Below are 68,348 nucleotides of genomic sequence, written 5' to 3'. Positions count from 1 at the left end.
ACAAGGAACTGGCCCAGTACGTCTCGGACACGCGCATCGACATCTCGGAGGAGGAGAACAACCGGCTCCGCCGCCTCGTGGACAAGCGCGTCCTCGTCATCATGATTACCACCTACTTCCTGCAGGCCATCGACAAGGGCACCATGAGCTTTGCCTCCATCATGGGCATCATCGAGGACACTGGCCTCCACGGTCAACAAGTGCGTGACACTTCTTTCACTCTCGTTTTCCTTTTTTTATTTTTTATCTTTTTATTTATTTTTTTCCACTTTTCTTCTTTCACTTTTCTGTTCTTCATTTCTTCCTCTTTTCCTTTTTTTTTCAAGCTATCCGCTGACGCTTCTATCTTGATCAATATTAGTATCAATGGCTCACCACATGTATCTACATCACCATCCTGATCGTCGAGTACCCGCAAAACTGGCTCATCGCGCGCGTGCCCATCGCCAAGTACCTCTCCTTCTCCATCATGGCATGGGGCGCGGTGCTAGCCTGCACGGCTGCCTGCACCTCCTTCGCCGGCCTGGTGACGGTACGGACGCTGCTTGGCCTGTTCGAGTCGGTCTGCCAGCCCGCATTCGTCGTGCTGTCGTCGACGTGGTACCGGCGCGAGGAGCAGGCGGCGCGCGTGACGTACTGGTACATGATGAACGGCGCCCAGCAGATCGTCGGCGGCCTGCTGGCCTACTGCTTCTCCCTCATCCGCACCGGCCCGCTCAAGTCGTGGCAGTGGCTCTTCATGTCCTACGGCATCGTCTCCGTCATCTACGGCGCCTTTGTCGGATGGTGGATGCCCGACTCGCCCATGCGCGCAAAGTGCTTCACCGAGGAGGACAAGCGCCTCATGGTCGAGCGCGTCCGCGCCAACCAGACCGGCGTCCAGAACCGCCAGTGGAAGAAGCACCAGTTCTGGGAGGGCATCCTCGACCCCCAGGCCTGGGGCTACGCCCTCATCCAGCTGTGCACCACCCTCCCGACCAGCGGCCTCGGCAGCTTCCAGGGCCTCATCATCAAGTCCTTTGGATTCTCCGTCCTGCAGACCCAGCTGCTCGCCATGGTCCTCGGCGCCTACATCATCATCGTCCTGCTCAGCTCCTCCTGGCTCGTCAAGAAGACCAACCAGAACCTGCTGGTCATGCTGGGCTTTGTCATTCCGTACGTCATCCCCACTCCTCCCTTCGCTCTTCTCCCTGGTCCCTTCCCCCCTTTTCTTTTCTCCCTCTCCGGTGGGCACCTTTGGTTGGTTTTGCTAACGCGGACTCCGCCCAAAAACAAAAGGTCCTTCATCGGCACCATCTGCCTCATGACGGTCCCCATCGAGACCCTGGGCCAGAAGGTCGGCCTGGTCATCTGCTACTACATCACGCTGTCCTTCTGGTCCGCCCAGACGCTGGCCCTGTCCATGCTGTCGCGCAACGTGGCCGGACAGACCAAGAAGAGCGTGGCCGTGGCGCTCAACTTTATCATCTGGTCCACCGGCAACGCCATCGGTATGTTCCCAACGAACATTTATTTCTTTTCCTGCTAATCTCTCCTCCCCGTTCTCTCTTCTCTCTTCTCCTCCTTCCCGATGTTTCGCTGGTGGCTAATCAAACAAAACAATCCACAGGCCCCCAGGTCTTCCTCGACTGGGACAAGCCGAGGTACTTTATCGCCTTCGCTACCCACCTGGGCTGCTACACTCTGCTGGTCATCGTCATCCTCGGCCTCCGCTTCTACCTCAAGTACCAGAACAAGAAGCGCGACGAGCTGGCCGCGTCCGGCGCTGCCGAGGCCAAGGACGAGAACCTCGTGCACGCGTTCGAGGACCTGACGGACAAGGAGAACCCCAACTTCCGCTACGTGTACTAGAGGTACTTCTTAAGGAGGAAAAGGGGGGGGGGGGTGCTAGGGACATGTCACCTCTTGTTATTACCTATGTTGTTGTTGTTCTTTTAATACCTTGTTTTACCTTGCTTCATCTTGCCGGACACGCTGCGAGCTCTTCTGGAGGGTTTTCCTCGGGTACTTGCTTCAAGAATGTTCCAAAGGTCACATAATAATCACCAAAGGTTGTAAAGCCTGGTTGAAAGGGGGGCCACGGCTCCTTTTTGCGATCATCGATTGTCCGTTTATCCTATCTTACCGCCAATGCGTACCATGCACATCTATCTCTAATTATAATTATGCTAGGGCCAGGGGCCCGGGTATCATGCGGAGAAACAGACACAAACAGCGCTCTCAGACATATGAAACCCGCCTTCTACCAATTTCCTCGGATCATCCCCTGGTCGGAAACACCCTCCTTTTGGTCCCTACCACCCCTCACGACAAAAGATGCCAAACCTGCTGACGCCCGCCGGCCACCTCCGTCGGGTGGGGTCGAGGCCGTGCCGCGGTAGACGGACACGCCGCGTCTGTCATTGGTGTCTTTATTGCCGGGTGTATTATCTCTGGCTCGTCGCCGCTTTGAATGAGCCTTCCTCTGATGGGGCAACGTAACCCTCGGGCTGCGGGATAGTTGTGTTGCAGGGCGAGGTGCTGGGCGGAGAGATATTTTACTTTTAGTAATTATTCTTTGAAACGCCTATTTGGCCAGCAACTAATTAATTAGTTTAGTAATACCTTGGAATTTGACCATTCTAATTATCCCACACATCATCCCAATACGTATCTGATACAGTTCGTATCTGTGGATACGTCCTTGTGGATCCTGGCAAACGATGGGCTTGCAAACGATGGGGCAAACGGTGGTTTCTTTGTTCCTATCCTCTATTTATACAGAGCCACAGGGCCAGCAAACGTAGATAGAGGACATCGATCTTTTGAACTATTTTGACCACTATAACCAGACCTCCATCAGTATCCTTCCATGAATTAGGTGTTTTCTCTTAGTCCCTCCTCTCTGTGCGACTTACTCTCAAATACATGTTGGCTGTCCTTTCTTCTTTTTCTTCTTCTTTTTCTTTTTCTTCAGTCGTCTCTTGGTTTTCCCGTTCCCTTGGTATCCAGGTATTCCTTTCTATCTCATTTTATTCCATACGAAACTGGAACCATATTAATTAACTAATTAAACATCCCACAGCAAGCTTGCGTCACAGAACCGTCCATCTCGTACGGGAGCATCTTCACGAAAAATCCATACAATGCCACGAGATCGTATGCGGCCTTGCTACCTAGACATGCCGGAGATAGAGCGGTCGAAGGGGCTTCGTGTGCGTAGTCTCTGGTGATGCGCCGGGAGACGAATGTTTACTTGCAGGATTTAACTACCAATAGGTTGGATCTAACTAACCTATGGAGTACCAATAGGAATAACAGACCAGGGTTCGACATATATTTAGATAATACTTCTTAGTGCCTCTGGCACTTGAGAGAATTAACGCATCTTTTATCACCACTTCTAAGGCTCATACGAGAGTTCCGGGAGTGCCCGCCACAGCGCTTATACCGCTATGGATAGTTGGCCACTGTAGCATATCTGACCGTGCTGTAGCATTGGCAGTTCTCTTCTGTGCTGTTAGACAAAGTTGGCAGCATACAAATGTTTCTTGAGGAGGATGGTGTTCACTGCAGGGGCTTGCTGCTCGACTACATGGGCGGCGGCCAAAAGGCCTTGGGCCAGTGCCGCCTCGGGGTGGATCGGTGCGAGACGTATGCTGGGGTGTCGTATATCGCCTTTTCCACGGTCAAACACCTGCAGTCGAGGTTATTGGTATGACACCAGAAGACAAATGTCAGTTTCAGAGACGTGCCAGAAGGTGGTGCCTCCTGGTTACGTTTTGCCATGACAGGAACGCTATGGTTCTGGTTTAGGTCGGAGTAGTCACGGCTCGAAGTGTTAAGAGCCTTTTGGGCACAAAAGGAGAACAAAGAAATGGGCCAGGAAGTGGTCGGTTTGCGACGATGTTATTAGGTGACCCCTTGCTTCATTCATCTCGCTTCAATAAGAAAATATACCTAATTAGTACCAATCTCACGGCCATCTGCCATAACTATACTGACGATACATACGACCGGCAGGTTCGTAGTTTGGTACCTAGATATTTTAAACCTTAGAGTCACACATCATTATAGTAAGATTCCCACGCTTCAAAGACACGCAAATGAAACAGGAACAAGAGCTAGAAAGGGAAATCGATGTGGTAACTGAAAAGAACCCAAGCCAACCCTTTCCAAGATGTGTTTCTGACCCACCCTTGGCCACGTGAGCCCATGCTGCCCTTGATGAATTGTGGAGGTGCCCGTTGCTGAGCAAGCTACGGTGGTTGCAAAAGCCACAGATCTTCCGTAGTATAGTGGTCAGTATGTGAGCTTGTCACCTCGTGACATCCACGCTCGAGACCCGGGTTCAATTCCCGGCGGGAGAGTCCCACTTTTTTTCCCCTGCATTTCGGGTACGAAAGTTCCTTTTTGCTTCCATCCTCCTCTGACATTGTGCCATTGTCTAAACTCTCCGGCTTTGGGGTGAATATGTGCCAAGGCCGTGATAGAAATGCTGTAATCGATCACTGTGTAATTATATACTGTAATTACATATCAAATATACATGCAAGAGGGCAGGAACTAAATTTTAATGGTTGCTTATTGGGAAAAAAAAATCCCATTGATAGCGCTAATGCCTGTTTACTCTGTTGAAATCCAAAACCCAGATTTTAAAGAGGTACCCCGCCTAAAAAAACGCCAATATAGGAGAAACTCGATCAGATCATAAAACCTGAAAAGAAAACGGGCAGCAATCCCGGCCCCAAACACCCCCCCCCCTTTTTTTTTTTATATACACAGCTCAACCTCTCTACCGTTCATTACCCTTGAGCCCTTTCCGCCCCTAACCCTTCCCTCCCACTGACAGGAAGAGGGAAAACTCACCGCCCCCCATGCCGCTTCATATGCCTCGCCAGGTTGTCCCCCCTCCCGCTGTAGGGACAGAGCGGGCACTGCGCCCGCTCGGACGGCACCCCGTGCTCGCGCGCGTACGCGGCGTGGTGCGACCACAGGTGGCGGCGCAGGGCGCGCGAGTCGGGGAACCCGCCGGCGCACCACCGCGTAATCACCCCCGCCCCCGAACTCGACCCCGACCCCGACGGCGCGCCCGCGACGGGGCAGCGGAAGCGCGGGCGGTGCTTGCGCGCGTGCTTGCGCAGGTGTGCTTGCGCGGCAAAGACGGCCCCGCACTCTGGTTCCGGGCAGGTGAGGAGTTGCTGGTCGGCCCCGGGCGCGGTCCAGAATCCGGGCGCGGGCTGCGGGGTGGTGTTCGGGTCGATGCCGCCGCGGCCGCCGGCAGTGACGGAGAAAGGGGAGGCGATGGGGGAGGTGTTGGGCTCGGGCGTGGCGCTCGTCAGCGAGACCGGCGTGGGAGGAGCGATGTCCCGCTGGTAGATTTGAGGGCTGGGGAAGCATCCGACGTCGTAGACCGGCGTTGTTGGGCTGCCGCCGACGGAGCTCTGTGGTGTCGCGTAGGTGTTGTACGGCCCGACGGCGTCGGCTGGGAGTCCTGAGCTGAGGAGGTCAATGAACATGTCGCCGCCCAGGTCGCTGGTAAAGGTGCCCGTCATGGACTCGGCGCCGGCAAAGGGATCGACGGGAAAAGTCTCGCCAGCGCATGATAGATCTGTGAGTTCGGCCATATATGTGTTGAGCTGGAGTGTGTCAAAGGGTTCAAGATCCTGGCAGTATCCAGAGTGTGGAGGTGGTATTGCAGGGATGAAATCATCAACCCAAGCCCACTTCCCTAGGTCCTCTCGGGGAGAGGGAAGGGAAGGGGTTTGGACAGCGTCGTCGTTGTTGAACATGACTGGAAGACGCCCAACTCACTGCGACGTGAGTTGGACGCGCTCTCTCGAGTTGCGTGTGACTTTGATTTGGCGTATTTGTGTTGTCGTGAAGGTTGGTTACGGCTTAAGCCTTGTCCTGAGACGGCGAGTTGTTGTGTGGTGGCAGATGGGGGCCAGTTTAACGACGTAGTCCAAGGTCGGGAAGTTTCAGAGAAACTTCTAATAATCCGCATCCTTCTCCTTCCTGTTTCTTTCCTTTCCCATCTTTTTTTTTTTCCTGTTTTTTGTTCTTTATCTCCATCTGCACCATTAACAACCCAAGCCCCGGACGAGACATCTGCCCCTGTTCAGCCTTCTTGGGGTTTTAGGCACACGCAACCAGTGTCCTCGGCCGAGACCAACCAAGGTCTGGGCAGGGCTCACACCTCGGCCATTGCCGCTCAACGAATGCTGCCAACATGCGGGCCGTCAGCAACAAAGTCGAGGCAGCATCAGCAACGAGTAGCAGATTCGCTCCAGGTTCACTCTGGCCGGAGAGAGAGGTGATGTTGAAGGCTGATGTCGCGCCGTGCCGGTCAGTCTTATGTGGAAGTTGGGCGTCGGGGGAGATCGGCTGGGGAGTGCGCTGCGCCTTTCCATCCCCGCGCCATTCGAAGCCGGGTTGCGTCATGGGAGTCGTGGTTGCTACCGTCGAATTGGGGTGCCGGAAGAAGTCATGAGCGAAGGGCTTCCGGCAGGTAATCAGAGACTTTCCCGGGCCTTTGTGAGAACTACGGGCAAGAGAGTACGAAGAATCGCAATCAGCTGCTCGACATCCCGCATAAGCACCGTTGTTGGGCTCCGAACTCGCTCCAAGGGTCGGGTGTCTGCCATGCTTGTCGAGTGTCTCCGGTGAGGCGGCATTGGGGTCGGCAGGAACTGCACGGCCTCCTGAGGTCAGGCACAGAGCGGTATCTGGCGCCGATGGAAGCACTCCGTTGTCGAGACGGAACGGGAACCCGTTGAGCAAGTTCGGGACAACCGGCAGCTGTTTGCACTCGAGAGCAAGATTTGCGCAGTCATCGCGGCAGGAATGGCAGAGCTGAACACCGTTGTCCAGGTGAGCCATGGTCGTCTCCGCGACGAAGCGTAATATCGGAAATGTCACGGGCGAACGGCCTTCTCCCGAGTGCGGGTTGCGCTGGTGCACCAGAAACCGCGGGTTGCCAGTTGGGTTCCGTGGGGCAAGGTCGCCGAGTACAAGTGGATCGCGCGAGTCCCGCGCCATGTCGCAGAAGGCGGTCATTGACAAAGCTGATTTGATGTTAGAATGAAGCAACGGGTATCATTAACTAAAGTCTAATCCTACTTTGAAATGCCTTCGTGATCCTGGCTATTTTGGAGTCAGCGGCCGCCCAAGGCGCCGAAGGATGATGTTGACGATCTGTGGCGTTGGTTCCAATGAGGCTTAATTAGAGAGAAGTGAAAGGGGAAAAAAATCACGAGTTGGGAAATTGAAAATTGGACAAGACGATTGAAGCAACACGTATAAGCATGCGACGATAGTGGTGCATTAATTAAGAGAGAGCCCCAGGCACTCGCGCGCAAGGAGTCAACCGGATTTATCAGGATTCCTTAGAAAGATGGGCATTTTGCAAGGCAGCCGATTGCATGCAGGTCTTGGTACTTGTCAGGAACATGATTGGCCAAAGCGTGCATATAGCCCCGTTGAGGACGACTTCCGTCGTCCGTCCTCAATGTGGCGGTGCATACGTACCTTGTAACTAGCCTCCTGCTTGCCCCGCCCCGTCCCCACCTTTTTCACTCCTAGTACATCACTCTACTACTACATAGTAGGTACTAGTTTAGAGCATAAAGTAGGGAAACTAACGTCTCTAGGAGGGATAAAAATACTAGCTTTAGATTATTTAACAAAGGCCGGTAACCTATTTTTTAAGCCTAAGAACTTTCCAAATTCAAATATAGATTTATTTATTTCTTTCCAATTCACGTCGTCGATACCTAGGTACATCAGGAACAGCTTAGGTAGCTATCTTCAGTTACGGCCTAGTCCTATGCTATTGTTATTTGCCTTATAAACCTAAGAGTCTTGCAGGTAGATACGCGGATAGAACTGACGATCTTCGTATCTCTGCTAAGTTGGCGATGGTTCTGTAGGAAGAAGGACGGAGGCGTCTAGAGCCAACCTGCAGGAAGATGTAGGTAGCTACAACCTCGGTAGGGCTAGAGCCCTAGTGGGCCCAGTCCACCACACCCCCCCACAGACAGCTATATCGCTGCCTGATCCTTCTACCTAAAGCAGTAGTCTAGATACAAATTGAGGTAGTTATCTATCAGTCCTATCTGCCTACTACGGCTCAAACCGCCCAGGGGACACGTCTTTCTATTATCCCTAGCAACCGTAAGAAGTAGGTATATTTCTCTCTTTCTAATGGCTTGGTTAGCCTATCTATAGCTATCTTAGTACTAGCTATATACTTTAGTATAAAACGGCCTTCTTTATACCTCTTGATAATCTACTTATACTAAATATTAATAGCCTATATATGTCTAGTATTTAACGGGTTTATCATATTAATATATACGTTTTTACTATTAATAAAGATAATTAGTATAGTTAGCTATAAATAGCTATATTCCTATCGGATTTAGCTAACCTACTATAATAAATATATAGTCGGAGTGAGGTTAGTAAACTCTACTTCGGTAGTACTAAATATAACGAACGTCTGCTTCTTCGTTTTCTATAGTACTAGTCTACTAGCTAGAAAGACGACGTAGGTACCTATAGAATACCGGCATAGGGGGTCGTCTACCTAGGAGGCGTCTGTAAAGGCAGTTAGTTTCAAGTCATTAATCTTTATATTACTACCAAGTTTAATACTATAGGAACGGGTGCTAGCTAAGTAGCGATATAGATACTAAAGAGCGTCTAGATGTTCCTATAATAGGCTATTATTAGCTTCGTAGAGATAGGAGATAATATACGTAATGTCAATCTAGGTGTTATAGGCTAGCTAGTTTAGTTAGCTAGTCCGGGTGGAATACTAATCCTTCTTATCTTCTAGTTTGCTCTAGATACGTGGTAGTTCGAACTTCGAACGCTAGGGAGTCTTAGCTAGATTGATACCTTCTATTCTATATTTACGTAGTAAAGTGGTAATATATGTCTCCTATAATAAGAAGATCTTCCTATTTGCCCTATCCCGTAAGATATCTAGTCTTAGAAATTGTTTAACTTTGCTAAGCTCCTTAAGGTCGTATCTGTCCTTTAGATAGTTACGAATTCCGTTAACGGTAGAGCTACCTCTTATAGCGATAAGAAGGTCGTCAATGTATAGGATAAGTAGTATACCTATATCTCTATAGCGAAAGAGATAGAGGTCGGAAGGGATTAATTCGAATCTAAGTTCTTTAAGTACTAGTTTAATTACTAGGAACTAGTATAGTAGACTTTGATATAATCTATAGAGTGCCTTCTTTAGCTCATAGACTTTGCTAGATAGCTTATCTAATCTAGAAGGTAGTTTGACATAGTATTCTACCCTATCTAGAATTAGTACGTTAAGGAATATAGTTTTAAAGTCAAATTATAAGTACTCTAGATCTTTAACTATAACGATAGTAAAGAAGATCTTAACCATTATACTATTAATAACTATAGCGTATACGTCTTAAGATTTCTAGGATCCTTTGTTAAAGTTACTATAGATGACCTATCTAGCCCGGGTAGTCTTCTAGCTAGTAGATAGATCAGTCTTTTTATTATATATCTACTTGCTGGATAAGATATATATATTAGGGCGTTTATTAACAAGTTTATAGACTTCCTTCTCCTAAAGACTCTAGTCCTATTTAATTATTACTAGGAGCTACTAATCTTTGAAGTTAGCTTTACGTCTAGCTTCACGATAGTTCTTTGGAACTAATAGATTCTAGCTAACGGATATATTATATTTAATGCTAATAGGGGTAGCTATAAAGACGATAGATTTGGCCAGCCTCTAGTCATCTAAGTGGTAGGTAAGGAACTAACTGGGAAGCTTCCCTTTATTTAGTTTTATATGGAAGCCAGACTAGGATATATCCCTAAAACGGGATGTCCATTGTCTCTATAGCCTCCCCCCCCCTATCGGCCTCCCCCCCCCTATTACTTCTTCTATCTATAGGGAGTAGGCAGTGTATAGTACTAGCGGGTGGTCATATAGTATAGGGGCTTCTTCTTATTAGATTTCTTAGACGCCCTTGTCTACGAAGGAGACGAATTTATCCTAATCTTTGGTTATTAGTATAGGAGATAGAATTAACTAGGGTATCGGCATTTCTAGCTAACTTGCTAGTTAAACTAGCGTTTCTAGCTACTTCTATACTATAAGATCTTGTTAGATAGATAGGGGTATCTCTGCCCTATAGTTTGTTAATATATTAGTTAGTCCTAAGGAAGATTAGGATACTGGTTTTAAGTTGGTAATTACTAACGAACTTGGCTAAGTTCGAAGATCTTTCGGTAGCCGGAAGGTAACTATATAGTAAAGTTCTAGGGAGCTTTTGTCTTCTTCGATGGTAGTGTCTATAAACATTACTTTATACTTAGGAGGATCAATATCCTTATCCTTATAGTAGTCGTCTCCCTCGTTAAACTTGATAGCGCTGACCCTGACGATAGCTCTAGTTTGTAGGTTGCAAACCTAGTAGATCTTACCATAGATATCCGTGTATCTAATAAGTCTCCCCTTTTCTACTTACGGACCGAACTTATTAGCCTTGTCACGTTTATCCGGTTTGATATAGTAATATACGTAGTAGAAGTAGGTATATAGGTATCGGATATACGGCTTATAAGCCTCCTCTAGTATATTAAATGTAATTATAAATAGCTTATAGGGACTCTTGTTACCTAGGTTAGCCCTAGTTAGAAGAAGATTGGCGATGGTAACTATAGTGTTAATAATAAACGGCTAAAGGAATTCTAGGATCTAGTAAGTAACCATTATAGTTCTAGCCTTCTAGATGATATCTATAGCTATACGTTTAGCTTTGCCGTTTTACTAGGGACTTGAAGGAGTGGTCTTCAAGATAGTAATACCTTTAGCGTCTATAAATACGGCTAGTTTACTATTACAGAAGTCCTTACTAGATTAGCCAAATTCTGTACTACCGTCGAGTCCGAGCATCTAGATATATCTACCCGTTTAGTTATATATCTAGATAATCTAGTCCTTTAGCCTGTCGAATATGTCTAACTTGGTACGGCCGAATTTGACCTAGTAGTAGTTTGACTAGACGTTAATGATATAGAGGTTATACTTATAATCTAAGTAGCCGGGAGTCTTATAGGTAACGACGTCTATATAGACGAAGTAGAATAGTCTTATCGCCTAGGTTAGGGTATATTTGCCTAATTTATCTATTACCTTCCTTATAATATAGGGTTCGTAGAAGCTATTAGTATCCTTATTAGTTAGGTTAATACCGGCGTCCTTATAGGTAGCTTTAATAGTAGCCTTACCTACATATATCAGGTAGTAATATATAATATAGTAGTTAATAGAAATAAAGATAGCTCTAGCTAGGGTAGGTGCCTTAGTAATAGTAGTAGCTAATGTAGTTGGTTTGGCATTATAAACGACAAAGATATCGCTAAGTTATTTAAGTTTAGTAATAACCTAGCTAGATTTACCTATATATAAGGTATAATCTACCTAGTTCTAGAAGATATCGTCGTTAATTAGTTTCCTAGTATTAATCAAATTGGCTAGAGATATAGGATTATAGAGTACCTCTCGAATTTCAACCGTAGCTATCATGCCGTTTTAAAGAACTATCTAGTAAGTAATGATACCTATCTCCTTAGCTTTGGTAATATCACTAGACAAGGAGAGATATACCCTCGGTTTAGGTAGATAGTAAAGCTTAGTAAACTACTTGATGTTATTAAAAACTATATCGGCTACGGCCGAGTTATAATAGATAATGTCTCTAACTACGTTAGCTATTTACTACTAGGTTCTAGAAGTTAATAGGAAAGACGATACCGTCGGTTATAATAATAAGGACGGTCAAATAGACGTAAAGTTAGTAGAATAGAAGATACTACGTATAGTAGATATTACTAGATTTATAACCCCTAAATTTAGGTATAGTGCTACTATAAATAATAGTATATTCTTCTTAGCTAGGTAGTAAGCTTTCTTCGGCTAGGTATCTAGTACCTTCTCTAGGTTATAACCCTAATAGACATTCTTAAGATTATAATATAAGCTATACTTATAGTACTTGACTTCGTTATAGAAACGTTTATTATAGTCCTAACACTTGATCCTAAGGTAGGATAACTTCTTCCTATTAGATAGTAGGGTAAAGTAATTATCTATCTTCTTACTATTATTATTATTAGTACTAGTAATATTAATATTGATCAGGTTCCTCCTTATATCCTAGTCAATATAGGTCTTAATTATATCCCTAATAAGGTCTTCCTAAGTAAGGGATTTGTCTTCTATCTTCTAGATATTCCGTTAAAATAGATTAGGATAGATCTCCTTAATAGATATTAGGATATAGTAAATCTCTACTACTAATAGGAAGACGATACCTATATTATATAGTTACTAATAGATAATATAGAGCTAATTAATATATTAATCTATAATGTCGAATTTAGATAGACTAATCCCTATATACTCCTTAACTAATATCTAGGTTATATAGATAGTATTATATTAAAGTACCTAGAAGACCTTTAGGTATATAGTACAAGGATTAACGACTTCTAGGTTCTAGTTAATATATATTATATACGACTAGACATCTAACTTCCTTAAGGATATAATGATAAGTCGGAAGATGTTAGATCAGTCTACTTTCTATATACTATAGGCGATAATATTATCCTTGTCTAGCTTAGGGACATCGGTTTCGAGATAGTAAAAGAGGTTATACGGCGCTAGTAATGACCGTAGTTAGCTATCCTATATTTCTAAATCATCCTTATTATTAAGGGTAGGAAGGGGTATAAAGGACCTCTTTTCTAGAAGGATAGGAGTACTATTATTAGAAATAGTTTATAGGTATTTTATAAAGATTATATCTTACTCTCTCTAATAGCGGTCGGCTACTTCCTATAAGGTAACTATCTATTATAGGAGGTCTTAGTAGTTAGTTTAGGTATTGTTTCTTCTAAGTTATTCCTCCTTTTATATATCTTATTACTAGAGTATCTCTACCTTATTATCTTCTTCTTCTTTGTCCCTAAGGATAGGGTTATCGAATAGAGCTAATAATATATTATAATTATTATATAGGTAATTACTAAAGAGTCTTTCCCTTAGAGTCTTGTTACCTTACCTATTTCTCTTAGACGGTAGATACCATTTACCCTCGGGTAGTAGGCCTATTCGTGTAAGGAAACGTCTTTAAGGGCTTATAGGTCTTATATTTGATGACTTCTATAGGTTAGAGTGGTTAGAATTGCTAAATCTTAATAGATTTGGTAGTTTCCTTGATAGAATTGCCGGTTCTGATAATTTCCTTGATAGAAGGAAGAAAATCTTGATAGAATCTTGACTCGGTTGTCGCTCTTGTAGATAGAAATGACCAGGACCTTCAGAATCTAGCTACCAAAGGCCGAAGTCTATGGATTTGAGCGATTAGCAGAGGTTCTAAAGAAGGAGAGTAATCCGCGAAGAAATGAGCAGCGGAAGGAAGCTTGATTTGAATTTGCTAATAGGTTTACTAGTTCTGTTGCCGTAATTCTGGCTAGCGATTGAACCGCTTTGGTTTTGGTGGTTTGGGTTAGAGGTAGCTATAGTCTAATGGATTCGAATGACTGTAGGAGCCTCTAGAGCCGAATAGTTATTATTATTGGGGTAGCTGTAGTTGAAAAGAAGAAGAAGCCAACTGTAGGAGCCTCTAGTAGAGGGCTTATAACCTCTTGTAGGTGGATGCGCGGATAGAACTGACGATCTTCGTATCTCTGCTAAGTTGGCGATGGTTCTGTAGGAAGAAGGACGGAGGCGTCCAGAGCCAACCTGTAGGAAGATGTGGGTGGCTGCAACCTCGGTAGGGCTGGAGCCCTGGTGGGCCCAGTCCACCACAAAGGGAGATGCATTGCAAAAGGGAGCTACCTAAATATATAAGGGGTACCCTGGTTCTGTGTATGTAGCGGACCCGAACGATACTGGTATCGCCAACGGCGCTAGAGATGAGGCTGGGCATGACCACCCGTTCGCTCGATTTCTCCCCGGATTCGGTTGGTGTATTTGACCCGCGACACACTGCTGAGGTCCTCCAAGGTCCTAATGCTGACCTCAATATCCACTTGCCGATCACGCACACTTCATTCTACGCCAATCATTTAGGTTCTCGTCCTGAAGCCTACGGACCTTGAGACCGCATCACAATCCCTGTAATCGACAGGATGTGCGTCGCGCAAAGGGTGCATCGACGTGTCGTTCATGACGCTCGATAAGCACCGAGACAGTCCTCACAAATCGGTGTCTCAAACTGCGGCTAGAATTGAAGTTGGCAAGTTCGCGTATTATAGGTTAAGTACTCAAGGTAATCACCTTAGCTACCACAGCGGAAAGGATGCAAATCGGATGCAAAGAGGTCAAAATCCCCTGGATACTTAGACGGCTATGCATTTCACCGTGCAAGGCTCGTTCCTTGACACCATCTTCATAAGAGCCTTCATTAATTATGGTTTCAATGTAATATTATATATCGGAATCAGCCTTCGTTTCGCCGGCTTTGAACCACAAACAATCACCGAAGCAAGGTTCTCTTCCAATATATTAAATACGTGTCATGGGGATACCAAAGTTTGATGATATATTAATCAAATTGATTCCTAAACGAGACCATAATCCAACCAACCGAAATTTACTCCATTCAAAATTAAAACCACTTACCTTATTCCTCCCTCTCTGATCCAAGACAGCCCTCTCTCTCCCACTCTTTTCTCATTCTCATAGTAATTAATTAGCCCCTCATACTCTGATACAGGCCCCTCAACATGCCATCCTCGTTCTGCAACAGCTCCTCCGGGTGGCCCGCCTCCACGATCCGGCCCTGCTCCAGCACGACGACGAGGTCGAAGTCGAAGATGTGCTCGAGCCGGTGGAGCACCTCGATGACGGTCTTGTCGCGGAGGTCGCGCGCGACAACCTCGCGCACCAGCATCTCCGTCTCGTGGTCCATGCTGCTCGTGAACTCGTCCATCAGCACGATCTGCGAGTCGCCCCGCTGGAAGAGCGCCCGCGCCAGGCAGAAGAGCTGCTGCTGCCCGACCGAGAGCCGCTCCTCCGGGTTGAGCGGGCTGTCCAGCGTCACCGGCACGTCCTCCCCGGCCTTCTTCTTCTTCTTCTTCTTCTCTTCCTCTTCCGAGAGGGTCTTGTTGCCTCTGTCTTTGTCTCTGGACTTCCCGTCCTTGTTCTTGTCCTTTTTCTTCGCCTTCTTGTCCGCGGGCAGCTCGACAATCTCGGTGGCGTCGGTGACTTCCGTAATTGACGAGGTGGAGGAACCCACAGCAATTTCGCGGTTGAAAGCGGAGGACGAAGGAGACCTGGGGAGAGAAGAAGAGGAGGAAGTGGAGGCGGAAGAGGAAGAGGAGGAGGCCGTGGGCTTGCGGGCGAAGAGCGTGTCCCAAATGCCGACCCTGCGCAGAAGGGACTCGATCAACGCGTCGGTCTCTTCGGGTGTGCGTGAGGAGTTGGCGGCCTCGTCCCACATGATCATGTTGGCGCGGATCGAGTCATGGATGAACAAGGACTTCTGGGGAAGGGTCATGATTCGCTTGCGCAGGGCGTCGCGAGAGATACGGCTGATGTCGATGCCGTCGATAATCACGGTGCCCGAGTTCAGTTCCAGACATCGTAGGAGAGTCGCCAGAAGCGAGGATTTTCCGCTACCAACCTGTTAGTTAGCAAGGTACCAGTGACACGATGGTTGTCCAGTCCTTACCTTCCGCTGCGGCCGCAAATGGCAACCTTTGTGCCAGGCGCGATGTACAAGCTGACGTCGTAGACGGCAGGGGGCAGGTGTGGGCTGTTGTGCTGATGTTAGTGTCGATCTCCGGCCTTTCTTCCTTTTGCGGGTGACAAACCTATATGAAGCCGAAACGTGCTGCAACTCGATTCCTCCGTTACGCGGCCAATTGGGATGGGGCGGCGGAAGTGCAAACTTTTCCTCGGGTTCTACGTCCTTGTTGAAGCGTCTGATACGGGCGACAGCACCGATAGACGTCTCAAGATTGGCCCAGAAGGTGATAAGGTACTTGAAGCTGGTACTGAGGGAGATCTGATCCGCGTCAGTATTGCTGTTGTCGACCAGTTGCGTGGTGGATCGCTTACCAAGTTAACCAACGCCAGGCCCAGGAAGCCCAAAGACGTCGAAGTTCGGAAGTTGACGGCCAGCGTAGTGACAAGAACTGCCAGAAGCGCGACCACAAAATCCAGGATCATCTTGAGCCACACCTGTACAGTGACCATCATGTAGTGGGCTCGCTGGGAGTAATTCAGTAGCTCCGAGTTGCGAGAGGAGAACTCGCTGGTGCGATCGAAGGCTCGGATCGAGACGATGCCTTGCAGAGTCTCCAACAGGAACGCCGACAGCGGGGCCTTGGCCTCGATATCCATCAGGCGGAGCTGCTTGGATGTCCGGAGGTAGAACTTTTGGATGACCCAGAGAACGACGATCAGACCTGGGATCGAGACAGACACGTATTTGGAGGAGATCATAACGATGACCGTCTCGGCAATGACGCCAAAGAAGGACGTTGTGGTGTTCACAAACGCCATCGGCAGCTCGTCATCAACCAGCATGATGTCCTGGATGAACCTGTGGGATAAAGGAATTAGCGGGGTATTGAGATTCCGACAGCCAAGGCATATACCTGTTCGCCAGCGTGTTGGATCCAACAGTGATGACATAGGAGATTGACGCCCTGACTGCGTCAGCAACTTCTGTTCGACTAAGGTAAGTTCATATTTCGGGCACTCACTTCATCAGCGTCTCCAGTTGTCCAAAGTACAATCTCAAGGACGACGAAGGGAGTAGGACATCAAAGAAGAACCTAAAAAGATCATATCAGTACGGTTCCAAGATCGGCTCCGCCGTGGGCTTGCTTACACGCAGATACCACCCAGGAGGGACACGCCACCGACGATAAGGCCAGTGAAGACTCCCATGTAGTATCCCAGTGCTTTCTGGTCGCCTTCGGCCCACATCTTGAGCCAAACAGCTGAGTACAATGTCAGTCAGCCTCTTCACGCTTGTTACACATTACAAATGATTGATACTTACTCTCAAACGATCTCTCACCAGCCAGGATGGCTGCCAGCACGAAGAACAACGAGATGCCCGCGATACCGCACGACTTGAGGAAGTAGCCATAAACGGCCCACTCGGAAGGGGCCCGGCTTGCGTCGTTCTCCTCCTTGTCGATAGGCGCGTTCTTGAGGACAACCTTGCCGTCGCTGGTAACCTCGACGGTGTCGGCCACGCTGGTTGCTGCCTTGGGAGCCGCGACGCGCGAGAGGATCGAGTCGTCGAGGGCACCGCTCCTGAGAAGTTCTTCGTACGTGCCTTGGTGTGCGATCATGCCGTTGTTGACGACCAGGACGGTGTCAAAACGGGGGAGGAACTGAGCTGCGGCGTGTTAGTGTGTGTGCGCGGAACGGCGAACAACAACGAGCCTACTTGAGTGGGTGACCAGGACAGCCGCGCAGTTGAGCTTGGCAAGCAATCCGTTCTCTGAGAAGACCGCGGAGAAAATGTGCGTCGCCGACTTCCTGTCCAGGCCACTGAAGATGTCGTCCATGAGAAGGAGCTCCGGCTTACTGTAGACGGCGCGCGCGAGAGCCTGCGGATGATTAGCCGGCAGCCCTAGAAAGATCGATGGCTGATGAACAAGCTTGTCTTGCTGCGTGACAGAAGGGACTTACCACACGACTCTTCTGCCCTCCGCTCAACGCTGAGCCGCCGCCTCGAACAGGAGTATCGTCTCCCTGAGCAAGACCGGTAATATCCTGGGCCAGAGCACACGCGTCGATCACTCTCTGATACCACTCTGGATCGAACGGGCACGGGCGGGAGCCGATGATGTTCTGCTTGAGGGTCTGGTCCAGCAACCAAGGCTCTTGGTCACAGAATGCGACCTTGAGTCCACGTCGCATCTGCCGGGTGCCCGAGATGTGCTCGATCTCTCCAAGAATGGCCTTGAGGAGCGTGGATTTTCCGGAACCAACTCTGCCCATTGTTAGCAGTGTTATTACGGAATGCGAAGAACATAACAAGAAGAGAACTCACGGTCCAATGACGGCTGTGAACGAGTTCGGCCGGATCGTCAATGACATGACGTACAGAGCAGGTGTGCTCTCTCTGCCCCTCCAGCAGAACGAGGCGTCCGAGATCTCAACGAGGTCAGCCATCGTGCTGAATCGGGGGCTGATGTCGGGAAGTCCCGGGCCCTGAGGAAAGACGGCGTGGAACTCCTCCGTAGTGACCCTGCACTCAGGTTTGAGCGTGAAGGAGCTAGCAGAGGAGTTCTCGGAGATGGCCAGGGTGCTGCTGCTGCGGGAGTCGACGACACGTTCCTCGTTGAGCAGATCCTGGACCCGTCCGAGGCACTTGAACATCGAGACGAAAGCGGGTGTTCCCTGTATCAAAAGGAACAGAGGGTCCAGAGAGATACGGAGCAGGGCCAAGGACGCAAAGAGGGTCTGGAAGGTGAGGGGGGTGCCGTGAGTCTTGCTGATGATGGCGAAGCCGCCAAACGCAACGAGGATGGATAGTTCGGTTGAAGCGGCGGCTGGAGTGCGTAAGCGCGGCCCTGCCCTTTATCCGGGATATAGGAAGAACTTACACAGAGTGATGATGATGGACAAGATTCGTCGAAAACGGCTACGACGTGTTAATTCCAAAATTCTCGGCAAAAGAAGCGACGTGAAACGTCACTTACCGGCCAAGGTTGACTTCAGTAAGTCGCAGATTCTGGAGATTCTGCATGTAGTCGGGTGATAGACCCAACATCTTGACCTCTTTGAAACCTGTTATCATGAACATGGTCGATTTCACCCGGCTCTCGGTCGCTGCTAGCCAAGCCAGCTGGCGCGGCCCCAAAGGCGCACTGCAGATTCCAGCAAGAACCATCATGACTAGGTAGGTGAGGTTGTGGTGAGTTTCACGCCTTGGCATTGAAAACGATCGTCGACTTACCGAGAGTGCAGAGGAGAGGCGCAAGGAAGCTAGGTAAAAGAAAACAACCAGTCAGCGTCAGAACTCACATGGCGTAATTACTCCCATGACACTTACGCAAGCTGAATCTTGCGGTACAACAGATACACGGCAACCGCAACGGTGACGAAACTTGCCCAGATATCATGGAGGATTCTGGCCCCTTCCATGATATGTTGCATGTCCACGTTGATGAGGGTAGCCGCTTTCCCGGAGTCGAGTGCGGCGAGGCGCAATTTGAGCAGTTTCCGGTAGCAAGAGTCGACCAACTGGCTCCGCATTTCCAGGGCCAGCTTGTTGCACGCGTGGGCGTACCAGGCGTTGAAGAGAGCCAGGAGCGTGTAGAGGGCTGCGAAAGCGCCAATCAAGGCGTAGCCGACGTCCATCCGCTGCTCGTAACCGCCGCCGCCGCCGCCCTGGACAAAGGTGATCATGCGCTCCAGCAGCATCGGCTGGGCGAGCGTGAGCGCCACGATGATTGCGCGCGGGAGGACAGGGACGAGAAACTTGTCCGGCATCGACTTGATGAGGGTCGTGAGGAGGGCAGCTTTGGCCGTCTTGTTGGGGTTCCGTGCCCACTGCGACCGGAAGCGCTCCCGCAGCAGCTCTGCCGATTCGTCGTCTCGGGGGCCGGTCAAGTCCGAGGGCACAAGGTAGCGAGTGTAGCCTGGCGAAGCCAAGTTTTAGTTTCCATCCGCGCCGTGATTGATCATTAAGGATATGATGCTCTGGAAGGGGGGTCGACAAACCGTTCCAAAGTGCCGATCCAAGCCAGAAGAACATGGAGCGGCCGTAGAAGCCAGCCATTTGCTCCTTGGTGTACTTCTCCTTGACTCCGGGGAAGACAAGATCATCCTTTCTTGCCGCCTCCGAAAAGGACAGAGCAATCTTGATGACCACGGCCACGGTTTCGATCGCGGCGAGTTGCTCGTGAGACGTGGTGCGCATCAGCCATAGCGTCCTGACTCGAGCGATATCGAACAGGAGCGTGAGCAGGAGGTACAGCTCGATGATGAAACTGGGCGCTGCGCGGTGGACGTGCTCAAAGTAGCTCAGGACGGAGAGGGGAATGACCACGACGAAATTCAGGGCCGCCGCGGCCAGAGTCAGTTTTGTCCTGGATGCCGTGGTGCCAGGAAGCGCCCACAGCATCAGAACAGCCAATCTCAGGAGGCCGAAGGAGATGATCAAGGACTGCACCGAGTTAGCGTCTGGCACGTAGGAGTCGGCCAGGGGATATCGCGCTCTCACCTGTTTCAACCATAACAGGGTTCCATTGGCGGTTTGCCTTGGCCGACCGAGGAGGAAAGCAACCTGAAGGGCTGCCGCGATGATCAGGAGCGCCGTGGGCAGGATGGACAGGATGGACTCCTCGAAGGCGAGAGTGAAGTCCAGCCCGCCCCGACAGGATGGCCCGGCCCAAGGGCCCCAGGCGATGTCGACGGCGACGCAGTCCATGTCTGCGCGCTCGGGTGAGGAGGAGGTCCGCCTGTTTTGCTTGTGTGTGTTGAACCTGTTGGCGATGAAGTGAGGATGAGGGTATCCAAGAGAGGAAGACGGACCGGTCCGGAGCAAGTGGGCAAGGTGATCAATGGGTTTGTTCCAAGTCGTCGGAGAAGGATGACATTGCTTAACCAAGCAACAGGTGAGTGGTGAGCCCCTTGTGGAGGAGAAGGAAGACAAGAGAGATGAGGAGAAGGAGAGGAGAAAGCTGATCGAAAGGGAAGGGATAAGCGGAAGGGGGGGGGGCGGGTCATCCTCAGCTTTCATGTACTGTACCTAGGTGTTTTCTTCTACGAGTCACCAGCGCGGTGATAAGCCGAGACTAGCCACCAGCTTAGGCTGATTGAGAGAGCGATGTGCTATCCGGAGATGTTCCTCGATGTAACGGTAGACTATGGGGATGCTGATAGTTGATGGTGGGAGGAGAAGAGCAATGCTTCCGAACTAGGTGATGCTATTTCTGTCTCACCATATGCGAAGAAGACCTCGGAGGGGCAGACAGGGAGCCAAGGAGGTGGAAGGCCACTCTTCTCAGCCGGGATCCATGTGGTGGAGGTCATTGGACACCGTGATGCAGACTCTGCTCCGTGGGTGTCAGTGGCGGAGAGTTATTCTCCGCACCCCAAGCCTTGAGGGGGACACACACCTCGACAGGTGTGGACGACGCGGTTGAGGCATGGGTGGCGGAGGCCGGGATTGAACTTCACCAAAACCACGCGATGGACAACCGGCAGTGCCGTACATAGTAGTATGTAGTACGTACGTACATACAGTATGCACGTGCGGCATTGACGAGCACCTTATTCTATGTTGGTCGCCCAAGACGAGTCGATGCACGGCAGCGGGCAGTTTGTGGACTTGTTTCAATGTCAGCCGCACAGGGCAATGTGCGACCGTAACGGTAAAGCGTGGGCTTTCCGGCTCTCAGCCAAGGCGTTGGGGCCCGGATTTAGCGAATCGAGGGTGGTGGGGTGACATGGTGGCATCGTGGCGGCGCGGATCTTGTGCGACTTGGAGAATTGAGTTGCGGCCGTGACTTTGGGTGGTCTCGTCGGGTGGAGGGTTGAATCGGGTGGAGGAGGTTGGTGTGATGCGCGATAAACGAAAACGACTTTGTGGGGGAGAGCAGAGCAGGGGTCGTTGGCATCGCGCAATCGGTACGGATGACAGAAGCACTGCGGTCAGATGGGGGTCGCCTCAAGCGCCGATCTTTTCGAAACTCGTTGCTTTCCACTCAGCAGCTGTGCACGCTGTGCAAGGGTTAAAAAGCTTGTTTTCTCCAGGGGGGCTCCGAATGGATGATAGCCGCGTTTCCCCACCCCCACACCTAAAAACAGAAGCGGCTTCCGCAAGGGCAGCAGTAAGCCTGGCCATTTGATCTATCCGACGCCTGTCAACAAGCTGCTGCGTGCAAGAAAGCTGGAGAACGGCCCGGTGGCTGAGCCCGCCCTTTCGAAGAGACGAGTCCCGTTCGAGTCATCATGGGAGGACAAAAGCATCGTACACGGAATAGTAAACATACCAAGGTAATTATCTTCCCCCGCGTTTTCCACGGAACAATCACCCGATCAAAAACCTACGGTGCATCATCGAAACAAGGCTAGCATTGATTTTTTATTTTTAGGCCGCACACTTTTTCCCCGAACATTTCGAGTTGCCAAGCTGGTCGGATGCTGTGCAACCCAACGGGCATCGGGTGCAGTACGTTGCTTGACGCTTCACTCCGGACTACGACGCGGATTGCCGTGGTTTGGTTTGGTTTGGTTTGGTTTGGTTTGGTTTCAAGTTCAATACCCGTTATTACACGTTCGACTAACCACGGAAGTGTCTACAATCGGATGCCCGCCGAACCCAAGAGGGAGGAAATAACGCGAATACGTCAAGAGCAATGCGGAAACTCGGTTGTTGGCGGTGCAGTCACCGGCAGCGGAAAATACGCTTCCGCGGCGGCAGAGACCGGCAAGTCGCGCTCAGCTTGTCCTAGTGTGGTGTGATGTTCTTGGAATCTGTTCGATGGTGTTGAGCGAGCTGCGCTTGTGCGATTCTTGGCCCGGCAAGTGCTGTTTTTTTAAGCTCACTGGTGGCGCAGCAGCACTGACTAACTACGTACACAGGTCTAGTGCAGTAGCGGACACACACAAAAGTACGCTTGGTACAGTACACTCCCTAAGGTACTACACCAGCAGAAACTGCGTGCCAGTTACAGACCCACGCGGTGGACTTTTTCTATCATATCCGCACCGCGGACTCGCCTTAGCTCCCGACGGCGCAGCGGCCTGAACCTTGTCATGCCTTGATCCACACAACTGCCCGACATCCCGGATGGCTCCGCCGTTGACCTGCCGTGAATCAAAAATAGTAGGCCCCGATTGCCGGCTCCTGTTCATCCAATGGCGTTCGAACGTTCGAGCAAGGCCGGCCGTGTACTCCGGCCCAGTTATCCTCCGACTCTCACGGCAAACTATCCTCGGACGACAACTCTCCTTGCAAAGTCGTCCGAGTGGCCGGTCGTCGAGAGGTAATACGGCTCGACTCATCCAATCATGGCAGATAGACCAGAGCGGCGGAGTCCAATATTGGAACCCTTCGCTTCAACACCATCGCATGCCATCCCGGGCTGTTCTCTACATCGCCTGTGATTCCAGCTCCTGGCCTGACCCCTGTCTTCTTCATGTAATTAATCCTTCGCCTGCGACGGGCTGCTTCCCCTCTTGGTCAGGAGCGGCTTGACGTCCACATCTCCTCCGAGCCTCAAGGTGAAGGCGAATTCTCGAGTCATCCCCCAAGGTCAACATCGTCCGTCCGGCCTATGATAAACCCAACGGCCTCCACCTCTGATCGACATCCTCCTACAACATCAATCAGACATCGACGCTCAGAGACATCACCTCACACACAGCACCATCGCCAACCCGCTCCGGCACACACACACATATTGCACGAGGTTGAATTACGTCTCTTGTTGTCGTCACCGTAGCCGTCATTGTTCACGGCTGCAACACTCTCAAGTGTCTCCTCCCCTCATCCTCACCCGGCAGGAGCATATTCATCGTATACTGCGGTATGTATACCAACATCCCACAACTTGTGTGGACTAACTCTTCCAGAACCCCTCACCCGAACAGCTCCACCAACATACCCTCTTCACGCTCTCATCCTCTCCTCCCTCCTACTCCCCCCTCTTGAGCGTGACACCGCAACACACGATACCCTCTCACGCATTCCCCTCTTGACAGTCTCCGCATAGTCCTCCCTCAATCACCCTTCCTCTACCTCCAACTACTCACCACAGCGTCCCATCGACGGATCCGGCCCAAACTACCGTCGCCATGCATTCCTCAAGGCTTTCCAACGACATCACCCGCGAGTCCTTCTGGGCACAACGGCTCCAAACTCTCGAGGCCGCTCCCGATGCCCCTCTGTTCTTCGACCAACTCGATGGGACTCCTTCAACCATCAAACCAACCACCGTCGGTCTGGAAGGGTATGCCCGCACCAAGGCCGTCATGGCCGTCGATGCGAGCAACCTCCAGGAAGCCGCCTCGATGCACAACCTCTCCGAGGACACACTAGTGCTCACCGCGTGGGCCATCCTCCTCCGGTCCTATGCTGGCGAGGACGGGCCCGTGAGCTTCGGCGTCTGTCTCGACCGCGAGCAGGCCGCCTGGCTCTCGACCATGTCCATGACCGGCGACGACGGCCTCCTCAGCGTGATGCGCGCCGCCGAGCAGGACATGAAGCTGACCATGAGCCATTCCTTGCCTTTCCACTCCCTGGGGGCGTTTGCGGAAACGACAGGGTTTGGCACCATTGTGTCTGCTGTCTACATCCACTCGTGGAAATCTAGGTTCCCCGAGATGCACCTCCCTGTGAGTTTCAAAAAAAAAGAAAAAAAGAAAAAAAGAAAAAACTGGAATTGAGAGCGTAGCCTGGTATCAGCACTGACGTATTTTTTTCTCTTTCCCCTACTCACAGTCGATGGCGACCGCGTTCGTAAACATCGCACATGGCACCATGGTGCATCTGTACCTGAGCTTTCGCAAGGATGCGATGTCTCCCGAGCGAGCCCAGAGCCTCATCGATAACTATGCCCACGTTATCAACGTCCTGACACTCAAGCTGCGCAGCGTTGGCCGTTTCGATGCTGACGACTTGTTCGTCAAGACGATCGACACGGTCAGCCGAAACGACTACAACCGCATCGTCGAGTTCAGCGCCCCGCTGCCCCTTAGGCTCGACGACTGCGTCCACGACCTCATCCTGGCCAAGTGCGCCAAGCCGGAGAACGCGAACAGGGTCGCCGTCGCCGCCTGGGACGGTAGCTTCACCTACGCAGAACTGGCCCAGCAGGCCTTCCGCCTCGCCGGCGTCATTGCCAGCAAGGCGCACCAGCTCAACGCGCGCGCCGACGGGAGGCAACTCTTTGTGCCCTTCTTCCTCTCCAAGTCGAAGTGGACGCCGGTTGCCATCCTGGCGATGCTCGCTGCCGGCGGTGCCTGCGTGCCGCTGGAGCCCAGCCATCCTGCCGCCCGCCGCAACGACATCCTGGGTCAGCTGCAAGCCCCCATTGTGCTGACCAACAAGTCCCTCCACCAGACCCTCGCCAAGAGCCTCGATCAGCCAACCCCCGTCCGGCACCTCATCTGCGTCGACGGCGACGAGAAGCCGTCGGCCAGTGTTCCCCTCCCTTACGTCCAACCCGACCACCTGTGCTACGTGATCTTCACCAGCGGTAGCACTGGCTCTCCCAAGGGCGTCGAGTGGCAGCACAGCACCCTCGCGACGAGTGTCTGGGAGCACGGCCGCGAGTTCTACATGAACGAGAGTACCCGGGTCCTCCAGTACGCGTCCCACGTCTTTGACGTCTCCGTCGTCGAGCTGGTCACGCCCCTTGTGCACGGTGGCTGCATCGTCATCCCCTCGGACGATCACCGCCTCGAGCCCAAGAAGCTGGCTAAGTTCATGGAGAGCATGAAGGTCAACACCGCCCTGTTCGCCGCTTCTTTTGCCCGCATCCTCGACCCGGCCCTGGTCCCGAGTCTCCGGACCCTCATCCTCGGCGGCGAGGCCATCGGCCAGGACAACATCGAGAAGTGGACCCCGGTCCTGGATCGCTTCATCATCGGGTACGGCTCCGCCGAGACCTGCATCAACTGTGCCAAGAACGAGTTCTCGGTCCAGACCAAGGCGGAAAAGCCCTGGAAGGAATCCCTTGGGCATGCAATCGGTGGGCGGATGCTGATCGCCGACCGCTTCGACGGCGACAGGCTCGCCCCCATCGGCGCCGTCGGCGAGATCATCGTCGAGGGTCCGATCCTGGCCCATGGCTACCTCAACGACGAGGCAAAGACAGCCAAGTCCTTCATCCAGAACCCTGCCTGGGTGCGCAAGACGCACTTCTATCCGGCTACTCCCAACCGCCGGTTCTACCGGACCGGCGACCTGGGCCGGCAGGCCATGGATGGGTCCATCTCGTTTGCCGGCCGCGCAGACTTCCAGGTCAAGATCCACGGCCAGAGGATGGAGCTCGACGAGGTCCGCTTCCACGTCGTCAAGGCGTTCCCCCAGGCCGTCGACGTCCATGTCGATGTCATCTGCCCCGCGAACGAGAAGGTCCTCGCCGCGTTCATCTCCTTTGGGGCCGGCAGCGGTATCAAGGACGGCATCCAGATCTACCCCGTCGACCAGGACCTTGCGGACGCGATCCGCAAGGCGAAGGAGACGCTCCGTGCCAGCCTCCCCGTCGCCGCGGTCCCGGCCTTCTTCATCCCCGTCGTCAGTTTCCCTTACCTGGTCTCGGGAAAGGTGAACCGGAGGCAGCTGCTCGAATTCGCAAACCAGTCGTCCATCAAGCAGCTATCCTCGTACTCCCGTCCCAACAACCCACAGGCGGCGGCTTCTTCTACTCCTGCACGGCCGACACCCTCTGCGCCACAACCCATTCCCTCCCCCGAGCCGAACCCTTCGATTTCCGCTACCGATGTCGAGAGAATCCTCGTCTCCTCCTGCAGGGACGCGCTCAAGTCTCAATCCTTTAGGCCCGACAGCAACTTCCTGACATCGGGCGGTGATTCCGTCGCCGCCATCAGGGTTGCTTCGGCTGCCCGCGACCACGGCGTCAGCGTCACCGTCGCGGACCTCTTCAACGCGCCGAACATGCGCGCCTTGGCTCGAACTGTATCCGGGGGCGAAGCCTCGGCGGACAACGGAGAGCTCGACATCCCCGTTGCCCTGAGCTTGCTCCCGAGCGATCTCGTCGACGAGATTGTCGACGACGTCAAGTCCCGGAGCCCGGCGTCGCACAACTTGCTCGACGTGTACCCCTGCACCCCTCTCCAAGAGGCTCTCCTTACCGCCTCCAGCATGCGCATCGACGCCTACATTGCACGCTTGAAGCTGGAGCTCCCTCCTCCGGTGGACGTCAACCGATTCAAAGCAGCCTGGGCCGCAGTCGCCCAACGCCACGACATCCTCAGGACTCGCATCTTCGAGGGCCCGCACGGTGCCGTGCAGGTGGTCTACGACTCGCAGCTCATCTGGCACATCGGATCTGATCTTGAGGCATATTGCGAGCATGACAGATCCCTGCCCATGAGCTTCGGCGATAACCTCGTGAGGCTCGGGCTCGTGGGCCGGACTTTCATCCTGACGATCCATCACTCCCTCTTCGATGGATGGTCAATCACCCGCCTCTTCGAGGATGTCGAGAGGGAGTATGCGGGCCTCGAGGCGCTCGAGACCCTGCCACACAAGCTGTACATCCAGCACCTCTCCCAGCTCGACGCTGAGGCGCCCAAGACGTTCTGGATCAACAAGCTAGCGTCCGACACGGGTCTGGCTGCGAGCCACTTCCCCCAGACCATCGGGTCCAACTACACTCCCGTTCCCGACTCCGTGGTAAAGATGAAGCTGGCGATGACGGAGAACGCCAATTCCGAGTTCACCATGCCCACCCGCATCCGCGCCGCATGGGCGCTGCTTGTCGGCCGCTACCTGGATTCGCAGGACGTCGTGTTTGGCGAGACCTTCTCCGGCCGCTCGTCGAGCATAAGGCGTGTCGAGGCGATTTCGGGTCCCACCATCTCGACTGTGCCGGTCCGCGTCACCTGGGACAACGACGACACCGTCGAGTCTCTCCTGCGACGCATCCAGAAGGACGTCCTCCAGATCGATGCAAACGGCCATGTTGGCATCCAAGCCATCTCGCGGCTCAGCCCGAGCGCCGCCGAGGCTTGCCAGTTCCAGAACATCATCGTCATCCAACCAAAGATGTCGTCCATGATGTCGGATGGCGACGACGACAAGCTGCAGCCGCGGATCGGGCTGGCAACCGCCTCCCTCGACTTGAGGGGTTATCACAGTTACGCCCTCAACATGGACTTCGCTCTGGAGGACGACGGCATTACCGTCACGACCACGTTCGACTCCTCAGTCTTCAGCAAGCAGCAGATCCAGCATTTGCAGGCGCAGTTTGGCCACGTCCTGAACCAGCTGTGCCGCGCCCAGGATCTTGCTAGGGAGACCATCGGCAGTATCGACTACGCGTCAAGAAAGGACAGGGAGCTGCAGATCCGCAACAACCGCCAAAAGCTTCAGTACGAGCCCACTACCCTCCTCCAGCTCCTGGAACAACACGTGGCCACCCAACCAACCTCCCCTGCCGTGTACGCTTGGGACGGCTCTCTGAACTATCGCGAGCTGGACCGCGGCTCGTCTGCGCTCGCAAACCATCTCAGCGCGCTCGGCGTCCAGAAGGGAGATTATGTTCCATACTGTTTTCCTAAGTCGGTATGGACGACTCTCTCCATCCTGGGCGCCCTCAAGATCGGCGCTGTGGCTGTTGCCGTCGAGCCCTCGCACCCCGACTCCAGCATTCTCGGGGTCCTGTCCCAGGTGAAGCCCAAGGTGGTGCTCTGCGCCCCTACCTTCTTCTCCAGGATCAAGGCCATGGGGTTCAGGCCATTCTCTGTCGAGGAGAACTCGGTCCGCAGCATCTCCCAGCGGACGACCAAGAGGCGGTACTCGGTCCACCCCTCCGACACCGCCTTTGTCGTGTTCACGTCCGGGTCCACGGGTGAGCCCAAGGGTATCCCGCTGGATCACGGCGCCGTCTGCATCATGGCCAAGCAGCACGGCGAGGTGATGAACATCGACAAGAGCTCCCGGATCCTCCAGTTCGCCGCGCACGTCTTCGACGTCAGCATCGGCGATCTCGCCATCTCCATCTACCACGGCGCCTGCCTCTGCGTGCCGTCCGACCACGACCGGATGAACAACCTCGCGGCCGCCATCAACAAGCTCCGGGCGAACAGCGCCTGGCTGACGCCCACGGTCGCCTCCCTCATCTCGCCGGCCGAGTGCCCGACCATCGAGTGGCTCTCGGTTGGCGGCGAGCAGCTGACCCAGGCCTGCAAGGACATTTGGGACGGCATCCCGCTCGTCAACGTCTACGGTCCTGCCGAGGTGACCAACCTGGGGACCGCAGTCAAGGTGTCGCGCGACCTGCCCATCACCAACATTGGCTTCGCCAACGGCACTCGTCTCTGGGTGTGCGAACCGGGCAACCCCAGGAAGCTCGCCCCCGTCGGGTGCATCGGAGAGATCGTCTTTGAGGGCCCCAACGTCACGCAGGGCTACCTGAATAACGCCAAGCTGACCGAATCCGCCTTCCCGAACGTTCTCTCCTGGGCGCTCAGCGACGGCCGGAAGAAGCCGGTGCGCATGTACCGGACCGGTGACCTCGCCCGGTTGAACGTCGACGGCTCTCTCGACTTCCAGGGCCGCAGGGACACCCAGGTCAAGCTGAGAGGCCAGCGCCTCGAGGTCACGGCCATCGAGACGGCGCTCCGGTCGGCGATCGAGGAACCGGCCGAGCTGGCGATCGACGTCCTCGACCGCACCAGCGTCGGCCGCGACGCCTTCCTCGTCGCCTTCCTCCACCTCCCCGACAGAATGATGACGATGATGATGACGGAACAGGCTGACGCTTCTGCCACAGGTCTCTTCTCCACGGCTGATATTAAGGAGCTGGTTGCCGACATCCGCTCCAAGCTGTCGCGCTCTCTCCCGCCGCACATGATCCCCACCCTGTTTATCCCGCTGAACAGGCTCCCGAAGCTGGTCTCGGGCAAGATCGACAGGAAGTCGCTTCGTCTGGCCGCTGCCAAACTGACAGACGACGAGATCAGCTCGTACAACGTGGATCAGAGTGCCGAGAAGCGACAGCCCTCGACCCAGGAAGAGGCTGCCATGCAGCGGCTGTGGGCGAACGTGCTCCGCCTTCCCGAGTCCCAGATCGGCATGGATGACCACTTTGTCACCGTCGGAGGCGACTCGATCACCGCCATCAGGCTCGTTGCCCAAGCCCGAGCGCAGGGAATTACCATCTCCGTTGCCTCGCTCTTCCAGCACGGCACTATTGCCAACCTCTGCGGATCTACGTCGCCGTCGACCGGTACGGCCCAGGCGGCTACTGCTGCTTCTGGTTCTGGCTCCGTTCGGAAGTTCCGGCATCCGCGGATCGCAGACGTCGCCCTCCAGTGTGGCGTCTCCGAAGACGACATCGAGGACATCTTCCCCACCACTGCCCTCCAGGACGGCATGATGATGCTCACGGAAAAGAATCCTACCGCATACGTGGCATACCACGTCATGCCGTTGCCCAGCTGGGTCGACGTCTCGATCTTCCGTCGCGCCTGGCAGGCGGTGACCGACGAGAACCCCATCCTGAGGACGAGGATCGTGCCCGCCGGGCTGCAGGCCGTTCTCCGCCCGGCTCCGATCGAGTGGAAGACGGCTCCCTCCGGCGATCTGAGCGCCTACATCAGCGAGCTCCGCCAGATCAAGGTGGGATTCGGCGAGGCCCTGACGCACCACGCCATCCTCCCGAACCCTCCCCGCTTCGTCTTCGCCGCTCACCACTCCGTCTACGACGGCTGGACCATGGGCCTGCTCTCCGACGCCGTCACTCGCGAGTACAAGAAGCTCGCGGGCATGCACACAACCCCGCAAAAGGACCTGTGCCCCAAGACCAACTTCCGCACGTTCGTCGACTACATCGGGGCCATCGACAAGGCCCAGGCCAGCGAGTTCTGGCGCCAGCAGCTCGACGGTTGCGACCCGGCCCCGTTCCCGCCTTCGCTTCCGTCCTCCTACGAGCCACTCGCCAACGCCATCCTTCAGCGGACGATTCCCTTCCCGAGGGCTCAGAGGTCCACCTTCACCCCGCCGACACTCATCCGGGCCTCCTGGGCCGTTCTCATCTCGGCCTACTCGGGCTCGCACCCCGACGTCGTGTTCGGCGAGTCCGTCACGGGCCGCAGCGCCCCCGTCGACGGCGTGCTCGGCCTGATCGGCCCCACGCTTGCCACCGTTCCGTTTAGGATCAGCGTGGACTGGGCTGAGTCGGTCAACGCCCTCCTGAACCGGGTCCAGACGCAGTCCTTTGCCATGCTCGAGTACGAGCAGTACGGGCTGCAGAACATCAAGAAGTCGGCGCCCGCAGCCGCCGCCGCCTGCGACTTCCAGACCCTCTTGGTGGTCCATTCCGAGGTCCATGGCAGCAATCCCCAGGGCCAGCTGGTCTGGAGCCCGGAGCGTCCGGCGGCCGACTTCCTGACCAACGCCATGACCCTCGAGTGCCAACCCATGGGCTCGCAGCTGGTCCTGACTGCTTCCTATGACTCCTCGGTCATCGACGAGAGGCAGATGGAGCGCATGCTCTCGACGTTCCATCACATTCTCCGCCAGCTGTGCCAGGGCGAGTTCAACAAGACCCTTCGCCTCCAGGACATCGACGCCCTCAGCCCGAGCGACCGGGCGGACATTGCCGCCATCACCAAGACGCTCCCGCCCCTGATCAACGACCGCGTCCACGACATGTTCGCCCGCCAGGCCGCCGCCACTCCCAATGCAATCGCGGTATCGGCCTGGGACGGTGACTTCGCTTATGGCCAGCTCGATGACCTGTCAAGCAGGCTCGCCCGCCACCTGCGGTCCCTCGGGGTTGGCCCTGAGTGCTTCACGCCCTTCGCCTTTGAGAAGTCCAAGTGGGTTCCCGTAACCCAGCTGGCCATTCTCAAGGCGGGCGGCGCGTGCGTTCCCCTGGACCCTTCTCAACCGCTGGACCGGCTGACCAGCATCGTCGGCACCCTCGACGCCAAGGTCGTCGTGACCTCGGCCACGCACGCCAATCTCCTCCAGGCGTCTTGTCCACAGGTCCGGCATTTCGTCGCCGTCTCGCAGGCCATGATGGATCGCCTCCCAAAGCACGGCCCTCCGGCAATCCACCCGCTGACGACTCCCAGCTCCGCTTGCTACGCCATCTTCACCAGCGGCAGCACCGGCACGCCCAAGGGCGTCGTCTGGGAGCACGCCACCCTCTGCAGCAGCATGACGGAGCACGGCGCCGCTTTCAACTACTCGACCAGCACACGCGTCCTGCAGTTCTCCTCCCACACCTTCGACGTCAGCGTCTCGGAGCTGCTGACCACCCTCATGTTTGGCGGCTGCGTCTGCATCCCCGACGACTTCACGCGCCTCAACGGCATCGCCAACTTTATGAACGAGAAGCGCGTCAACTGGGCCTTCTTCGCCCCCTCGTTCGCCCGCCTCATGGACCCGGCGGCCGTCCCCGGCCTCAAAACCATCGTCCTCGGCGGCGAGGCCCCCGGCAGGGACAACATCGAGCGCTGGTCGGGCCGCCCCGGTCTCGAGCTGATCGTCACGTACGGTCCGGCCGAGAGCTGCATCTACTGTGCCAAGAACTCCGTCCGCGGTCCGCAGATCCCCGGCAGCATCGGCCACTCCATCGGCGGCATGATGTGGGTTGCTGACCTTGGCCGCCCGACCGAGCTCGCCCCCATCGGGGCGGTGGGCGAGATCGTGGTCGAAGGCAGCATTCTCGCCCGCGGTTACCTCAAGGACCCGGCCAAGACGGCCGCGTCGTTCCGCCCCATGCCCGTCAAATGGGCCAACGGCCGCAGCTCCCGCGTGTACTATACCGGCGATCTCGGCCGCGTCAACTCCGACGGCACCATCAGCTGCCTCGGCCGGAGGGACGACCAGGTCAAGATCCGGGGTCAGCGCGTCGAGCTGGCCGACATCGAGTACCATCTCCGCAAGGACGGGCGCGTCCGGCAGGCGCTCGTCCTCTACCCGCGCTCCGGCCCTTGCGCCGACCACCTTGTCGGCGTCCTGTCCATGGTCCGGGACAAGCCAACCGCCGGCCCCGCATCCTCGACCGACATCACTGTCGCCGACCCCGAAGACTGGGTGCGCATTCCGGAGGTCCAGGATCGCCTGTCCCAGAAGGTGCCCGTCTACATGATCCCCACCATCTGGGTCGTCCTCAACTCCATCCCGCTCATGCCCGCCTCTCAGAAGGTCAACAAGAAGATGGTGAGCGAGTGGGCCAAGGCGATGGACCAGGCGACCTACGAGCAGATCGCCGGCCTGTCCGCGGGCAACAATGACTCGGATGACCTTCCCGCCATGAACAACCCGCTCGAGGAGCAGGTCCGCACCATCTGGAGCGACATCCTCAACGTCGGGCCCCAGGCCATCGGGCCCAACACCTCGTTCCTGAGACTGGGCGGCGACTCCATCTCCGCCATGCAGGTCGTCACGCGGTGCAGGAACGCGGGCATCGAGGTTACGGTCCAGGATCTCCTCAAGTCGAAGACCATCGCCGAGTTCTGCCAGCGCGCCGCGCTGTCGATGAGCCAGAAGACAACCAGCGACATTGTGGTGGTGGAGGAGGAGGAGGAGGAGCCCGAGTTCGAGACTCCTTTTGCTCTGTCCCCCATCCAGAAGTGGTTCATGCAGCTGGCTGCTGCTCCCCACGCGCCGAACCACTTCAACCAGAGCCATCTCCTGCGCTTCACCGAGGGAGTCGACTTCCACAAGCTGCAGGACGCCCTGGCGGCCATCGTACAGCGCCACCCCATGCTCCGCGCACGGTTCCAGCAGGTGAGCGGCGGGAGGAACTGGCGGCAGTACATCTCCCCCGACGACAGCGGCTCGCTGCGCTGCCGCCACTTCCGCTCCGTCCGGACGATGCAGAAGGTGATCGAGTACGCGGCCGACTCTCAGGCCTGTCTCGACATCGCCAACGGCCCGCTCATGGCCGCGGACCTGTGCGAGATGACCGACGGGACGGCCGTTCTCTTCATCACCTGCCACCACCTGGTGATCGACCTCGTTTCCTGGAGGATCATCTTCCAAGAGCTCGAGGAGATCCTCCGGACGGGAAGGCTGGCCGCCACTCAGAAGCCTCTCGGTTTCCGCACCTGGTGCAGGCTTCTGGAGGAGCACGCCAAGTCGGTGGTAATCGGTACAGTGGAGGAGGTCTTCCCGGCTCAGGACTTCGGCTTCTGGGGTATCACCAGCGCCGACAACACCGCTGCCCAGGTCGTCGAGCAGACTTTCTCCCTGGACGGCCAGGCCACTGGGCTCCTCATGGGCCGCTGCAATGAGGCCTTCAACACCGAGCCCCTGGATCTTCTTCTGGCGGCGGTTGCCCACTCCTTCAACCAGGTCTTCCGCTCCGCCCGCGGCTCGGTGGCCATCTTCAACGAGGGCCACGGGCGCGAGCCCTGGAGGGCCGACGTCGATCTTTCCTCGACCGTCGGCTGGTTCACCTCGATGTGCCCCATCGTCCTGTCCGACCACACCGGCGATGCCCTCCGCTCGCTGCAGGAGGTCAAGGACGCCCGCCGCCGGGTTCCCGAGAAGGGCTTGCCCTTCTTCACCTCCTTTGCCCAGAACGCCACTACCGGCGTCGAGATCACCTTCAACTACTTCGGCCTCTTCCAGAATCTCGAGCGTGACGGCGCCCTGCTCAACCGGATGAGCTGGGCTCCGTTCCGCGCTCCTTCGGATTCCGCCCCGGACGTCCCGCGCTTCTCCATCTTCGACGTGTCCGCCGGCGTCGAGAACGGTATCCTGACAATGAACTTCACCTTCGACAACCGGATCAGACACCGCCACCTCGTGCAGCAGTGGATCGAGGCCTGCTCCGACACCCTGTACGACCTGGTGCGGGCTACCAGCCAGCGGACCGAGACCTCGCTGACCCTCTCGGACTTCTCGCATCTCCGGACGACTTACGACGAGCTTTCGACCCTCCTCAACACCACCCTCCCGGCTGCAGGCATCAGCGTGGCCGACGTGCAGGACATCTACGCATGCTCACCAATGCAGACGGCCCTCCTCGTCAGCCAATCCATGGACCCAACGCTCTATGCCGTCAGATACGTCTGGGAGGTCGTTCCGAGATCGTCACAGACGGTCTCGATCGACAAGCTCGTCGCGGCCTGGAAGCTGGTGATCAAGCAGCACCCGATGCTGCGGACCGTCTTCGTCCAGGCCTCATCCTCCATCGATGGCAAGAGCACTTCGGCTTACACCCAAGTCGTCCTCAAGGAACTTGAGCCGAAGGTTCTGATCTGCGAGGATACGACCGCCTTCCCAGTCGGTCGTCCCGAGCATCACATCGCCAGTGGGCCGCCACACCAGGTTGTTCTCACCCAGCAGCCGTCCGGGAAGGTGCTCGTCCAGCTCGACATCAGCCATACCCTCATCGACGGCACGTCGGTCAACATCCTCCTGGATACCTTCGTCAAGGCCTACGACGGGGCCCCCATCGGCATCACTTCGCAGGACGCCTACGGCAGCTACATCGGCTTCCTCGGAAACCAGGACACGGACTCGTCTCGCCAGTTCTGGAACACTTACCTGAGCGGCGCGGAGCCCTGCCACTTCCCTACTCTGCGGTCGGGCTCTCCGTCTCCCACTCGACAACTGGAGTACCTCGACTTCTCCTATCCCGACCCAGCCAAGCTCCACTCCCTCTGCGCAGAGTCCGAGACGACGGCGGCAAGCGTCTACAAGCTTGCCTGGGCGTTGCTCCTCCGCGCCTACACCGGAAACAACTTCCCTTGCTTCGGTTACCTGGCCTCCGGCCGGGATCTTCCGATCGAGGGCATCGCGGAGGCTGTTGGCCCCTTCATCAACATGCTCGTCTGCATGATCCCGCTGGAGGACGACGACAAACAGGTGGAAGCCGTCCTTAAGGCGGCACATGCGGACTATGCTAACTGCCTGTCTCACCAGCTCTGCTCGCTGGCCGAGATCCAGCGGGGGCTCGGTCTGGGCGGCGGCGAGGACCGTTTGTTCAACACGGTGATGTCGGTGCAGAGGCTTTCCCCTCCGGGCACGAGCGCCTCGACGGTCGAGTTCCGGCCGGTGCATGTGGAAGATCCGAGCGAGGTAAGTATAATTCTTCATACGTTGTCTCTAGGATGGATGGATAGTTGAGGATTGCAGTGACTGACCTGGGTGTGATAATAATAAAAAAACAGTTTGACATCGCCCTCAATATCGGAGACGCGCCGGACTATGTCGACGTCAGCCTGACCTACAACACTGACGTGCTCTCTGTGCATCAAGCCAAGAGCCTCGCAGCGACTTTCAACCGGGCCATTGACAGCATCCTGGACTCGATGAACAAGCCCGTTCGAGAGGTCAGCCTCCTCACCGCCGAGGACCACCAGCAGATCATGGGCTGGAATAGCATTGCTTCCACCTCCACCGTCTCGGCGCAGTGCGACCAGCTCATTGGCCTCCACCTCGCCACCAAGGCCAACAAGCCTGCCGTTTCTGGCTGGGACCTCTCCCTCACCTACTCCGAGCTGGATGCCCTTGCCGCCACCGTGGCTCGGCACCTCGTCTTGCAGTACTCGGTCACCCCCAACACCCTGGTCCCGTTCTGCTTCGAGAAGAGCGCGTGGACGATCGTGGCCATGCTGGGCATCATGAAGGCCGGCGCCGCGTTCGTTCCCCTGGATCCCAAGCACCCGACCGAGCGGATGGTAAGCATTGCCAAGCGGATCCAGGCGCCGCTCGTCGTTTGCTCCGAGCAGAACGAGCACATCGGTCTCGACATTGGCGGCCACCTGAGCATTCCCTACCTTCTCGTCGGGCCGCGCAGCATCGAGACCTTGAAGGCGGCATCCGCAACAAACCGGGCCGGGTTCCCCCCGCTTCTGAACCAGTTCCGGAAGCCCTCGGACCTGGCGTACTGCCTGTTCACCAGCGGGAGCACGGGAACGCCAAAGGGCGTGCTCATCCAGCACGAGGCCTTGTGCAGCGGAGCTACCATGCACGGCAGAGCCTTCAACTACACTGCCCAGGCCCGCGTACTGCAGTTTGCCTCATACGTCTTCGACGCCTGCATCACCGAGATCTTCACCACCCTCGTCATGGGCGGTTGCGTCTGCGTCCCCTCCGAGGAGCAGCGCATGGACAAGGACAAGCTCATGGGCTTCGTCAACGAGAAGCGGGTCAACCACGCCCTCCTCACCCCGTCCGTCTTGGCCCTCATGGATCCCCTCAGAGTGCCGTCCATCACCACCCTCCTCCTCGGTGGCGAGGCCGCCAGCTCTCAGCTCATCGACAAGTGGCGGGCCCCCACGCGCCGCGTCATGATCGCCTACGGCCCGACCGAGTGCACCGTCATCTGCGCCGGCCACGACGTTACCGACCCTTACAGCCTCCGCCCCGGCAAGAGCTCCATCGGCAACAGCGTCGGCAGCATTGCCTGGGTCGGAGACGCACGGGACCACAACAAGCTCGTGCCCGTCGGCGCCATCGGCGAGCTGCTCGTCGAAGGCCCCATCCTGGGCCGCGGCTACCTCGACGACGAGGCCAAGACCAACGCCGCCTTCGTCTACCCTGCCTGGGCTGGCGGACACCGCCGCATGTACCGGACCGGCGATCTCGTCCGCTACCAGGAGGATGGCACGATGGAGTACCTCGGCCGTCGCGACAACCAGGTCAAGCTCCGTGGCCAGCGGCTGGAGCTGGGCGAGATCGAGGAGCAGCTGATCAAGCGCTCCGAGGTCCAGCAGTGCGCGGTCCTGCTGATCAAGGAGGGCGTGTGCGCGAACAAGCTCGTCGCTGTCCTCACGCTCAAGGCCGCTCCCAACCCCAACCCCAACGTGGCTGGTCGGCTGGCACCCGCGGCGTCGGATCCCGCCCAGGGCGTCGACGTCTTGGCAGGGGACTACGTCTCCTCCACGACTGCTACCCTTGGCCAGGCTCTCTCCGAGGTCCTTCCATCCTTCATGGTTCCCTCGTGCTGGGTCGTCGCCAGCCAGCTCCCACTGATGGCTTCCGGCAAGACGGATCGCCGGTTCCTCACCAGCTGCGTCAACGACATGAGTCAGGAGATGTACCAGCTCTGCACCGGGGAGGGCTCACAGTCTTCTTCTTCTTTTTCTTCTACGGCCCAACAAGAAGACCTGACGCCCGTGGAGAGAGCCATTCTCCAGGTGTGGAGCGCGGTCCTCAACATCCCCGAGCGATCTATCAACCCCTTGGCCGGTTCTTTTGTCAAGATGGGCGGCGACTCCATTTCGGCCATGGAAGTTGTGGCCCAGTGTCGCGCAAAGAGCATCCCGCTCAGCATCGAGCAGCTCCTCAAGGCCAAATCGGTCAAGCAGCTGGCGGTTCACTTTGAGAACCTCGATATTGCTCCAGCTCCGACTCCGTCGGCCACCGCTGAGAGCTCTGCCATGGCAGCTGCCGGTGCTCCACAGCAGGTGCTGCAGCAGCTGCAGCAGCAGGAGCAGGAGCAGGTGGTGGAGGAGGAGGAGGAGGAGGAGGAGGAGGAGGAGGAGGAGGAAGAGGAGGAAGACGACAGCATCACAATGTTCGGCCTGTCACCGATCCAACGCATGTTCACGCGCCTCTCTCCCGGCGAGAACCACTTCAACCAGAGCTTCCTGCTCAAGGTCTCAACCGACAAGGGTCGCGTCTCCGAGGACGCCATGAGACGAGCCCTGAACGTTGTCGTCAAGCGCCACGCCATGCTCAGGGCACGCTTCCAGAAGCTCGGACGCACCTTCAAGCAGTGGATCGAGCCGGTGGTGGAGGATTCCTACCTCTTCCGGGCTTGGGATCTGCCCGCTTCCGTCGAGTTCTCCCCCGAAGCCGTGGAGCAGATCCGTGACACTCAGCAGTCTCTCGACCTGGAGAACGGACCGGTCTTTGCCGGCGACCTGTTCAACATCGGGGCTGAGCAGTACGTCTTCCTGACCGCTCACCACCTCGTCATCGACCTGGTCTCCTGGCGCATCGTTCTCAAGGATCTCGAGGACTACCTCGTCCGCGGTTCCATCTCGACCTACCGCAGCATGTCCTTTGAGAAGTGGTGCGGGCTTCTCGGCAACCACCGTAAGTCCCTGACGGGCACCGCCACGATCCCCTTCGAGGTGGCCAACCCCGACTACAAATACTGGGGCATGGCCGGCAAGCCCAACTACGCCAGCGACTTTGAGCACCACCAGTTCGTCCTGTCCGCCGGCACGTCGGATCTGCTCATGGGCCCGTGCAACGACGCCTATGCCACCGAGTCTCTCGACCTGTTCTTCGCCGCCGTCATGCACTCCTTTGCCGCCACCTTCCTGGACCGGAACGTTCCGCCCATCTACAACGAGGGCCACGGCCGCGAGCCTTGGGATCCCTCGGTCGACCTCTCCAGGACCGTCGGCTGGTTCACAACCATCGCCCCCGTCTGGGTGGACAGCCGCCGCTGCAACAAGGACATTCTCGAATATGTCAAGCAGGTCAAGGACGTCCGCCGCAACACTCCTCACAAGGGCTTCTCCTACTTCAGCTCTCTGGATCTCGAGAGCAAGCCGTTCAGCATCGAGGTGTCCTTCAACTACTTCGGCTCGTTCCAGCAGCTCGAGCGCGACGACGCCCTGCTCAAGCAGGTCCACTTCCGCAACATCGGCGTCGACCCCTGCGAGGTCGGCGACAAGCACGAGAAGTTCTCGCTGATCGACATCAGCGCCGAGTTGGAGAACAACCAGCTCGTCTTCACCTTCAGCTTCAACAGCAAGATCAGCCGCCGCGACGGCATCGAGCGCTGGATCGGCAACTACCAGAAGAGCCTGGAGCACATGGCTCGCGTCCTCGGACCCCGTGATGCCGACTCCCTGAGCATCAACGAGGCCGACGTGCCCCCCGCGCCGCTCAGCACGCAGTTCGCGCAAGACCCGGCCCTCAAGGCGCTCGGCATCTCGGCTAGCAACATCGAGGATGTCTACCCCTGCACTCCGTCCCAGCAGGGCATGCTGCTGAGCCAGAGCAAGGATCCCGAGATGTACTGGTTCCGCTCCGTGTACGAGCTGCGGTTCAACACCCGGATGCCCGTCACGTTCGACAAGCTGCGCCAGGCCTGGAAGGCTGTCGTTCGTCGCCACCCGGTCTTGCGCACCATCTTCGTCGAACAGAACTCCACCGACGGCCTCTACGACCAGCTGGTACTCAGGACCTACGAGCCGGATATTATTATCGAGGACGAGGTGCCCGCCTCGATGAGCGAGGCCGACCTCACCGAGTTCCTCAAGATCCGGATCGTCCCCTCCGAGATGCTCAGCCGGCGCGCGCCCCAGCATCAGCTCCGGCTTGCGCGCCAGGCCTCGACCGGCAGAGTCTTCTGCAGCTTCCTCCTTAGCCACGCGATCGCGGATGGCGGTTCCATGGCCGTCATGCTCCGGGATTTCAGCAACGCTTGCGAGGCCCGGCCCCTGGACGCGGCGAAGCCCCTGCTCAGGAACTACATCGACTACGTCCGGTCTCGCGACGCTGCCGAGGACATCGGCTTCTGGAAGAAGTCGCTCGAGAACGTCGAACCCTGCTTCCTCCCGACCGAAGAACAACAACAACAACATCAACCGGTCGCCGGGAAAGTCCTTCACAAGACCGACGTGCCCGTGAACAAGATCAACTACGCCAGGATGCAGGGTGCCGCGCGCGAGCTCGGAGTCTCCCTGTTCACCCTGCTCCAGGTGACCTGGGCCTTGACGCTTCGCGAGTACATCAACGCCGACAGCGACCAGTGCTGCTTCGGTATCGTCACCTCGGGCCGCGACCTCCCCGTCAAGGAAATCGGCTCGATCGTCGGTCCGCTCGTCAACATCCTCATCTCGAAGGTGACTCTCCCGCACGACCAGACCATCGCCCAGATCGCCGAGGCCGTCCACGACAACTTCATCGACATGCTGGCGCACCAGATATCCTCCCTCGCAGAGGTCACGCACGAGCTGGGCTCCGGAACGCTCTTCAATACCGGAATGACCCTGCAGAAGGAGGCTGCGTCCGGGGGAGAAGGTTTCTCTGCGGTGTCCTTCCGCCCCATGGGTGGCCAGGACCCGACTGAGGTAAGTCTATAAGGGTTTTTTTTCTTTCCCATGTTCATTATCGGAGGCGATTAATATGCTAACGACCAAGCAGTTTGACATGGTTGTTCAAGCCCTCGACAATGGGCAAGCCCTAAAAGTTCACATGAGCTACTGGTGCGACAGGATCTCGGACGGTCGCGCCGATAGCATGGCCGCCACCTTTGCCTCGGTGCTCTCGCAAATTGCCGAGAACCCTTCGATCCGGCCCATCGATCTAGAGATGGCCTCGGACAAGGACGTCCAGCAGTTGTGGGAGTGGAACGCCCACCTCCCGGCTGCTGTCGATCTCCGCATCGAGGAGATGATTGCCCAGCGCACAGCTGAGCACCCCGAGCGGGAGGCCGTATGCTCTACCGAGGACACCCTGACATACGAGCAGCTCGATATCCTGTCGGGTAGGATCGCGCAGGGCTTCCTGGCAGACGTCGAGCGCGAAGAGGTCGTGCCGCTCTGCTTTGAGAAGTCTATCTGGATCGCGGTCGCCATGCTCGCCGTCCTGAAGGCTGGCGGCACGATCGTGCTGATGGATCCATCGCATCCCCTCGAGCGCCTCCGGTGCATCACCAGCACGGTCAAGGCCAGGCGTATCCTTGCTTCGCCGCTCCAGGCCGACCTCTGCCTCAACCGCCTCGGCCTGCAGACCGTCATCATCTCCAAGGACATGTTCAAGCGCCGGTCCGGCGTCCCCGGCACGGCACCGAGATCGTTCATGACGCGCGGGACGGCCAAGTCGAGCGCCGACGCGGCATACATCGTCTTCACGAGCGGTTCCACCGGCACCCCGAAGGGCTCTGTCACGGAGCACCGGGCGTTCTGCACCGCGACCCAGGGGTACCACAAAGCCATCGGCCAGCTCTCCGGCGAGCGAGTGCTGCAGTTCGCTTCTTACAGCTTCGACGCCAGCTTGCTGGAGATCCTAGGGTCGCTCATGGTCGGTGCCACCGTATGCGTCCCGACCGAGCACGAGAGGATCAACCAGCTGGTCTCGTTCATCAACCGGTCCGGCACCACCTTTGCCGTCATCACGCCGACCGTCGCCTCGCTGATGAGCCCCGAGAAGGTCCCGACGCTCAAGAGCCTGGCACTGTGCGGCGAGCCCATGACCGCCTCCCACGTCGCCACCTGGGCCAGCAAGGTCCGCCTCGTCAACGCGTTCGGCCCGAGCGAGTGCTGCGTCGGGAGCGCCGCCAACTCCTTCGTCACCGAGCATTCCAGCCCCAAGTGCATCGGCAAGGCCGTCTCCTGCTGCTACTGGGTGGTCCACCCGCGCAACCACAACCGCCTGGCCCGCATCGGCAGCACCGGCGAGCTGCTGATCGAGGGCCCCATCCTCGCCCGCCACTACCTCAACGAGCCGGAAAAGACGGAGGCTGCCTTCATCAGCAACCCGGACTGGGCCACCAGGCCGGGCCGCGCCACCAGGCTCTACAAGACCGGAGACCTGGTCGTCCAGAACCCCGACGGCACCTTCCAATACGTAGGACGCAAAGACACCCAGGCCAAGATCTTTGGCCAGAGGCTCGAGCTCGGCGACGTCGAGCAGGCCTTCAGGAACGTCGTCCCCGAGGCCGAGAACGTGGTCGCCGAGATTGCCACGCCCGAGGGCAAGGCCCCGAGGCTTGTCCTCTTCTTCTCGGCCAAGAACATCAGCGTCGACGACTTTGATGTCTCGGCGGCCAAGGCGCAGATGGCCAAGAAGGTCCCGGCATACATGGTGCCGTCCGTCGTTGTTCCCCTGGATCAGATGCCACTCATGCCCTCTGGAAAGGCCGACCGGAAGAAGATCAAGGCCCTCGGGGCGAGCTTGCTGATGGAGCCCGAGGAGCGGTCCGGTCGGCTTCCCGAGACCGAGATGGAGGTGGCCATGGCCAGTCTGTGGAGAGAGGTCATCAAGTCGGCCCCGACCAGGATCTTGGCCGACGACAGCTTCTTCAACGTCGGCGGAGACTCGTACACCGCCATGAAGCTGGCGACTGCCGCGAGGGCCCGCGCCATCTCCCTCAACGTTGCCACCATCATGCAAACACCGATCCTCTCCGACATGGCGAAGAAAGCGGCGGCGGCGGCGTCTACGGCGGGCGAGCAGCAGCCATCCGCCCTCGACGCCGAGGTCATCGCGCCTTTCAGCATGATCAGCTGGAACTCGGCCCTCGAGGCAGAGGTCTGCAGGCAGTGTGACGTTCCCGCCGACGCCATCGAGGACGTCTATCCGTGCACCCCACTACAGGAAGGCCTCTTTGTGCTCTCCATCCGACAACCAGGGGCGTATGTGGCGCGGCACAGCTACCGACTCCCGCCCAGCCTCGACCTCGCCAAGTACAAGGCGGCTTGGGAGAGAGTCTACCAGGCCACCGCGATCCTGCGGACACACCTCGTGCAGCTCGAGAAGGTTCGCGGCGGCAACAAACGCGGCGGCGGCCTCTACCAAGCAGTCATCAACAAGTCCCTCGTCTGGCAGCGCGCCGCTTCCCTCGACGAGTTTGCGACGTCCCGCCCTGTTACCGTCGGAGGGCCCCTGGCCGAGTTCGCCATCGTCGAGGAGGAGGAGGAGAAGAAGAAGAAGAAGGCCAACTCGTCGCGCTACCTAGTCCTGACGATGCACCACGCCGCCTATGACGCCTCGTCCCTAGGGATGCTCCTGCGGGACGTCGAGACCGTGTACGACGGCGGCGAGCTCCCGTCGAGGCGCCCGTACCGCAACTTCATCAAGCAGCTCCAGGACACCGCGGCCGAGCAGACGCGCGACTTCTGGGCCCGGTACCTCGACGGCGCCCAGCCCGCCGACTTCCCGAGCGTCCCCTGCGGGTACGTGCCCTCGGCCGACGCGACGCTCGAGACGGACGTGGCCATGCCGCCGGCCCGGAGGCCCGGCTTCACCGCCTCGACCATGATCCGCGTCGCCTGGGCCATGGTCCTCGGCCAGCACGCGGGCACCAGCGACGTCGTGTTTGGCGAGACGCTCAGCGGGCGCAACGGCGCCGAGGACGCCGAGACGCAGGGGCCCATGATCACGACGCTGCCCATCCGCTGCTCCCTGGACGAGTACGCCGGCGTCGCCGACGTCCTCTCGACCATGCAGTCCGCCCTGGTCGACATGATCCCCCACCAGCACGCCGGCGTGCAGAACATCAAGCTCGCCGGCCCCGGCGCCGCCGCCGCGTGCAACTTCGGCTGCCTCGTCACCATCGCGCCCGAGTCCTCCGCCCCGACCAACCTCGGGCTCGGCCTCGTCCCGGTCGACGTCGGCGCCCCGCCCGCCATGAGCCATCCGCTCTCGGTCCAGTTCATCCTTTGTGAGAATTGCAAGGTGAAGGTGTCTGTGTACCACGACCACCGCCTGGTGGGTGCTGCGCAGGTGGAGAAGATGGTGGCCCAGTTCGTCCACGTCCTGGGCCAGCTGTGCGGAGGAGAGAAGAACATGGTGGCGGATATTGAAGTGGAAGCGGAAGTGGAAGCGGAGGCAACAACCCCCGGCTTCGCGCCAGCCGATGGTGCTGGTGGTGGTGGTGCCGGTGCTGATGCGGGCCTCGGGAGGGATGTGTTGGGGACGCTCAACGGAGAGATTGAGGATCTGTTGGAGGAGATCTCGTCGCAGGAGTTGAGCAAGCCCGGCACGTCCAGCTCCGAGGTGACGATGGGAGCGACGGTTGGAGGAGACTTGGAACAGGTGATCAAGGAGCTGTGGGCGGATGTTTTGGGTATGCAACCCGACGAGATCTCCCCGGGCGACAACTTCTTCCAGCTGGGCGGCGACTCGATGGCGTCGATGCGGCTGGCCACTGCCGCCGAGCGTAAGGGGATCAAGATCAACGTCGCCGACATCTTCCGGCACCCGACCCTCGAGGAGCTGTGCGAGTCCGCCGCCCAGGCCAACGTCACAAACCCGACCACGGAAGAGGAGGAGGATGTCGTTCCTGAACCGGCTGCTGTTGTCGTTCAGGATGACTATGAACCGTTTGGCGTGATCAAGCACCTCGGGCTAGACCAGGAGGAGGTTATCGAGACCGTCTGCCGACAGCTCTCGGTCTTTCCCGGGGACGTGGAGGACATCTACCCGGCGACCGACTACCAGGCCTGGGCCATCAGCCACGGCCTGATGAGGAGCAGGGGCAACACCAACTACTTCCTGTTCCGGCTGCACGGCCAGCTCGACACCTTCCGCCTGGAGCAGGCCTGTAGGAAGATGGTGGCGACGAACCCGATCCTGCGGACCCTCTTCACCACCCTGCGGGGCCAGGTGATGCAGGTCGTGGTGCGGTCGTACCAGATCGAGTTCCTGCGCTACGGCAGCGAGCACTCGGCCGACGACAACTTCATCAACTACCTGGTCGAGCAGGACGCCCAGCGGTCCGCCTACCTGTCGCAGTCCATCGTCCGCTTCAAGCTGGTCCTGCACGCTGACGGGTACTACGTCCTGGTCATGCGCATGTCGCACGCCCAGTACGACGGCATGGCCATGCCGCTGCTCATCCAGGACCTCGAGGAGTGCTACAACGGGCAGGAGCCCAAGCAGCGGCCGTCCTTTGGCAAGTTCATCCAGGGCGCCGTCCTGCGCGAGGAACAGGCCGTCAACTTCTGGGCCGACCTGCTCGAGGGCTCGACCATGACCGAGATCGTCGAGCACTCGGGCCCGTCCCACAAGCACAACGTCGACACCATCCGCACCCGGACCCTCCCGCCCATCCCCGTCAACGTGGCGGGCATGTCCCAGGCCACGCTCGTCAAGGCCGCCTGGGCGCTCGTGCTCGCCAAGATGTCCGGCCAGCGCGACATTGTGTTTGGCAACCTCATCTTTGGCCGCAACCTGCCCGTGTCCGGCGTCGAGGACATCTCGGGCCCCTGCATCAACATCATCCCGGTGCGCGTCCGGGTCAACGCCATGGACAGCATCCACGACCTGCTCGCCCTGGTGCAGGAGCAGCAGATGGCGGCCATGCCCCACGAGAACCTCGGCTTCCGCCGCCTGATCAAGAATTGCACCGACTGGCCGCACTGGACCCGGTTCAGCTCCGTCGTCCAGCACCAGCAGCTGGGGCGCGACGGGTCCGAGGGCCAGGAGTTCAGGCTGACCGACGACCTCATGTGCGAGATGGGCGTCCTGGGGCCGGCCTACGACTCGGCCGACCTCTGGGTCCAGACGACGCCGCACACCGACTCGTTCAAGGTCGAGATCGGCTCGTGCAGCTCCATCGTCCAGCCGGCCGTGGCCGAGATGCTCCTCGACAAGCTCTGCGCCACGCTCAGCATCTTCGCCGCCGCCGAGGTCGGCAACAGCCCGCACCTGTGGGAGCTGCTGGCCCGCGACGGACCCCCCATCATCCCCATCAAGTCCTCGGTGGTGGAGCAGGTGTGGAGCAAGGTCCTGCCCGACGCCGACGCCATCCCCTGGAACACGCCCTACTTCGACATCTGGGGCGACGAGATCGCGCCCGCCCGCTTCCTCGAGGAGTACGCCGAGTACGGCCTCTACTTCGACATGGAGGACATCCTGGAAAACCCGACCAAGCAGGCCCAGATGCTGCTCGCCTCCCGCGCCCAGTCCGACAAGCAACGGGGCCGCACCAGCCCGCGGACCGAGCCCGCCCCGGTCCCGACGCGCCGGCGGGCCGCGACCGCCGCCCAGGACGCGACAGCCCACAGCGCGACCGCCACCACCAACTCGCGCGGCTTCTGGATCCTCGACCCGTCCTCCAACAAGAAGAGCTCCAAGACGTCCAGCCGCGCCGGCGCCGGCAGCAGCCGCGGCGGCTCCACCATCGGCTCGCCCCTCCTGGTTGCCTCGCCCCGGATGGGCCTGGCCGTCGGCGCCTTGCCCCCGCGCCGCAAGAACACGATGCCGACCCCCGTGCCGGCACCCGGGCCCGGGTCCCTGCCACGCCGGGCCACCGCAGGATCCTACTACCACTACCCCGGCTCCGGCGCGTCCTCGACGACAACAACTCCTCCTCCCGGGTCGGGATACCACTACGGCGTCGGCAGCTCCACCCCCTCCTCCTCCTCCTCCTCCTCCTCCTCCTCCTCCTCCTCGTCATCCTCCGCCGTCGGTGGCGGCCATCATCATCATCGTCGTCATCATCACCAGCAGCAGCCCTTGTGGGCGGACAAGAACAGGTCGTACGCGGCCCTCAGCCCGCCGCTGACGCCCGGCGTGTCGGCCTCGCAGGTGCCGTCGTCGTCGTCTTCTTCGTCGTTCGCCAGCCCCCGGCAGAACGCGCTCCGACCGCTCAAGCTGCCTGAGTACATGCAGGCGTCGGCGTCGGCGTCGGCCTCGTCGAGCTCCGGCAGCAGCAGCAGCAGCAGCAGCGCGGCCGCGAGGGAGGCCGAGAGGCCCAAGTTGAGGAGGAAGAAGGTCACTTCGTTTCCGGTCGGGCTCGGAGTTGGGCAGGCTCACGGAACGCCGGTTCTCAATGGGAGATGGTAAAAGTGTGATGCTGTGGAGGATTCATTGATAGGTTTGTGGTGTTGATGATAATTAAAGAGTGGTCCTACGGTGGATTATTATTGATTGGCGTGTGGTGTTTTCGGTGTTGCATTGGTTGTTTTATGGTTGTTCTTCCTTTTCCATCGATATTTTTTTCTGCTCATATTCTTATTCTTTATCTGTTTTCTATCTGTTTTTGTTATTAGCGGTGTTAGGAGTTGAGTTGAGTTTAGGGTTAGTTAAATCAAGAGTCTTCGAAACTCAAAAGCCCCATCTCCCACACTGATCATACCTTATTCTCTGACTCCCAAGACTACTTCCCAGTCGCTCCGAATCACAAGGGACAAGTCTTATGCCTTGTACCTACGTGGTTTCCAAAGATGTTAGGAGAAGCGAATTTCCAAGTCTGGCCACATGATCGGATGAAGGTCATTGGCAGGTTGAAACCTACCAGCTCATGCGTCAAAAGGGAAAGGTCAACGGGCATAATTACATCCTGCACAGTATGTATGTAGGTAGGTACAGTATTGCATGCGCACACATAATTAACCCTACCGAACACGCTCTGTGGTTGCCTGTTTTTCCATAGGCACGGGAATGCCGCGGAGCGGGCTTGAAAATCTGCGAGGAAGCGGAAACCAAAAACTGCAGCTGAATATCTTCCTTCTCCCACCCGAACCGTATTTACTAATTATTCAACTCCTATAATTGTAATTAGTGGTCATGGTACGGCGCTCGGCTCGCATCGAAACGAAATTAACGCCAAAGCTCTGGTCACGAGAGGAAGATGATGACGATTACGAGAGACCAGAGTTCCGCACTCCCGAGTACTCTCAGCGTGAAATCATCCATCGGTCGCCCTTTGGCCCGAGAATTGAGGAGAAGCTCAGGATCCTAGGGTTGCGCTCCGCCAGGAGGGCAGATCTAGAACAAACCGACAGATCCCGCTTCTTCTCGCGACTTAAGCATCTATCCGGTGATCTCGAGACCGCCAGGCGGAAAGAAGAAGAGCGAAGAATTGACAGCGATGTGGAAGACCGCTCATTCAAGGTCTTGGACGAGGATAACGACGGTCCCGTCTTTTATTCCTTCGGCGATTTGGCCGGCAGGGAAGACGAATATGAGTACCTCGGCGGCGAAAACGCATCAGACGACGACTCTACCGTCAGCCCGGAGGAGGAGCACTTCGAAGGGTCGCAGAGTCCGGTGCAGCAGCAAGCGTCTCCGCCGGGAAGCAACCAACGTGGCCCTGCAGCCTACCATGTTATCAAATCTCTTTACGCCGGTGATGGGTACGAGGGGGGCCACCACTCGGCCAAGCTGACGGCCGTCTTGAGCGATCGGGCCGTCATCTCACAGTCCATGTTCCGATGGATGTAGGTCGCCATCCGACTCTTCATCACCCCTCTCGCCTCGGGATCCTTGCTGATTGTTCTCGCCATTCTTCTTCGGTAGTCACTTTGCACGATCATCCATGGACATCGACGACTTCTCGGTAGGGATCTTTATGGTGCTCCGTTAATAACTCAGATGCTAACTTGTATTCGCTTATTCTTCCACCGCTTTTCCCAGGCACAAATTGCTCTGATACCGGGCCTCTCCAGCGCCGAAACCGCCGGACTCCGGAGCATGATTGCGAGCATCAAGCGAGACAACGTCCTTAAGGTCCAGGTATCGGACGGGAAGTACGTCCGACGTCTTGACCCGAGACTTCGTCACGAGCCGTTGACCGTAAACGGCAAGGTGATCGACTCTCGAACGATTACCTAGGTCTCCTTACCATACTTCACCTTGCAACCGTATTCTGGGCTCCTCGGCGGAAAGAGCACACCCGGCTTTCCTACCCCGACACTACTCCAGCTTCGTGATCCTCGGACCACTCGTAACAGGGACATGCAGCAAGCTGTGTGTCAGTAACGAGGTGTCCCCAATAGCTATTGCTTCCATGTCTCCCAGCTTTGGTGCCTCATTCTTGATAACTTGATGGAGGTCTGGTTGTAATAGTCAAAATAGTTCAAAAGATCGATATCCTCTATCAACGTTTACTAGCCCTATGGTTCTATATAAGAAGAAGATAGGCACAAAGAACCCACCGTTTACAGGCATCCACAGGGCTTACTAATCTAACCTTACATGATAGACGTGTCCACGGACACGTACTATATCAAGTCCCCCGCCTAGAAAAGAAAACGCAGTGCCCACACTACAGGCTCCAAATAGCTCCCAATTTGAGCTCTCTTTCCTTATCAAATATCCAATTGAAAGTAGTAGTATTATGCCACTATTATGGTGTCTTGTATGTCGTCCGTACTGGTTCCACGTAGGCGTTTTCCAGCCGCGCCTGCCTCTGGGCGAGTCTTCGACGCGGCTTTTCTACCTATGCCCGCCTCTGGGCGAGTCTTCGATACGGCTTTTCTAGCTGTACCTGCCTCTGGGCGAGTCTTTGAGGCGGTTGGTTACCCTCCTTAATAAGCCTAGTATTTGTTTACTATCTTACGTGTATAGCGTAGCTAGAAGTTAGTTTTCTAGATGTTATATTCGTGGCTAAGTCCTTTCTACTTGATAAGATACTTATATCTGCTATATATAAGCTTGTAGTCCTAAATATGCTCGACTTCGTATTTGTCACCGGATTCTAGCCTGCTATTAGTATAGCTGTCTTTAATAGGGCTAGTAGGTGGTATAGCGTGGTTATATAGGTCGGTTCTAGGAGGCGTAGGCGATAAATAGGCTATAGATATTACTAGGTATATATCTATATTAGGTGGTAATTGTAAGTGGTATACTAGACGGCTAACGTGTTTAACGATCTTAAATAGGCCTATATACTATTAGGACAGTTTGTATAGCGGTCGCCCTAGTAGATAATAACCGTAGTATAGGTATAAATATACTTAGTTACCTAGCTTGAACTCAATGTTATAGTGGCTGGCGTTATACCCGTGTTTGGCTTAAGCTGCTATAAAATCTATTGCTATCTAGGCATCTTGGTGTAGATATTTGTATAGGACTAGGATATCTTATACTATATTTGATAATGGTATGGTTAGCGCTTCTAACGGTCTTATAGGTTTAAAACTATATAGTAGCTTATATGGTGATATACTAATAGATATAGTATAGGAGCTGTTTAAATGCTACTAAAGCTATAAAAGTATAGTAGTCTAATTGTCATTTGGTTTCTTATATACGAAGAAGTATAGAGTAATTTCTATAGTCTAGTTCTTTCGCTCTATAAGACTATCTCCTTGTAGGTAGTATACGGTTATTATTAATAGCTTCGTACCTAGTGCCTTCTATATACCTATCTATAGTTTGGAAGTAAATTTGCGATTATAGTTAGATATAATGGCTATTAGTACTCCTTAGTTAGATAGGAATAATTGTTATATTAGTATATAGCCCTAGTTTATAGTAGTATAGCTAGAGTGGCCTAATATAGGGAGCGTTCGTTTAGATAACTTATAGGATACTATTATTATCGAATTAAATTTATTATACCTATCTAAGTGCTATAGCGTTCCGGCTAATGTAACTAACGGTAGCGTTACTATAAAGTCGATAGCGATTACCTATATTAGTAGTGTATCCGATAGGCGGATTAGCTAGTAGTCACCTATAGGAAGGTTATAATCCGTAGCGTTAACTTAATAAATAGGATAGTATTTTATATAGTCCTTTACTTACCTAGTTTTTCTATCGATTACGATACTACGTAAGTCGTATATTATCTTGTTAGTTCTAAAGTAATACTTCTTATTATAGGCCAAGCTAAGGATATATTATACAAGGCTTGCCGGTATATATAATACGTAAGTGCCGTCTAGGCGAATATAATAGAGGAGCTCGTTAATTAAGATAAATAGTAGCCTATAGTACGAAAAGATAGTAATACCCTTATCGTCGATAGTTCTATCTGCGTGCTTAGTCTTAAGCTCCTTAATAATATAGGTATATTTGGCATTAGTTTTATAGCCACTAACGAACTTTGCCTTGAGGTTAGGATCTATCCGTGCCTTGGTAAAGGCAAACTATATATCGTCAAGTATAGCTAATCTATCAGAGCGTTTAGATAGTTTAGGGTCCCCTAGCGCGCTTAATCTGCTCAAGGCGTCTGGCACGAAGTTAAGCCTTCTAGGAAGATAATAGACTTTGAGGTCGTACTACGATAGGTAGATAGACACGTTGATTAGGCGGCGGTTAGCGTGGTCGGTAGAGCTTGTATCTAGGTTAGTTTGTTCTATAATTCTATGTATAGCAGCGTAGTTAGTTAACACAATGACTAGTATACGCGCCGAATAGACTATCATATATAGTTTACGAATTGCCTATACTAGACAAGCGACTTCTTGTTTAGAGGGCCTGTATCGTATCTTAGCCTTTATTAATAGGCGGCTTAGGAATATAACTAGTAGTACTTGGTTAGCTAGGATAGGTATACCTAGGTACTAGTTATATTCGTCGTAAGTATAGAAGACTATAATACTAAATCTGTACTCTAAATAGCCGTCTAGTTAAATATATAGCTATTTACTAGGATTGAAGTGGTATAAGATAGTTAGGTTCTTACGATAGATAGCCTCTTGTAGGGCTGAAAAAGACGCCTTTTCTTACTTAGTCGGCTCGAAAGAAGTACGGCTATAATAGCCTATTCGTTTGGTACGGTTGCTAACTTCCAAACTACCAGACTTATACCCTTACGCTAGCAATTTAGTCTTGCGTTTTTATAGTGGTTCGGCGATCTTTGCGTAGTACGGAATCAAGTGGCGTAGGAAACTAGTAGCGTCTAAATACTATTCTAACGCCTTTAATGTATATAGAAAGGATAGTTACTTGAATGCTTCGATACGCTAAGCCGTATTGGTAAGGCTAAGACTATCTACACGAAAGCTAAGGAGTTCTATATCTAGGTATCTAATATAGGATTTAGTAGGAGAAATGGCGATGTTCTTTTTCTTGAATAGGCTAAAGATGGTCTTTAAATGCTATATATAATCTTTGGCTATATCTAAGAAGATAACGATATCGTTAATAAACGCGCGATAGTATATAGAAAACGGTTATAATAGCTAATCTATAAACTATTATACGTACGTAGGCGAATTACGGTAACCTATAAGAGCTACGGTTAGCTACTCTAAACCACGTAGACTAATCAGTATAAACCTATTACGATATTATAGATATACGCTAAATTAATAGAAAAATAATATAGCGTTAATAGCCGTAATAAACTTCTTTCTATATAGGGCTACGATAATCTCTAACTATAGTAGTAATAGGTAGTTATCAGGGATAGTAACCTTATTCAAACTATATAGATCAATGATAACGTAACCTTTAGCGATGCCTTTGATATTACGCTAAATAACGAAGATAAGATAGGCAAAAGGCGTAGCCTCTTTTGCGAATCGTATCTTTCCCTATTAATAGAGGGCGTCGAAGGTCTTATCTAGGACTTCCCTGTCCCTCTGGCTCAACGGGTACGCATAGGAGTATATCTTCTAGTGTTGCTAGCCTTCTACTAGTAGTACTTTTATCTATTCGCTCTTTGGTATATCGATTAGACCGTTATTATTCTAGAGTTATAGAAATTCATTAACTAGGTTAGTAAACTTCCTAGCTAAGGCCGAGTCGCCTATATAGATATAGACGCCGTTATTAGTAACGATCTTAGGTAGGGACCCGGATATCCTTAATCCTAGGGTAGAATGCTTTTCTAGAACTTACGGCTTACGTTTATTACTACTAGGGGTGTTGTCGGCGGCTCTAGGCATTGCTTTCGACGAAATACCTTGCCGTTAGATTAGCTTAGAGTGTTAGGTAAGTTAGAAGACAAAGTCGCTAATAGGTTTGTTCGAATTCGTGTTTTTAATGTCGGTAAACATTGCTACTAGTACAAGTCGTTTTAGAGGGATGTAACTGCCTTCGAGGATTGCTCTCGTATAGTTGTTTAAATCGAAGGAGGTATTAATAGGAATGACGTTATAGTGATTGGTGATTATTAATATAGGGTTAACGTTAATTGCTACGGCTAGCGTAGCTATCGTTACGATAGTAGTTACGACCGTTATAGCATTAAAAGCTGTTTCCTATAAATAGGCGAAATAGCTACTATCTTCCATTTCTTCGATCCTTCTAATAGGGTGCCTCTTTAGGATATAGATCGTTCCTCGTATAGTATTTTTAATAGGTACCACTTTTAGAGTCTTTGTATCTACTATAAAGTTATAAACGGCTATATAGGCTAAGTTAAATACGAAGGTACGATCTATTAAGAGAGGCTTATATTTAATAGGTACTATTACCTATTAATTGGGCAGGAGGGTGATTTCCCTAGTTATTTTGACCTTCTATATATAGGGTATAGAGTATATATATATAGAAAAAGGAATATAGAAGTTAAATAACTATAAATTGACTTCCTTACATTAGTAATCGATATTAGTATTATAAGAATCTAGGAATTCGTTACCTATTAGGAGATTTAGCACTAGGGAGTTAACAACCTATACTAAATAGGTAAACTTAGCCAGGGTAGGAATACCATTTTCTATACCTAGTAGATAGATATTAAACGTCGTCCATTTGTTAAGGCTTAGTATAGCGTTTCCTATGCCTTTAACTCTACCCTTATATCGTTTAATCTAGTGGTTTAATCGTTATAAGAAACTATAGTCGATAAGGGAGCAACTAGCGCTAGGATCTAGGTAAATCTCTATAATGCTATAGTCAATTGGTTTATAGTATACCTAAATATATAAATAGGTATAACCTAAAGGCAATCTATAGAGGTTAGTTATATACCTAACTAGTACATCCTTAACTTAGTACGTATCTACTATAGCGTTTTTCAGGGACGTTATCGTTATATCCGACGCCTAGTATACCTTTTCCGACGGCGTAGTAAGCTCCTCTAACTTGCTAGTAAGAGTGCCACCAGTTTTAACAGGGCAGCGAGCGTTACTAGCTTTCGCTTCCTAACAGTACTTCAAGTGCCGGAAAAGTGCGTTTCGCGAATCTAGGGTGGTATTATAAAATCTATAGGTATAGTAGGCCAAATCTATAAGATTAGCTTTGTAATTATAGACAGAAGGAAGAAGGCCTTTTCCACGGTACCATTTGGCGTAAGAGCGCACTTCGAATTAGGAATTAAAGGCGTTATAGCACTTGTAGTAGGTAAGCTACAAGTCTAAAACAATATATACGATACTAGTGTTGCTATCTGAAGATTTAGATCCGGATTTAGGGACATTAGTAGCTAAATAATCGTTAACTTGATCCGACTTAGAGCTAGAGCTATTACTAACTTCCTTTGTAAAGTATACGCGGTTATGATAGTCCTTTTACTAATGATCGTCCTTATAGAACTTATTATCTCGATTTCCTTCCTATTGCTTACAATTGCCTTGGTCGTAGTAGGTTCCTTTATAGTAGTGGTCATTTCTGCTATTACGATCAAATCTATAGTTATATATATTGTTCCTAAACGGTCTATCGTTCTGGTAGCTAAATTGTTACTATTGGTTAGTATTATAGTTAAAGGGCTTAAAAAGACTACGATTCTTAGCTCTTAAAGACTTATCTAGGAATAGCCTCTTCTATAGGTATAGGTAGCGGTTAAGAGTAGCTATTAGAACGATAGATCGAGACTACTTGATATACTATATATAGTTTCTAAGAGAGGAGTATTACTAGGGAGGATCTAAATACTATTTAATATAGAGGTCTATTAAGGACCAAACTTAAACTATAACTCCTTATTAGTTATCATTATATTCGTTAAGTATATATATTAAGTATACCTAATAGAGCATCTTTTATACGAAGAAGCTAAGTACCTACTCGTCCTTCGCGATGTCCTTTAAACGTAAGTAACTTTTGTTAAATTTACAGGTAGTAGTTATAGTATCTAGTATAGAGCGTTCTTATAGTTATTCTATAATAGATTATAGCCCTTGATCACGTAGTTGTCTATATATAGTGCCGTTTAATTTATTAGTCTACTAGATGATTACTAGGCTACTAAGAAGAGTTTAAAAGTAGGATAGAATCTATATCTTAATGCTTCTATAAGGGTCACTTTCTAGGAAGGTTTTAATATAGTTAGCGAAGTAGTAGACGTCGGTAAATATTAGGTTCTTTTTATCATTAATAATGCCTAGGGATTATAGGTTAGAAAAAGAAGGATTAAACTAGCTAATATCGTCCTTCTTAATCTTAAAGTCTAAGTAGCTTTACATACTTATAGTAGTATCATACGTTAATTCGTATACACGATGTCTATTGCCATTACCGCTATTATTACCGAAAGTTAGTATACCTCGATAGTACCTATTATTCCTATTATCAGGGATATAGCGATAGTTAGGGGGATCGTCGTTACCGTCTTCGCTATTATTAGGGGAATTAGGATCTCTACTACTACTAGCCGCAAAGTATAGTATTCTACATTATAGCATGCGTTTAGGCTAGCCAAGATTAAACCTATAGCTAATGTCGGCGCCTTTAGGGGGTATAAGAAAAGCTCTACTATTATAATATATATTTCTATAAGGTTACTAACTTCCTATACTTCCTCTATAATAGTATCAAGTCTAGCTAGGTTAAGGGAAGATCGTTAACGATTAAGCAGTTATATATCCTCCTCTTCTTCATATCTATATATTATATTAACTATCTCCTTTATCTAGGTTACTACTCTACTAAGAACGTCCTTATACTATGTTATATATATTTCTAGTTCCTTAATACGTTTAGCTAATAGTACTGTTATTACTAAAACTTCCTTTTCCAGGTAGAGAGCAAGTCGATCTTCGACTTCTACTATACAGGTTATAATTCTATAGTCTATCCTAATAAGACCCTTTTCTATATTCTTATTAAATATCTTTATGAATTTGCTAAGAAATCCTTTAATAGTTTTAATAATATAGTCGGTTTAGGCCTCTAGCTAGGTAAATCGAAAATCTATCTTACCGTTTAGCTAAGTAAGTGTTTCTTTGTTAGCGCTAAACTTGTCAGGTTTAGCTTACTCTATCTTGTATTTGTTAGCGAATTCTATCGCCAATTCCGTCTCTTATATAGGAGCTTCCTTTTCTTAAGGTAGTTAACTACTAGGGTTAGGCTCTAATACCTATAAACTTGTTAGAGGAGGTATTCTATAGCGTCTTTAGAGTATGCTTACTATGTAGTTAGAGAGTTCCTTATATGATAGTTATTTGGTAGGGGAGTTTAGAGGATATAGACGACCGGGAGGATCGTCTATAGGAAAAGATCTAGGTATTGATATAAGGTTCGCCTGGCCCGTTTGTCAGGGGCAAACGAAGATAGATCTAAGGGGTTAAAAGGAAGAGGAATATCCTAGTTACCAAGTCGCTAGGAACAGGGAGATAGATAGGGATAATTGTCCTAGTTACCAAGTTACCAGGAATAGGGAGATTTTATAGTGGTTATAACAGAATTGCTTAGTTCGATTACTAAGTCGCCGAAACTAAGCTTAACTATCGCGATATTAGTACTAAACTGATCGTCAGAGCGATACGAATTCAGTGCTAATAGTTGTTAGATGGTTGGTTGTAGTGCTCGCTACCATTTGATGGAGGTCTGGTTATAATAGTCAAAATAGTTCAAAAGATCGATATCCTCTATTAACGTTTGCTGGCCCTGTGGTTCTGTATAAGAAGAAGATGGGCACAAAGAACCTACCGTTTGCAGGCATCTATAGGGCTTACTAATCTAACCTTATATGATAGACGTGTCTACGGACACGTACTGCATCACAACTGTACGTACATTTCTCTCCTCAACTCTCCGCCAGCGGATGACGATTCTGATGATTCCTAGCCCTGCTTCTCACGTATGGTTCTCTTACCGAAGAGGCCTTATGTGAAGGTATCATCGACAGAGCCATCAAACCCTTACCAAGCCCACGTGTTTCGATGCTGGAGAAGACACTGTTGGTTCGATTCATGGGGGTGATAACGTGGTCCATCCCGGTCCAAGAGTGTCAAACTTGGTTTGTATGTTTTCTCATCACCGGTCGCTACCCGAGGACCGCCGTGCTCAACCTCGTCGACCAGAGCTTCGTTTCCCATTTTCGCTACTACCGGCCTCGTCGGCTTAGGTTTTATCATTATTCAACGGTGGTGCGGCCGGCGAAGTGGCACAAACTATACCGAATCGCCATTCATCCGGAGAAACAGCTTGTACTGGATCTCCATCTAAGGTAAAGACTAATTAATTAACATACAACGAACACAAGCCATGAACCTACTACGCGAGCCGTGTCCCCGTGGGCTAACAGATAACGGCAGCGTACCTCCAAAGCTGCCCCAACCAGAACTGTTGCTAGGCTCCGGCGCCGGGGAGGAAACCGCGCAAGCATACCAGAATGAAGCAAATCCAGCTGCCAATGCTGACAAACGGACGATCAAACAGTCAGCACATCTGGTTCCCTTACCTGTCAAACAAGGTCGCGCTCAGTCCGCTTCCCATCTGCCCTCCCCGAAGGGGTCGTGTGGAATATTCGCTTACCTGGAAATCCTCGCCAAGTCCGTTAAGGGTTTAACGCCCTCGCCGGCTCGGCCGTCGCTGTCCGGGGACAAGACGCTAGGGGAGTACTTTATCAACCTCGAGCACCAAATACTGCACAAGACTAGCCTCGGAGATGGATCTGCATACAGAGCTACTGAGGCGATGGAACGTTCTGCAGTGCACAAGCTGTTAGAAAGTGAGCGGCAACGCTTATATGAAACGTACTCTCCGAAGCAGCAGCGGGATTTCAACAGGCGTGTTACTCTGTTCTTGTCGGCCGATGCCGTGTTCAACTTCTTTTTTCCGCAAGATATGTTGGGTATCACAACCAGCGAAAAGTTCTGGGGTGCCGTCGCGCGATTGGTTATGGTTTGTGTTCTGAGCCTGCTGCTGAAAAGAGCCCGATGCTGACCGAGAATTCATGGACACCAGCCTGAGATCTCCGAAACTCCGGAGGCCAACGCCACTCTTTCCGACTCGAAAAAGTCTAACGTCGCCGAGGTTCCAAGGCCATCGTGGAGGAGCAACCTAGATCTTCTCGAATCATTCCTGGGTGCTTTGAGGGAGGATATATTTTCCTTCACTGAGATCTTTGCCACCATCGAGGAGCCCGACCGAGAATATATCAAGACACCTTCCACCTTGACGAACGCCTGGGTACACATCATCCTCGCTCTCGCCACCTTCCCGCACAACCAAGAACGATCTCTGCAGCTGGCAGACCGGGCAAGATCCGAAGTCAACAACGGAATGGGTGAGATTATCGCGGCTCGATCTGAGCCGCTCGATGTTCGCAACTTGGTGATACTGCCCTCTGATATGCTGGCGCTTATGTGCCTAAAACTCACGGACAATCCTACACCGAACATGCCACATATTTTCAGTGTTTACGGGTCATATCTGAGGATGATTGTGAGATTCATGGTTTCTTTGCGGTTTCCAATAATTAGGTCTCAAGTGGCGTGTCGCTGATGTGACGATAGGAATCGGAGATCGACACAGCCCCCGACCGAAAAATCGAGATCAAGCTCCGTCTCTTGCGCCAAGAGCTAGGGGCTATACGCTCTGTCGTGGAGACACAGGAATACCTTCTTGAGCGTTTTCTGCGTACAAGAGACAACATGGTCATGTCCAACGATGTGCATTCCATCGCAACGAAGCGCGCCGAGCCCACATCATGGTTCTCTGTAAGACTGCCACCCGACGGCACCATGGAGTCCATGGCCGAAGGCATACTCGGTCCCGACCGCTACGGTAATCCCAACCCGTGCGGCTTTAGTTATATACTTCTACGCGACTGCCTGAGCGAGCTACGCGCAATGGTGTACGAGCTGAGCAGGACCACTGAAGCAGTTGAGAGGCTTTCAACCGTCGTACGTGCCCCAGCCTTTCTTATCCGTCTCAAAATCTTGCCAAGTATCCCTAGCAGGGAGGCTAATCCACCACCCACCCGATGCAGAACCGGGAACGAATTGGAGAGACCAAGGACCGGCAGGAGCGCGCCATTTACGCCTTCACCATGGTCACGGTCGTCTTCCTTCCCCTCTCGGCCGTCGCCTCCATCTTCGGCATGAACTCGTCCGACATCCGCGACATGGAACTTGGCCAGTGGGCCTACTGGGCCACCGCCCTCCCCGTCACCGCCGCTGTCATGGTCCTGGGTCTGCTGGTCACGGGCGACCTGGAGGTTGCCCACCGGTGGTTCGAGCAGCGCATTTCCCGGCCGCGGGGGAGGGTGACGTGGGAGACGGACAGTGGTGAGAAATGACCCGGTGGTGACTGGTGGGCGAGGAGATTTCAGCGTTATGGAGTGTTATGGCGTGTTGGATTAGCGCAGTCTGGCGGACGGTCACTCCTAGAACCGCACGCCAACATTAGTTAACTTGTGTTGCTTTCACATCTTGATTTCAGGTTACTCAGAAGCAATAAGGAGAGACAAGGGTGGGTGTATAGCAGAAATAAGAAAAGAGTACACAGAGTACTATATAGTGTTTCCTTGCATATCTCGAGACTCGTCCACGGGTTGAAAGTATTTGGTGCCAATCTTGAAGACATACAAGTCCTTCTAGTAATCAACTTTGCTACCTGTTGCGAATGAGGGGATTGGCGTCGATCAAGGCAGGCATTCGAACAGCCAAACAACTGACACGGTTTAGCAGCAGCTCAGGACATGGGATCGGCCGGCCAGGGTGTGACTGGACCAAACATGCTGATATTCAGCAGACATCCTTCTCGTCGAAGAGGGCAGGATGAGAATGGACCCTGAAATCGTTTTCCTCCTTTCTCCTCCTAACAGTGAAGATTGTCTCTTCTTTCCTGACTGCTTTGTTGGATGCCGATGCATCCCTCCTTGGTTGGACTCCCACTACCTAATCAGTTAATCAGTTAATATGTAAATACCTACCTAATTACCCCTGACCGCGAGTCTGTCCGCTCGCTCCTTAGTGTACGGCCATGATGCAAGCAACGAAACCGCCCCCTCCCCACCATGTCTCTCCAAAGGGCTCGTAGACCTCTAAACTCGCCCTGCGCTTTATACAATTCACGCTGGCCACGAGCATCGTCGGCTGCATCTGCTCCGCTTATCGATATATGGTCAAAGGTTGCTAGCCCTTTATATACAGCCGTCCACTCCCGGAGTTGTGGTGGCTGACCTACACACGAGCCCTGGTGTTTCTCGCGTTTTTCGCGTTTCCAGTGCAACGAGAAGCCCCCGGGCCCCAATCTGACCCCGTTTACCCCGTAGGTCTTCGGTGCAATTGCATGAAAGCCGCGCAATTTGTTCAGGGGTAAGGTATTAGTTAGGAACCTCTCTGTCGTCTTTGACTGTGTAATCTGTACATTCAATAACCAAGTGGTTTCATTGTCAAATTCATTTTGTCCCATGCGCAATAAGAGAATCGTGGCTGTGGATTACCAACTCAACGTGCTACTACCCGCTACGATTTATGCTGCAAGGCAATGCAAGAGAAGATTGTAAGCTGTTGTACGTTTGTGAAGATATTTAATCTCGAAGTCTTTATGGCGTTCACCTGCAGGCAGTCAAGACGCTCATCATCGTCACCTATCAGCTCCTCAGCGAACACACATAATTAGCGATTTCCCAAGTGGAGAAGCCTGAAGGCCAACCTGATCCTGAATTTCATTGAGCCTGTCTTCTGGCTGACGCTTGTCATCCTCAAGTTCATAGGCATCGCAATATTTTGCATTTCCTACCAAGGTCTTAAGGTAGTAATTATTAGTTAATTAATATTTCAGCACTAATTAATTATGGCATTACAAACCTTGACTAGTTAATTAGTACCTACAGTCTAGGTCAACAACATAATTATACAAAGACTTCGCTGACTTGCCTAGACAGGATGGCTAATCCCTTTACACTAGCCCCTAAAGCTTTTAGCGACATATCATAACCGCCTCAGATAATAAGATTTTTGGAATTTGGCGGTGACCATACACCGGCCAGGGCTCTTCGGAAACTTTCTCAGCCGTCGAGACCTGGGAGTTCTTTTCGCAGTTTGAATAAGGCCAAGGGGATATATTAAGTTAGTTACGGTCAAGTTTATTAGGACCGTAGTAGTTACTAATTAATTACGGACTTGGTAGAGTAATTACCGATGGAAAAAAGAATTATTTTTCTAATTAACCCTGCTGGCGCCTCCAGTATGCTACGATTCCATATCAGTCCATCACCATTCCAGATCCCTAATTAGCGTTTAACGTCTGATTCGTGCCAGAGTCGGCTCGCCCCCATGGTCAAGCAGCCGGTACAAAATTGACGACAACCTTGCCCTGCCGACCCCGCTGCCGAGCAAAGTCCCAGGCCTCAACAGCCTTGTCGACGGGGAATTCGATGACCGGCAACGGCTTGACCGTCCCTTCGTCGATTAACCCCGCAATCTTGCTCAGGGTCTCGCCGGAAGGCGAGACGATAAAGTAGATGTACCTCACCCCCGGGCGACCGTCCAGCTCCTTGGGCACCGCTCCGGGGCCCTTGTCCGTGGCCCACGCCGGAGGGGGATCCGCGACCGTCACGACGACGCCGTCGTCCTTGACCGTGGCCCACGCTCTGGCGAGGACCTCCCCGCCCGCCGCATCAAACACGGCATCCACGCTTCCGATACCCACCTTGCGCTCCCAGCCCTCCGCGTCGTTGTCATCGTGGTAATCCACCGTCTCGTCGGCGCCCAGCTCGCGCAGGTATCCATGCTTGGCCGCCGACGCGAGCGCAACGACTTGTACTTCTTTGCCCATGACCTTTGAGTTCTTGGCAAGCTGCACGACCATGCTCCCCACGGCGCCCGACGCCCCCGTCACCAACACCCTCAGCGGCGACGACGACGGCGACGACGACGACGACGACGAGGGCCCCGACGGCCAGGCGCGCTTAAACAGCGCCTCCCACGCCGTCAGCGCGGGGATGGGCAGCGCAGCGGCCTGCGCGGAGGACAGGCTTCTCGGCTTGGGCGCCACGTCGCCGGGGCGCGCGTAGACGTACTCGGCCTGGCCCTTGCCGCGGTCCAGGTGCAGCATCGCGTAGACTTCGTCCCCCACGGCAAGTGGCCCAGTGTAGGCGGGCGGGAGCTCCGCGACGACGCCCGAGACCTCGAACCCGGGCACGTGCGTCGGGTTGTGGAGGGGGGACCACAGCTCGGGCCAGGTGAGTTCGTCGGCTGTGAGGCCCGCTGAATGGACGCGGATGAGTAGCTCGGAGCCGGACGAGTCGGGAGTGGGGAGGGGGTGGGACCCGTTGAGGGACACGGTCGGTTCGGACTTGGGACCGATGATTTGGATGGCCTTCATGTTTGGCGGGAGAGGCATTGTAATTTAGTGATGTGATAATTAGTCTTGTGGATAAGTGGACGAGAGATTCTTGATGACCGAGTCTTGATCAAAACCTTGATTTTCGCTTGATAATTAAGTTATAGAAATCTTAGGCTCGCGATGTGTGAGGAATCGAATTCGCCCTATAAATACGTCACGGATGCGAGTCCGCGGAAAACAGAGAAGAGAGACCATTACCTAAGTGTAGGCACACAATTAGTAAGCTTTTAGCGATCCGGCGTCCGCTCTCCACCGTGGCCAATGTTCCTGGTGATAATCGCGCAGTGACTGGCAAACTCATCCTAATATGGTCTCGCGGATTTGTCAAAAGTTTCACCGCGGCACTCCTGATTTGTCGTAGGGCTGCTTGGATCTCGGGATGAAGAAACAGTTTGACCGCAACGGAAGAGGTGATTATTATGGCGTGTCTCCGGCCCCACATGCTAGCTACATGTAGGTGTCAGTATTCCTCAAAAGTGTCTTCCAGGACCCGAGTTGAAAAAAAAAAAATCCACACTCAAGACGACATTAATTATTGGTGAGAAGCCGGAGAGAGGAGTCGGGGAACCCACATTTTCAGCCGAGCAGCCGCTTGACTCTGAGTCGCGCAGGCCTCAATGAAGTTCTCAATGACGGATATGCAGCCCCAATTCTCGTTAAGAGTTTCTGAGTCCCAAAATGCCGTAATTATCAAGTGACTTGGGCTGGTTAAACAGACGAAAGCGGTAGAGCGGCCATGTGGGGAGACGCGAGAGCCAAGTTGACAGCTGACTCCAGGAAACCTTCCCAGAAAATTAAAGGGGATGGTTTCCATGCCATGTTTCCCTTTGAGGCCATTGCAACAACTTTGCCAACTGGGCTTCTCCATAATAGATCCTAAATTCCGTCTTGGCTTATTCTTGCCCCCTAATTATACGTATCAACGCGTCTTCCACGGCAGCATCGGGCCAAGCGAATGGCTCCATGTTGTGGACCAAGAGTAGTGGCCAGACATCGTCACGTATGTGAAAACACAGTAATTAGTGTATGAGCCACGTATCGAGCATATCAGTAATCGCACTTGGCATTGGGTTTCTACTGACACATGCCACAATTGATGATGCAGTACGTGTCAACGGACGCGTCCATCATGTAAGGATAGATAAGATAACTGCCCTATAGAGTCTACAAACGGTGGGTTCTTTATACCTATCTTCTTCTTATATAGAACTACAGGGCTAGCAAACGTTGATAGAGGACATCGATCTTTTAAACTATTTCAACTATTATAACCAGACCTCCATCAAATGGTAGCGGAAACTACGACTAACCATTAAATAACTATTAACACTAGATTCGTATCGCTCTAATGATTAGTTTAATACTAATATCGCGATAGTTAAGCTTAGTTTCGGCGACTTAGTAACCAAACTAAGTAATTCTATTATAATTACTATAAAATCTCCCTGTTCCTGGTGACTAAGTAACTAGGGTAGTCATTCCTATCTATCCCTCTATTCCTAGTGACTTAGTAACTAGGATAGTTATCTATCCTCTTATCTACCTATCTTCTTCTATCCTAGTAACTTGGTAATTAGGATATTTCTCTTCCTTTTAACCCCTTAAATCTATTTTCGTTTGCCCCTAATAAATAGGTTAGGCAAACCTTATATTAATACCTAGATCTTTTCCTATAGACAATCCTCCTAGTTATCTATATCCTCTAAATTCCCCTACTAAATAGCTATCTTATAAGGAACTCTCTAACTATATAGTAGGTATACTCTAAAGATCCTATAAAATACCTCTCCTAACAAGTTTATAGGCTTCTAAGCCTAACCTAGGTAATTAACCTTAAGAAACTCCTATATAGGAGATAGAATTACTACTAGATTTTACTAATAAATATAAGATAGAATAAGCTAAACCTGATAAGTTTAATATTAATAAAGAGATATTTAATTAGCTAAATAGTAAGATAGATTTTCGATTTACCTAGCTAGAGGCCTAAACTAACTATATTACTAAAACTATTAAAGGATTTCTTAGTAAATTTATAAAGATATTTAATAAGAATATAGAAAAGGGTTTTACTAAGATAGACCGTAGAATTATAATATATATAGTAGAAGTCGAAGATTAACTTGCCCTCTACCTAGAAAAGGAAGTTTTAATAACGATAATACCACTAGCTAAACGTATTAAGGAACTAGAAATATATATAATATAGTATAGGGACGTTCTTAGTAATGTAATAACCTAGATAAAGGAGATAGTTAATATAATATATAGATACGAAGAAGAGGAAGATATATAATCGCTTGGTTATTAACGATCTTCCCTTAACCTAGCTAGACTTAATATTATTACAGAGGAAGTATAGGAAGTTAGTAACCTTATAGAAAATATATACTATAATAGTAGAGCTTTTACTATACCCTCTAAAGGCGCTAACATTAGCTATAGGTTTAATCTTAACCGGCCTAAACGTATACTATAGTATAGAATATTATACTTTGTAGCTAGAGGTAGCGGAGATCCTAATTCCCCTAATGATAGTAAAGACGGTAATGACGATCCCCCTAACTACCACTATACCCCTAATAATAGGAATAATAGGCGCTATTAAGGTATACTACCCTTTAGTAATAATAGTGGTAACAGTAATAGACATTGTATATATAAATTAATATACGATATTACTATAAGTATATAAAGCTACTTAGACTTTAAGATTAAGAGGGACGATATTAGCTAGTTTGATCCTTCTTTTCCTGACCTACGATCCCTAGGCATTATTAACGATAGAAAGAACCTAATATTTACTGATATCTATTGTTTTGCTAACTATATTAAAACCTTCCTAAAAAGCGACCCTTATAGAAGCGTTAAGATATAGATTTTATCCTACTTTTAAACTCTTCTTAGTGGCCTAGTAATTATTTGGTAGACTAATAAATTAAATAGTACTATATAAAGGTAACTACGTAATTAAGGACTTTAATCTATTATAGAACGACTATAGGAATACTTTATACTTAATGTTATAACTACTACCTATAAGTTTAACAAAAGTTACTTACGTTTAAAGGATATTATAAAGGACAAATAGGTACTTAGTTTCTTTATATAGAAGATACTCCATTAGGTATACTTAATATATATACTTAATGAATATAATAATAATTAGTAAGGAGTTATAGTTTAAGTTTAGTCTATAATAGATCTATATATTAAGTAATACTTAGATCCTCCTTAGCGATACTCCTTACTTAGAAACTATATATAGTATATTAAGTAGTCTTGATCTATCATTCTAGCGGCTACTCTTGACCACTACCTATACCTATAGAAGAGGCCGTTCCTAGATAAGTCTTTAAGAGCCAAGAATCGCGGTCTTTTTAAGCCCTTTAACTATAATACTAACCAATAGTAACAATTTGGCTACCGGAACGATAGACCATTTAGGAACAATATATACGACTATAGATTTAATTATAACCGTAGAAATGACCACTACCGCGAAGGAACCTACTACGACTAAGGCGATTATAAGCAATAGGAAGGAAATCGAGACAACAAGTTCTATAAGGACAATCGCTAGCAAAAGGACTATTACAACCGTATATACTTTGTAAAGGAAGCTAGTAATAGCTCTAGCTCTAAGTCGGATCAAGTTGATAATCATTTGGCTACTAGTATCCCTAAATCCGGATCCGAATCTTCGGATAGTGATATTAGCATTATATATATCGTTTTAGACTTGTAGCTTACCTACTACAAATGCTATAATATATTCAATTCCTAATTCGAAGTACGCTCTTATACCAAATGGTGCTATAGAAAAGGTCTTCTTCCTTCCGTCTATAACTATAAAGCTAATCTTATGGATTTGGCCTACTATACCTATAGGTTTTATGATACTACCCTAGGTTTACAAAATACACTTTTCTAGTACTTAAAGTCCTATTAGGAAGCGAAAGCTAGTAACGTATACCGCCCTGTTAAAACTAATAATACTCCTACTAGTAAGTTAGAGGAGCTTACTACGCCATTAGAAAAGGTATACTAGGCGTTAGATATAATAATAACGTTACTAGAAAACGCTATAATAGATATATACCAAGTCAAGGACATACTAGTTAGGTGTATAGCTAACCTCTATAGATTGCCTTTAGGTTATACCTATCTATATGTTTAGGTATACTATAAACTAACTAACTGTAGCGCTATAGAAATATACCTAGATCCTGGCGCTAGCTGCTCTCTTATCGACTATACTTTCTTATAGCGATTAAACTACTAGATTAAATGACGTAAGGGTAGAGTCAAAGGTATAGGAAACGCTATACTAAGTCTTAACAAGTAGATAACGTTCGATATCTATCTATAGGGTATAGAAAATAGTATCCTTACCCTAGCTAAGTTTACCTATTTTATATAGATTATTAACTCCCTAGCGCCGAATCTCCTGATAGGTAACGAATTCCTAGATTCCTATAATGCTAATATTGACTACTAGCGTAAGGAAGTCAATTTATAGTTATTTAACTTCTATATTCCTTTTTCCGTATATATATACTTTATACCCTATATATAGAAGGTCAAAACTACTAGGGAAATTACCCTCTTACCTAATCAATAGGCAATAGTACCTATCGAATTTAAGCCGCTCCTAATAGAACGTGCCTTTGTATTTAACTCGGCTTATATAGCTATTTATAACTTTATAGTAGATATAAGGACCCTAAAGGTAGTACCTATTAAAAATACTATACATAGAATAATCTATATCCTAAAAAGGTACCCTATTAGAAGGATCAAAGAAATAGAAGATAATAGCTATTTCGCCTATTTATAGGAGATAGCTTTTAGCGCTATAATGGTTATAACTACCGCTATAACGATAGCTATACTAGCTATAGTAACTAACGTTAACCCTATATTAATAATCGCTAATCACTATAACGTCATTCCTATCAATACTAAACTAGTACCAGCCTCTCCTAGCAGCAGTTATACACCTTCCGAGACCAAACCTCCGTCTGGTTAGATAGAGAAGAGTGTTAGCTCAAAGTATCTAATATATCTAGGCACTCGTAGTTACAACAGACAAGTCTAGCTTTCCTAGACAGCGGTCACGATAGACATAGGGATAGCAATAACAATACCCCTCTAGGTAGATATAAATAAGTCTACCTATATAGAAAAAGATAGCTAAACTTATAAGTAAAAGAAGAACCTCGTCATTATATAAATAATACTATAATAGCAATCTATTACTATTATTATTAATCTATTCTATAAAAACTATCTATCGTCTTTATTCTCCCCTAGCACCTCCTAGATAGGTACCCCCTATTTATATCTAATATATATATAACCTATTCGGAACCGGAAAAACGAATCTATAACCTATACCCCTCTAGTCATACCGAGAGGTTCCTACCCTAATCTATACTTCCCCTTCGAATTCGCTCTAAGGCTCCTACTAGCGAATTCGACACTTAAACGCCCTCCTTTCTGGCCTCCTACTATCTTGCTCTCTTAGCCCTGCTATCCCCCTTAGGCAACGGTCGCTTCTTAGACTACCGACGCCTCTACTAGGCTTTAGTCTCGGCTTCTAGCTCGTCCTAGCCTATAAACTAGGGCAGGTATTTAGGAGCTAGCTCTAGATCTTTAGGCCTAGACTACTTAAAGAGAGGGGGCCGTGTCTATTTAGTAGGATTATCCTTAGGGTGACGCTAACGTGCCTAGCCTTTCTTAATAGTCTAGGGTAATCTAGCCTATACTAATATACTTATCTTAGTCTAACTAGATGGCTATTATACTATTAAAGGCTTT

General features: G+C 52.3%; 10 protein-coding genes and 1 non-coding gene across 11 annotated transcripts in view; 6 read left to right on the top strand and 5 right to left on the bottom strand.

Annotated features, from left to right (window-relative positions):
* The window catches only part of P884DRAFT_221979 (general substrate transporter), a 2,708-nt gene extending 563 nt beyond the window's left edge, over positions 1 to 2,145 (top strand). The window contains exons 1-4 of the mRNA XM_069439507.1: positions 1 to 200; positions 362 to 1,155; positions 1,279 to 1,490; positions 1,610 to 2,145. The exon at positions 1 to 200 is cut by the window's left edge and continues 563 nt beyond it. Coding sequence (XP_069298532.1) covers positions 1 to 200; positions 362 to 1,155; positions 1,279 to 1,490; positions 1,610 to 1,851 — 1,448 coding nt within the window. The 3' untranslated portion in view covers positions 1,852 to 2,145. The remainder of the gene's footprint in view (positions 201 to 361; positions 1,156 to 1,278; positions 1,491 to 1,609) is intronic.
* A 2,118-nt stretch (positions 2,146 to 4,263) lies between these two features.
* On the top strand, positions 4,264 to 4,349 carry P884DRAFT_t70. Its single transcript has one exon. It is a non-coding gene; the product is annotated as a tRNA-Asp (tRNA).
* A 495-nt stretch (positions 4,350 to 4,844) lies between these two features.
* On the bottom strand, positions 4,845 to 5,771 carry P884DRAFT_197954 (uncharacterized protein; the record flags this gene model as incomplete). Its single annotated transcript, XM_069438105.1, has 1 exon — positions 4,845 to 5,771. The coding sequence occupies one exon, from the start codon at positions 5,769 to 5,771 to the stop codon at positions 4,845 to 4,847; it is 927 nt and encodes a 308-aa protein (XP_069298531.1).
* A 173-nt stretch (positions 5,772 to 5,944) lies between these two features.
* P884DRAFT_125973 (uncharacterized protein) lies at positions 5,945 to 7,340 on the bottom strand. The gene is made up of 2 exons (XM_069437179.1): positions 7,102 to 7,340; positions 5,945 to 7,046 (listed from the first exon to the last, which is right to left on the bottom strand). The coding sequence occupies exon 2, from the start codon at positions 7,036 to 7,038 to the stop codon at positions 6,118 to 6,120; it is 921 nt and encodes a 306-aa protein (XP_069298530.1). The 5' UTR covers positions 7,039 to 7,046; positions 7,102 to 7,340; the 3' UTR covers positions 5,945 to 6,117.
* A 7,395-nt stretch (positions 7,341 to 14,735) lies between these two features.
* P884DRAFT_269013 (uncharacterized protein) lies at positions 14,736 to 20,447 on the bottom strand (the record flags this gene model as incomplete). Its single annotated transcript, XM_069442242.1, has 17 exons — positions 14,736 to 15,660; positions 15,717 to 15,800; positions 15,859 to 16,052; positions 16,106 to 16,592; positions 16,648 to 16,725; positions 16,756 to 16,827; positions 16,884 to 16,995; positions 17,058 to 17,402; positions 17,454 to 17,616; positions 17,699 to 18,002; positions 18,063 to 18,564; positions 18,619 to 18,656; positions 18,715 to 18,910; positions 18,972 to 19,000; positions 19,068 to 19,656; positions 19,739 to 20,183; positions 20,241 to 20,447. The coding sequence occupies 17 exons, from the start codon at positions 20,445 to 20,447 to the stop codon at positions 14,736 to 14,738; spliced, it is 4,770 nt and encodes a 1,589-aa protein (XP_069298529.1).
* An 838-nt stretch (positions 20,448 to 21,285) lies between these two features.
* Positions 21,286 to 21,647, bottom strand: P884DRAFT_258437 (uncharacterized protein). The gene has a single exon (XM_069441234.1). The coding sequence runs from the start codon at positions 21,637 to 21,639 to the stop codon at positions 21,442 to 21,444; it is 198 nt and encodes a 65-aa protein (XP_069298528.1). The 5' UTR covers positions 21,640 to 21,647; the 3' UTR covers positions 21,286 to 21,441.
* A 2,174-nt stretch (positions 21,648 to 23,821) lies between these two features.
* On the top strand, positions 23,822 to 47,399 carry P884DRAFT_329033 (non-ribosomal peptide synthetase; the record flags this gene model as incomplete). Its single annotated transcript, XM_069445619.1, has 5 exons — positions 23,822 to 24,361; positions 24,468 to 26,267; positions 26,334 to 35,762; positions 35,855 to 40,723; positions 40,797 to 47,399. The coding sequence occupies 5 exons, from the start codon at positions 23,822 to 23,824 to the stop codon at positions 47,163 to 47,165; spliced, it is 23,007 nt and encodes a 7,668-aa protein (XP_069298526.1). The 3' UTR covers positions 47,166 to 47,399.
* P884DRAFT_258433 (uncharacterized protein) lies at positions 47,083 to 47,399 on the top strand. The gene has a single exon (XM_069441233.1). It carries the CDS (start codon positions 47,210 to 47,212, stop codon positions 47,369 to 47,371), a length of 162 nt encoding a protein of 53 aa, XP_069298527.1. The 5' UTR covers positions 47,083 to 47,209; the 3' UTR covers positions 47,372 to 47,399.
* Positions 47,400 to 47,777: 378 nt separating this feature from the next.
* Positions 47,778 to 49,339, top strand: P884DRAFT_329032 (uncharacterized protein). The gene is made up of 3 exons (XM_069445618.1): positions 47,778 to 48,541; positions 48,621 to 48,660; positions 48,738 to 49,339. Exons 1-3 carry the CDS (start codon positions 47,889 to 47,891, stop codon positions 48,933 to 48,935), a joined length of 891 nt encoding a protein of 296 aa, XP_069298525.1. The 5' UTR covers positions 47,778 to 47,888; the 3' UTR covers positions 48,936 to 49,339.
* Positions 49,340 to 57,558: 8,219 nt separating this feature from the next.
* P884DRAFT_323456 (uncharacterized protein) lies at positions 57,559 to 59,469 on the top strand (the record flags this gene model as incomplete). Its single annotated transcript, XM_069445443.1, has 5 exons — positions 57,559 to 57,604; positions 57,640 to 58,070; positions 58,134 to 58,613; positions 58,685 to 59,074; positions 59,161 to 59,469. The coding sequence occupies 5 exons, from the start codon at positions 57,559 to 57,561 to the stop codon at positions 59,467 to 59,469; spliced, it is 1,656 nt and encodes a 551-aa protein (XP_069298524.1).
* Positions 59,470 to 61,457: 1,988 nt separating this feature from the next.
* Positions 61,458 to 62,504, bottom strand: P884DRAFT_197898 (uncharacterized protein; the record flags this gene model as incomplete). The annotated part of the gene is made up of 1 exon (XM_069438101.1): positions 61,458 to 62,504. The coding sequence occupies one exon, from the start codon at positions 62,502 to 62,504 to the stop codon at positions 61,458 to 61,460; it is 1,047 nt and encodes a 348-aa protein (XP_069298523.1).
* Between the last annotated feature and the right edge of the window lie 5,844 nt (positions 62,505 to 68,348).

Source organism: Thermothelomyces heterothallicus, assembly GCF_042370625.1.
Source record: "Thermothelomyces heterothallicus CBS 202.75 unplaced genomic scaffold P884_scaffold_8, whole genome shotgun sequence".
Taxonomy (NCBI): Eukaryota; Fungi; Ascomycota; class Sordariomycetes; order Sordariales; family Chaetomiaceae; genus Thermothelomyces; species Thermothelomyces heterothallicus.
Note: the sequence above shows the minus strand (reverse complement) of the source record. Positions and strands in the feature narration are given on the sequence as shown.

Excerpts from the sequence above, each read along its gene's own strand:
- P884DRAFT_125973 (XM_069437179.1), bottom strand. The coding sequence starts at position 7,038 with ATGACCGCCTTCTGCGACATGGCGCGGGACTCGCGCGATCCACTTGTA.
- P884DRAFT_258437 (XM_069441234.1), bottom strand. The coding sequence starts at position 21,639 with ATGCCAACGACCCCTGCTCTGCTCTCCCCCACAAAGTCGTTTTCGTTT.
- P884DRAFT_258433 (XM_069441233.1), top strand. The coding sequence starts at position 47,210 with ATGATAATTAAAGAGTGGTCCTACGGTGGATTATTATTGATTGGCGTG.
- P884DRAFT_329032 (XM_069445618.1), top strand. The coding sequence starts at position 47,889 with ATGGTACGGCGCTCGGCTCGCATCGAAACGAAATTAACGCCAAAGCTC. Across the intron at positions 48,542-48,620 it reads CAGTCCATGTTCCGATGGAT|TCACTTTGCACGATCATCCA; the intron begins GTAGGTCGCCAT and ends CTTCTTCGGTAG. Across the intron at positions 48,661-48,737 it reads TGGACATCGACGACTTCTCG|GCACAAATTGCTCTGATACC; the intron begins GTAGGGATCTTT and ends CGCTTTTCCCAG.